Source organism: Ambystoma mexicanum, chromosome 3p (genome assembly GCF_040938575.1).
Source record: "Ambystoma mexicanum isolate Mex_15411 chromosome 3p, UKY_AmexF1_1, whole genome shotgun sequence".
NCBI classification, from domain to species: domain Eukaryota; kingdom Metazoa; phylum Chordata; class Amphibia; order Caudata; family Ambystomatidae; genus Ambystoma; species Ambystoma mexicanum.
The window spans coordinates 142849488-142921576 of NC_090925.1; the positions used below are offsets into that span (position 1 = coordinate 142849488).

The 72089-nt window shown below is 48.4% G+C and overlaps 1 long non-coding RNA gene across 1 annotated transcript; it reads left to right on the top strand.

Moving 5' to 3' along the window:
• The first annotated feature begins 44541 nt into the window (after positions 1 to 44541).
• On the top strand, positions 44542 to 49407 carry LOC138580168 (uncharacterized). The gene is made up of 3 exons (XR_011304192.1): positions 44542 to 44718; positions 46576 to 46649; positions 49274 to 49407. It is a non-coding gene; the product is annotated as an uncharacterized lncRNA (long non-coding RNA).
• Positions 49408 to 72089: the final 22682 nt, after the last annotated feature.

The following is a 72089-nucleotide window of genomic DNA, read 5'->3' on the forward strand; positions in this document are numbered from 1 at the left end:
GTCCCCAAGACTACCCACAAAAAACACCATTTCCAGTTCCCCCTGCGTGTTAGTTGCTGTCATCATCTTATCTCCCCACTTGCTGTTCTGTTGGTTTGTTGTGTTACATGTAGTAGAGCAGCATATGATTTATAGTAGTAGTAGGATGTGTTCACTTGTTGTTCTTGTGTTCTAAACGTCTTGGGTTGATATGATATGATAAGTCATTTATACCACGCCTGTACACAAGTGTTTCTAGGCGTGCCAAGACAAGGGAGGGCAAGACAAATGATCTTACTAGGACTAGTGTCATTCAGATCGTGCAAGTGCGAGAAACGAGATGTGCAAGTGGAAGGGTAGGGCAAGGGGGGAAGTGCCGGGGAGCAGTACTCTGAGTAGTGCAACCAGAGCAGAGCGGCTCTGGGTAAGTGCAAGGAGGCAAGGGACTGTAGAGGTTACAGTTACAGCCCTTAAGTGCGTGGTAGGCCTGGAGGCAGTGCAGGAGTGACTGATCGGGAGAGAGACTGGTACCCAGTGAGACTATGAGGGTAGACAAGCAGCCACTCAGTGCAACAGATAGGTCGGAACAGGTAGGTCACCAGGCGAGGGAGACAGAGAAAGCCGAGGTGAAGAGGAACGTTTAGAGCTGCTTCTGGAACAGCAGGTGATCCGGCTAAAGTTTGAGAAGGGAAGGGGGACCATTCCAGAGAGAGGCACCTGCAGAAGAGAGAGATCTACCCCCCACTCTCTGTCTGGAGAAACGTCTGACCCTTAGAGAGTTGGAGGTAGCTAAGCGAAGGGCTCGAGAAGGAAGGTATTTAAGAAGAGAGTGTTGGATGTAGTTCAGGCCCCAGCCCCAGTAAGCCTTGTGGACAATGCAAAGGGTCTTGAACTTGGTCCTTGCAGCCACGGGCACCAGTGGATAGATACCAGGGCTGGAGAGACACAGTCCCTGGGCTTGATGCCAATGATAAGTCTCTCAGTCCTGTTCTGGATTAGTTGCAGAGGGCGGAGAGTAGAGGAAGTGAAGGCATACGTCCCCAGATAGCACGACCCTCCCCACAATGAGAGGCAATAATGGACTAAGGCTAAGACCAAGTGTGGGTGAGCTTAATGGGAGTTTATATAAGTCAAAATAGGGCATCCAAAGGACTCTGCAAACCCCGAGAGCACTCTGTCTGACAATTGCAAAGACAGGCGTAAATATTTACAAAAAGCGTCATAAGAGCCTACACACTATAGGGGGTACATGTTCATGGGGATTGGGTGGCGTCGACTAACTATATGTGCAGCTGTGATGTGTTGCGCTGTGGTTGGTGGACGTCACTGGGTGCCAACGTGGGGTGGGTAGGTCAGCTGGGCTCATCCGGGAGGTGCTGCCATGCCAGGCGTGGTCAGTGTCATTGATAAACATCTTTCTTGGCTTTCTGCCCTAAGGGCCACGCACACCCCATTCATTCAATACTACAATATTAGTTTTCCTGTAAATCCTACAATAGGTTATTGTATGGGTTAATGCAACACAGGAGGAATGCACATTGAGTGGGGTACTTTGGTGATACATCAATACATGGTTACCATTATCCTGTTGACTGGGTACCATAGGTCACGAGGTTGGGTCTCAGGGCAAGGGGTGAGCTGTCCGGGGATCAGGTCTCGTTAGAAGTCATTACAAATGCGTTCACACAATGTTGGTACAATATTAGGTGTCTTATTTTAAAAGGGCCATTAATCTGGGGTGAGCTGGTGGGCCATGGGACCTAAGAGGGGGCACCTCTGGCCTGTGATTATGGCCGGGGTTTACTGCTGGGTTGTAAATAATTCAGGCGGCTGGCCGTGGCCATGTGAGCTGCGGGGGAACGTGAATGCTTGAAGCGGCTCCAGCCAAATTGGGGGAGGTGAGGCAGAGCAGTCCGGGCCTCTGCTTTTCTTCTGGCAGGCTTCAATGGGGAGGGAGGGGAAGTGGCCTTGGATATGCCCACAATGGTATTCTCCTCGTGTGTTGCAGGTTATATTGGAGACATGAAAATCCATATAATGTATACTGCTCATTAAGTTCTTAAAGGATTACACTTCTACATCGTTGGTGCCTTTACAGAGTCCCTTCAAATATGTCAACTATACCTACGTTTCTATTAATTACTACAGAGTGAGTATTTGGCAACCAAAGCAGCTCTTTTCATTATATATATATAAACACGATGCATGAGGTAGCATTAAGGTTGATGGAGCACGCAGGAACAACAGGCTAACATGGTTGACGGCAGTGATACATGGTAAACTTGTACATTCACATTTGAATACATTGGCCCTCATTCCGAGTATGGTGGTAGCCATGGAGCAATTAGCTCCATGGCTGCCTCCCATACCGGTACCGGCTCCGGTGTTGTCCAATGGGGACTTACCGGTCCATTCCGACCCTGGAGGGACCGGTAAATCCCCATTGTACAAACCATTCCCCATTCCCATTTGAGCCCCCATAGGGCTCAATGGGAATGGGAGGGGGCAAATATCGGGCTCGCGAATGGCAAGCCCGTTATTTGCGCCCTGGTCCCCTAACGGGACCCGTAAGGTACGTTTGGTCTGACCAAACGTACCTTACGGGTCCCGTTAGGGGACCTCGGAATAGGACGGTGCGAGATTACCAGCACCGGTCTCCTTACCGGTGCCCGGTTTCCCCTACCGCCAAGCTCGGAATGAGGCCCATTCTATGTATCTCCTTAAGCAATTTACATGAGCTCACAGTACTGTCGCGCCTATGTTCCATTGCACTCTAGCAGCATTAGTTTAGTTATGGCATAAGGACTTGGCATTGCTTCTATTTACATTTCCCCTAGAGAGAGAGAGAGATAACATATAACACATTTTGCTCGCTTTACAGTGTTTGTAGGTTCTATCAAGGGGACGTGCAGAAAGGAAGTTAATGCAATGCAGTTTACATATTGGTGATTTTTGGTACCCGATCGAGGCCTTGCTCTGTTGGGGGACGATTTTCAGTTATTTTCCAAGCTGGCCCCGCTGCCCCGGTCACGCTGTGGACAGTGATGTACTGCAGAAGGTGAATGATACAGTGTTTGCTTCTAGCACTAGCTCATGTCCGACTGTTCATGGGAACGGGCTTTCAGCGGATCTGCCAGGGAGCGGAGGCATCAGGGGTAGGCGAGGACTCTCTGAAGGTGGGGGCCGTGCTGCAGCGCACAGGGACTCATATCGTTCTGGTTTTAAAATGGTTTCCAGGGCCTAGCTTAATACAGCACGTTTGGTCAATGTGTCAGCCAGTGGTCCACCCATCACCTGGGCCCTGGTGGCAGGGGGGCCCCTGACGAGTCATGGATTTCACAAGGAGGGGACTGCAGGGGAGGGGGGTCTCTTGGACCTATCCTCCCATACATTTCCCCCCTTTCATTACTTAAGTAACGAATACTGCAATTCCCCCAACCTCTGGCGTTCCTTTTCATCAGCCACTGCCTCGTCCCACGCCGGGGTACCCTTTATGGGCATCCAGGCCCTACATACCCCTCTCAGGCTTTCCCCCCTTCTAGCATATTCGTCTGGTGTACAGGTCATGTATATGCAGTCCCCGTCCCCTTCCAAATCCACCCACACCTCCTCATACCATCCGAGTTCACGGGGTTCTTTAATTGTGGTGTGCCATAACCTGTCCACTATGTCCCCACTGTGGTATATTGGCACCATCTGGTATTTGGGTTCATTTTCTTCACCTGTTTGTACCTGCACTTCCTGCACATTTTGTACTGCACCTCGAGCGTTGCCCATTGTCACCATCATCATTGCGCCATTTGGTACTGCATTTGCACAACATCGAAGGCCCACCTGGCACATGCAAAAAAAAAGAAGCAAAAACACCACCGTGGGCATCAGTAATTTGACAGTCATTCCCAACCATGACGGGACCCAGGAGAAGAGGTTGTCGAACCACGTGCTTGCTTCTGCCCCACCTTCAGTTTTCATTCTTTCAACTAGGTTATGTACTGCTTCGATCACGTGAGACAAGGTACCATTATCTGCGTCTTCAGAAGGTACGAAAGTGCAGCAGGCACTTCCAATTTTTCGGCAAACACCTCCGTCCATCGCTGTTAATAGGTCTAAGACATACCTATTTTGCATTGTCATTAGCCGCAGGGCTCTTAGCTCCACCTTGATCATGTTGAACCCTTCTTCAGTGCCGTGTGCCAACTGGATCAGCTCCCAGCGGGTTATTTGGAGCCACTTAGCATTTGCCCGTGCCTGGATACTGGGGATGAGTGAGGCAAAGAAAGTCTCTGCAGAGCTGAACAATCGATATCTGTCTGGGATCTGTGCCAGTAGTTCTGAAGATGCTTTGGATATGTAGTTGGACGATGGTCTGTTTCGAGACAGCATTTCTCCCTTATTGCCAGAAGACAGGACATACATTTGCGGCTCTTCCGGTGGTTGGGCCTTATTCTCACGAGGAGCCTCTTGCATTTTCTTGCTCCCGCCGATGTGGCTCTCTGGTATCACCATTAGTGCAGAATGTAGTGTGGCCAGTGAGCAGATGCCGCTCCATGATTGTGGGAGATGGAGGTATGCCTGGCTGCCACATACCCAGTAAGTGTCCATGAGTGCCGCTGTCCCCTTTCTCATATCTGGGATTGTGAGGGTCTTGTTGCAGCTTTTGTTTACCCCCATTACAGTTCTCCCTTCTCCCTGGAAGCACAGTTCATATGTTATTTCCTTCTGTAGTTTGAATGGTTTTTCAATGGCAGTCACCCAGGTTAATTTTGCGATGTGCTCCTTCCATACTGGTGTACATGTTTTTTCTATCCACTGCAGCTTTTCCGGTGACACTCCTCGCAGTGCTTCAGCTTTGCTTGTAAGTTCTTCATCTTTCCATTTATTTTCGGAAAATAATGTCCCTTTTATTATAAAAAATGGTTCTTTCAGACATATGACTCCCTCCATTTTCGGGTAGCAGGTTTTCTCATTCTGCAGCATGTTAAAAGTTACCTTGTGTGCCTGAAAGGTGTTCTTAATTCTGCACAGCGTAAGATGAAGGAGACATTGGGCATTTACAATAGGCAGCTCTTTCGGTAGCAGTACTTTGGGTGTACCTGAGGCATGGGGGATAAGGGAGCAGACATAGCAACTCTCATTTGTTGTTTGCTTGGCAGTTGCACTCATGTCTGCATACCATTTATTTGTCTGGCGAGGGTGTCTTGGGTCTTCCATTTTGTCTAAGCCCAGACCATAATACTCGTCATATTTTCTACTTCCCACATCCCTTTTTCTTCTATTATTTCTAAGGTATCTCCCAGCTTCACGGGCGAGGAGTAGTCTAGACTCCCCTTTCCTCCCTCCATCCCCCTTTTCCCATTCATCATATAGAGCTGCAAACTTCTCTGCCATCTCTTCGTTTTCTTTTTTTATTCTATCATGTAGTGTATTCTCTGCTGTAAGGGTGGTTGCATGTGTGGGCATGGAGGTGGGGGTATTGTACAGCCATGATATGACAGAAGGGTTGCGGTCATTTAAACTGTGGGCATTGTAATTGGAGACATTCGGCGGGGAAGTTGTGCTAGCCTGCATTTTAACACTTCTTTCATTTGGCGAGGTAACTGTGTTGGGCGGCTTTGTGTTATAGCCCCATACAAGTTTAAATCCGTCTCATAATAAAAAATCACCTTCTATAGCATTTGCAGTTGTTATACTTTCGTTTGTCACATTATTCCCGTTACTCCCTCCCCCCTCGTTCATCTCGATAGAGATGAACGCTATGAACCAGTAAGTAGCTATGCCAAACAGTATTGCAAAAAATAATGCTATGCATACAGACAATCCACACTCATACGAATATCTACACCTCTCAACTAAAACATCTCTACATCTATTCATTCTATTTCTATCCGTTGCGGGCTGCCCGTTTGTTGCCATGGTAGTTCCTATTTAAAATTTAAAAGTGCGTTAAGTATATGCATGTAAACATATTTTGGTACTGTGTGTACCAGGAAGTTATAGAGAGAAAGAGAGATGGTTGGGGTGAGAGGGGCACACACAGAGATAGATAGAAAAACACATATTTGTTACACCATCATTTCATATATTTTTTTTTTTTTTTTTTCATTTCAATCATTAGTTTTACTCAGTTATCTTTACCATTATCCTGTAAGGGGAATTGTTTCGTTAACATATTAATTTACCATTTACACTCCTTCATTCACCTGTTCCTGTTTATTCAACATTTTCATTGTTACTGTTTGCTATTGTCTGGGCCTCCTCATTCACTTCTACCCGTACACTATTGTATGCCCTCCGCACATCTGTCAAATGGATCCAATATCTGAGCCCCTTTACCTTGACAGCAGTGGGTGTACAGAAAACTACCTCGTATGGACCATGGAATCTTGGGGCATTCCACCTACGCACAAAACTTCTAACATAAATGAAATCTCCTGGCATTAATTGTACTTGGGGGTCCTGTTCCACAAAGGACACAGTTGTGTTCCCTTCTTCCCTTGTAAACGGTGGTGAGAGTTGCCTTGAGATTGCGCACGCTGCCCTAGTCAGTTTTTTCAGGTAATCAGTGAACTCATCTCCTAATATTGTGGCACTTCTGTGTGCATCTGAGTGTTTGCGCAGTGGAGAATGTGCTGTGTGCATCCGTCTCCCCGTCACAATTTCGTGTGGGGACAGGTGGTGATCCTTGCTCGGCTGATTCCTCAGATCAAACAGTGCAAGGGGTAAGCAGTAGATCCAGTTTTTCTTTAGCGAAAAACACAGTTTAGACAGTCTTCCTTTTAACAGGCCGTTCATTTTCTAGACAACGCCGTTACTTTGAGGGTGATAAATCAAGCAAAGTTTATGTTTTATCCCCAATAATGCAGTTACTTCTTTGAATAGCTTGTTTACAAAATGAGTGCAGTTGTCTGAACGAATCACATCACAAATTCCCCAGCGCGGGAACACTTCTCTCACTAGGAATTTTGCAGCGCTTTTTGCATCAGGACGCGCACATGGACCTGCTTCCACCCACCTGGAGAATGGACATACAACCACTATCATGTAGCCTGCCCCATTACACCTTTCCCCCATGTCTGCATAATCAATGTGCAGTTCTCTGAAGGGCCCTTTTGGTTTTGGAATTGTCCCCCTGAGTGTCCCTAGGGTCATCTCCGAGTTGTATATTTGGCAGGTCGTGCACTCCATTGCTAATCTTGATATATGCTCCTGGAGACTTGGCACAAACCAATCTTCCTGTATCTCTGCTGCTATATGTTGTTTGGTATTATGTGCTGGAAAGTGTAATTGCTGGAATGCTATCTCCAACAGTTTGATGGGCATCACTACTTTTCCTGAGTTACTTTGGCGCCACAATAAATCTGTTGCCGATTGGCTGCAACCCCTTTTTTCCCACAACCCCTTTTCTTCATCACTTGCATCTTCCTGCAGCTCTAGTATTTGCGATATGGGCATGGCATTGTATCCTTCTGGTAGTTCTTCGCTTGTCTGGTGCTGCAATAGGTACTCACCTGCTGTTTGCTTCTTAAAATATGAAGCCTCCTTGGCGGCAGCGTCTGCTGCCGCGTTCCCCAAAGATACAACGTCTGTGTTAGACGTATGTGCTTGGCATTTGACGATTGCCACCATTGTTGGGTCCTTCAGGGCCTCAATCAATTCTTTCAACAGTTCGGCATGCTGTACTGGAGTCCCATCCGCCCTGCGAAACCCTCTCTGCCCCCACCGGGCTAGACCACCGTGTATAGTGGTTGTCATGTAGGCTGAATCTGTGTATATAGTCACTGTACATCCCTTGGCTGCACGCAATGCTTCTATTCGGACGATAAGTTCTGCTGCTTGAGCTGAGAAATGGGACGGCAGGCGGTATTGTACTAGCACTTCATACTCACCTTCTTCTAATCTCACTACTGCCAGTCCCACATGTTTTTCCCATGTATCACTGTCAATTGATGCTGATCCATCTACAAAGTACACCTCTCCTTCGTTTCAATGCATTCTCACACACCACTGTGCCCTCCCCCGTTTCTCCTGTGTATGGTGCGCAATTGTGTTCTTGCATGTCTTCTAGTGTGCATGGTTCTGTGATAAATGTTGCTGGGTTTACTGTTCTGCATCTCACTATGTGAATGTTGGCGCTGGACAATATTATCTCATAGGCAGTTGCTCGCTGTGTAGTCAGTGTGCTTTTTGATCTTTCCGGTATTGCGAACAGTGAGTGTTCCACGAACAATGTGACAGAGCACCCCATTACTATTGTGGCACTTTTCTCAATGGCGAATGCGGCGGCAGCGAGAGACTGCTCGCACGCGAAGTGTCCTTGCATTACTGCATCTAACGTGCCGCTGTAGTAGGCCAATGGCTTGTGTCCCAGAGAAGTCTTTTGTGTCAATACAGCTGTCATAAGAGTCCCTTTACAGTGGGAGAACAGGTAAAATTTGCGTTCATAATCCGGATTGGCGAGTACTGGAGCACTCGAAATTAGCTCTTTTAGTGACACAAACGAATCACTCATTTCTTTTGTCCACTTTATTTCTCTGTTCTCCTGCTGGGCCTCTTTGAGGGCTTGTAGCAAAGGTCTGGTGTAATCTGCATAGTCTAGTATCCATGCTCTGCAATAGTTACACATTCCTAGGAATTTTTGCATCTCTTTCACTGTGTTTGGTTCTCTTACTGACGTGATCGCTTCTACTCTGTCAGGTAATATCCTTTTCCCATCCTTTGATATCAATTGTCCCAGGTACAACACTTCTGATTGGCAGTATTGTAGTTTCCCTCTGTCCACTTTGTAGCCCTTGTGGGCCAGCCATGTTAAGAGGGTAACTGAGTCTTTCCTGCTCACGTCCTCATTCTGAGCGCAGATGAGCAAATCTTCTACGTACTGAATGATTGTGCTTTCAACTGTTAAGTTACCCAAGTCTTCGTGGAGGATGCGATTGAATATGCTTGGACTCTCACAGTACCCTTGAGGTAACCTGCAATGTTCGTATCTCCTCCCACCCAGGGTAAATGCTGTCAAGTATCTGCTTTCTTCTGCCAAGGGGATGGAGAAAAATGCATTTTTCAAATCAACTACTGTGAAATGTGATACGTTTTTTGGGATACTGCAGGGTATGGATGCAGGGTTCGGGACCAGAGGAAACTCTTTTTGTATGATGTCATTTAGGGGGCGTAGATCCTGGATCATCCTCCACGCCCCTCCCTTTGATTTCTTGATCGGGTAAATGCAAGTGTTACATGGGGAGTTTGAGGGTACTATTATTCCCTGGGCTAGCAATGCACTTATTGTCTCTTTTATCCCTTCCTCAGCTTCGCGGGACAATGGGTACTGCTTGACTCGGGGCAGAATTGCCCCTGGTTTAAGCTTTATCGTTACTGGTGTTACTCCGTGCAACAACCCTACATCATGGGGACCCATAGTCCACAAGTTGCTTGGCACCAATTTCATATCATCATCATAAAATGGCGGCGGTGCTCCTACCACTGCCATCAGCTGTACGGGCACTTGCCTTGTTTGTATTAAGATGTCACATGGTATTGCTATTTCCATTATTATTTCGCCATCACTCTCTGAGTCGGAAAAAAGATCCTCATCAGATAGGTCACGCAAGGCAATATCAGCATTGATGCATAACACAGTGCGCCATTCACACCCATCTATGTCCATCCCAATTACTGCAATCCTTTTGGCTGATATCTGCACGGCATGCAAATCTAAGGATATCACTGAACCAGGTGCTATGTCTGGGCATACTATTGGGCGAAAGATAAATTCTGCTGGCACCCTCCACTCTAGCTTTTTTAGCTCGGGCACTACTTGGGCTAGTGTTTTTAATCCTTCAATGAACACTGTTTCATTCACTGCCATGCCGCGTATTTCTGGTGCTGTTGCTCGGGCACGCACCACCAGCATTACGCGCAATGGGCATATTCCTGGGGTGGAGCAGACTATCCCTCTCTCTGTGAACGATATTGTCATATTAAGCTTGCTGAGAAGGTCCCTTCCAAGCAAGTTTATCGGTGACTGTTCATAATAAAGTAAGGGTGTCTTTATCGTTTTACCCCCTACTGTCACATCCAAATCTTCTGTCTAAGGAACTTCAATTACAGCCCCAGAGAACCCCTGTGTCTCCAACCTACGGTTATATAGCGGAAACCGGCCTTCACGGATGCATGATTTTTCGGCTCCCGAATCCACCATAAATATGAATTGCTTGTCTCCTATCTGCGCCCCTACTAATGGTTCCTCTGCATCATTGTAGGTGGTAGATAGAACAGGACACGCAAGTGTTCCCTGTGGGCTGTCCTATGCTGGTTGTCTCATTGCCCCCCCTTGACTGAAGACATTTCCTGAAACTACCGCCACACCACTATAGGGGACTGGGGCTGGTGCTCCATTGGCAACTGTTGCAAAAGGGTTTCCTGGTGTATATTGCATATGGTTGTTGTTTTGTGGGTGATTCTGTGCTCTATAATGTTGAACTTGTCTTTGCTCTGCATATCCCTGCTCCTGTTCCCTTTGTTGTCTTCCCATTGGGGGGCCATATGGGCTCCCTGGGTGGGGATTACCATATTGTTCCATCTTTTGAAATCCGTTGTTTGGTCTGTTCCTGCATTCTCGAGAGAAGTGTCCCCACCTCCCGCAATTCCAACAGCTCCCCTGCGCACCTCTGGGACCTTGCCACCCACTCCCTCCGTTTCCACCGTACACTTGTTCACCCCCTCTGTGACCTCTGTACCCACCTCGTCCCCCTCGAGGGGCCTAATCTTGCCACTGCGGACCTCCGTACGGCTCCTGCTCATTCCACTGTGGTTGCCCTGCTCCTGCCCAATTCGTTGCCATCTTCCCCTGTATTGCTACCAGCCCCTCCTCCCCCTCTTCTCCCTCCCTACTGTGTGGGAGCGCAGCGACTGCTGCAGCGACCTTCACCAGTTTTGTTTGTACTAACTTTGCTTCGTCTGCCAATCTTTTTTGTGCTATTTCCTTTTCCCGCTCTTTTATTCTTTTACAGTGATGAACTATTATACTCTGTATTTCGGGCCACCCTTTTGCCTCAATGCCTGCAATTTTGTCAACTGCTTTTTGTACTTCTTTAAGCAGCCCTCTCTTTATTATGAAGTAAAATAATGAGGTTGACTGATACCAGGGCGTGCCCGTTTCCGCTCTCCACATCTCCTGTACTCGATAAATGTAATCCATAGCATCTTCTCCATCATTCATCGTACATTGCATGACTGACTGCAAATCTGGGGTATCTGGAAATGTTTCCCTTAGTGCATCCCACACTCGTGTACGTACTGTGTTAAAAGAGGCGCCATTGTGGCGATCACAATCCAATGTTACCCCCGGGAAGCCAGCCTTTGCCCACACTCTATCTGCTTGATCCCCAACTGCTGATACTAGCAAACTTTTTACATCACCTACCGCTAACGGTAGCCCAGCTGTGTGTTTCTCGAATGCATATATCCACTTACTTGCCCCTCCTGATAGCGGTGGTAACAGCTTTAACAAATTGGCCTTATCCATCTGAGCCCAGGGTATGTAATTCGGCCTCCCTCCACCCCTGTGTATTAATGGGAGTTGTAACTTCCCCTTTGTTGCTTTGCTTGTACTCACCTTCGTTCCTTTCTTCCCTAGTGGAGCCATTCTCACCAACCTATTCCTTAGTCGTCCTGTCCATTCATCATCCATTGTTCTTCCGAGACATGCACCATCCATCCCCCCAGTTCCTCCTCCCATCGCCATACTTAATCTCCCACCCTCTTCCTCGTCCTCTTCTACATCGCACCATAGTTCCTCTCTACCACCCGTGGCCATTATTTCATCGTCAGCATGTTCATCCCTCTCATCTAGTTCAATTATTTGAGTGGGCTCTTCTTGTATTCTGAACAGTATTTCCCCCTTCTTCCACCCTTCCTCAATTGTCTTATCATGGCTCTGTGTCCTTGCTATTGGCTCTGACCGAGCAACGTTAGTTCCACTCTGCTCACATATGCTTTTTATTCTCGATATCTCGTCTTTTGCTAAGGAGAGCCTAGACTCTAAATCTTCTGTTAATTTTTCTATATTTGCTGTGGGTGTACTTACCTGATCGCGCTGCCTGTGGCTCTCATATGGTGGGGGTGCAGTTGGCCCTTGAGTCGTAGTAACTGTTGTTGGGGGCACATATGTGGGGTCACTGTATCCTTCTGCGGGCACTGGTTTATTCAGTATTGGGTACAATCATGTTACCTCTCCTGGTTGTCCCCCTTCTGGCAACACCTTATCGTCTTTAGGTATCAGTAATGGATTATCAGTGGTAGATGGCAAATCTGTTCCTAACTCCTTCTTTTTGAGAGGGGGCACTTCTTCAAACAATCTCCACAGGTCTAATATCTCTTTCCTAGTATGGAACTGCTTCCCTTTATATTTCATAAAAATGCACGTTGCTACCATATCTAGGACACTTTTGTCAAATGGTCCCCCTTCTGGCCATATTTGGGGCAACCCTTCTCCTTTTAGCTCTGTGACCCATTGTGCGTGATACTTCCTGATACGTTCAGCATACCCAGGTAAACTCTTACAAATATGGGCCAGGGGAGTTTCCGCCCCCATGGTGTGTAGTTGCCCTATATATCACTATATATATGTATATATATGCGTGTAGAGACCTGTGCGTTTCCACCGCCTGGGCAATATGGGAGTGGGTGTGCACAGCTTATACTCCGGATAACTTAGAGGGCACATACAAGAGCAAACCACCTTTGGCACACTACCAATATCTTCAGCACACTATTAAAAAAAGGGTCAGTTCACTGCATTGGGCTCACCACCTTAAAATGTCTCCTGGTCACACTTACCATGACCGTACCATAATTATGCACATTTTACCATTTACCATGTTCATCTTAACATAGTATGTTCTGACACATATAATGCATATAGACCGATAGTCAACACTCTATTCACAGTTCAACTCATAATCTTTTTCCTCCCTCCCTAGTTCACTCCTTCTTTCTTAGTTTGATATGAAGTCTCCCTTTTTGCTTAAAGTCTTTTTTTTTTTAATTTATTTTTTCCTCAGTATTAACCTTATTCCCAGTACTAGTTTAGATAGCACTATGCGGCTCCGCCTTCTACCCCCTTGCAGAGCTAGGTTCCCGTCTCTTTATCTCTTTTCACCTCTTGATCCTAATGGCCATATGCAAAGAAAAAGTAAAGAAAGTCTAGAGTAGTTTTTAGTAGTCCCAAAGTGTCCCCTTTTAAATGACCTCGTTCTTTATCCTGCTCCCTTCCCCTGCTCCCTTTACGGTCGCTCGCACTCAACACTCATGTGCCCGTCTTGAACTGAGAGTCTCCGAACTGGGTCCGTCCAGGCTGCGCTGCCACACGCTCAACGGCCAGCCCCGGCTCCGGCGAGCAGTACTCAAAGGGGATTTTTCAACCGGGATCCCGTACCCTTTCTCTATTGAGTGCGCACTTCTAAGCGTACCGGTCGCCGTAGGCGTGCAGCTTTACGGAGCCGGCGCACCGTGAATCTCCCTTTTCGACTGGAGATTTTTGTGCCAGAGGGGACGGTAGGGATATATTAGGAAAAATAATCACACTTTCGGGGTCACCACTGAAGGCATACGTCCCCAGATAGCAAGACCCTCCCCACAATGAGAGGCAATAATGGACTCTCCCAAGATGGGAATAAGGTTAAGACCAAGTGCGGGTGAGCTTAATGGGAGTTTATATAAGTCAAAATAGGGCATGCAAAGGACTCTGCAAACTCCGAGAGCGCTCTTTCTGACAATTGCAAAGGCAGGCGTATATATTTACAAAAAGCGTCATAAGAGTCTACACACTATAGGGGGTACATGTTCATGGGGATTGGGTGGCGTCGACTAACTATAGGTGCAGCTGTGATGTGTTGCGCTGTGGTTGGTGGACGTCACTGGGTGCCAACGTGGGGTGGGTAGGTCAGCTGGGCTCATCCGGGAGGTGCTGCCATGCCAGGCGTGGTCAGTGTCATTGATGAACGTCTTTCTTGGCTTTCTGCCCTAAGGGCCACGCACACCCCATTCATTCAATACTACAATATTAGTTTTCCTGTAAATCCTACAATAGGTTATTCTACGGGTTAATGCAACACAGGAGGAATGCACATTGAGTGGGGTACTTTGGTGATACATCAATACATGGTTACCATTATCCTGTTGACTGGGTACCATAGGTCATGAGTTTGGGTCTCAGGGCAAGGGGTGAGCTGTCCGGGGTTCAGGTCTCGTTAGAAGTCATTACAAATGCGTTAGCACAATGTTGGTACAATATTAGGTGTCTTATTTTACAAGAGCCATTAATCTGGGGTGAGCTGGTGGGCCATGGGACCTAAGAGGGGGCACCTCTGGCCTGTGATTATGGCCGGGGTTTACTGCTGGGTTGTAAATAATTGAGGCGGCTGGCCGTGGCCATGTGAGCTGCGGGGGAACGTGAATGCTTGAAGCGGCTCCAGCCAAATTGGGGGAGGTGAGGCAGAGCAGTCCGGGCCTCTGCTTTTCTTCTGGCAGGCTTCAATGGGGAGGGAGGGGAAGTGGCCTTGGATATGCCCACAATGGTATTCTCCTCGTGTGTTGCAGGTTATATTGGAGACATGAAAATCCATATAATGTATACTGCTCATTAAGTTCTTAAAGGATTACACTTCTACATCGTTGGTGCCTTTACAGAGTCCCTTCAAATATGTCAACTATACCTACGTTTCTATTAATTACTACAGAGTGAGTATTTGGCAACCAAAGCAGCTCTTTTCATTATATATATATAAACACGATGCATGAGGTAGCATTAAGGTTGATGGAGCACGCAGGAACAACAGGCTAACATGGTTGACGGCAGTGATACATGGTAAACTTGTACATTCACATTTGAATACATTCTATGTATCTCCTTAAACAATTTACATGAGCTCACAGTACTGTCGCGCCTATGTTCCATTGCACTCTAGCAGCATTAGTTTAGTTATGGCATAAGGACTTGGCATTGCTTCTATTTACATTTCCCCTAGAGAGAGAGAGAGATAACATAAAACCTGGGACACTTAACGTCTGCACATAACTAAGGAGATATGGGTATTCTGATCAGTTTGTCACATAACAACACATTTTGCTCGCATTACAGTGTTTGTAGGTTCTATCAAGGGGACGTGCAGAAAGGATGTTAATGCAATCCAGTTTACATATTGGTGATTTTTGGTACCCGATCGAGGCCTTGCTTTGTTGGGGGACGATTTTCAGTTATTTTCCAAGCTGGCCCCGCTGGCCGGGTCACGCTGTGGACAGTGATGTACTGCAGAAGGTGAATGATACAGTGTTTGCTTCTAGCACTAGCTCATGTCCGACTGTTAGTGGGAACAGGCTTTCAGCGGATCTGCCAGGGAGCAGAGGCAACAGGGGTAGGCGAGGACTCTCTGAAGGTGGGGGCCGTGCTGCAGCGCACAGGGACTCATGTCGTTCTGGTTTTAAAATGGTTTCCAGGGCCTAGCTTAATACAGCACGTTTGGTCAATGTGTCAGCCAGTGGTCCACCAATCACCTGGGCCCTGGTGGCAGGGGGGCCCCTGACGAGTCATGGACTACACAAGGAGGGGACTGCAGGGGAGGGGGGTCTCTTGGACCTATCCTCCCATACAGAAGGCAGATTGAGAAAGAGGCTGTTAAAGTAATCCAGCCTAGAGAGAACCGGGCTCTGGAGACAGTGAGCTTCTGGGGGAAGGTGAGGAAGGGAAGAGTTCCTTTGAAGAGGGGAAGCTGGTAGTGGGACTTCCTGTTAACATCCGAGATGTGAGGAGAAAAGGAAAGATTGGAATCGAAGATGACACCAAGGTTTTTTGCCTCACTGGAAGGCAAAGGAAGAGGGCCCAAGGAGGGCGGCTAGAGTGAGAGAGGGAAAGTCGGAACAGGGGTCCCAATGAGAAGGATCTCCGTCTTATTGGCATTAAGGCAGAGATCGCTGGTGCACAGGGAGGTTTGGATACATAGGTTTGGATGTTTGGGAAGTTCTTCATTTCACGCATTCTCAAATTTGGCATTTTTGGTTTTCATGGCACGCCAGTGACACTTGGATGGGAAGAAGAAGAAGATAGAAGCACAGAATGGTATCCTAGTCTCCAACCGAGGCCTCCCTATCGCTGATACCCACATCAGCACTTCCTCCAGACAGACTGTCACTGGCATCCTCTTTGTCGTGACCTCCCCAGACCTATGGACCCCTCATATGGTCTTGACTCTCTCGCCTATTTCTTCCTCTTCCATTAATGGTGGCACTCGTTGGGAGCTCCTTTTGTCCTCTTTCCATTCCACACTTATATGCTCAGGCCGTGAGAAAACCACACGTATCAGGTATGGAGAACTGTCTTATTTCATTTAGACCAAGGTACACAATCTCATTAAACAATACATATTTTAATTAATATACATGTTTCTACAGAAAGAAAAAATGTAAAAGCAAAAAACACACAGACATTATGTTCAACTAACCCAAGTATCAGCTGTATACACATTTTTTTCCTAAATGGATTGTTTACTGTGGTAGCAGCCAGAAAGGGTGGGGTTAGTAAAGAAAAGGGAGGGATCCTAGACAAAAAGCCACTGGCAACGTTGCAATACCTAGCACGTTGAAACACGTGACATTTGAGTGCGTTACCCGAGACATCTTTGGAACAGATGGTGAGCAAACGCAGAACCAAACACTCGGCTAAAGGTAACCATAATATGCCGCGCAGACTTAAGTTTTACGAGTAAAACGAGGTAAGCGGCTGAACATGTCTGTATATTTCTGTATGCGCAGAATCTCGAATGACGTAGATGGTTATACATGAAGGTGCAGATGGAAACACATACCGAATGGTGTACATTTGCGAAACCCATCACCGACACAGCAATCCTGAGACGTAGGACGAAGAAGTTTTAAGGTAATTCTTTGACAAGATGTACATACATAGACCACACAGGCGGGATTCATCTCATCGCTTATGAAAATCACACAGGCTAATACAATAGATGGCCTCTTTTTCTCTACTGTTCTGGTTTAGACAAACGTTGCCTGACACCAACGTCAGACCGGTAAAGAACCGTGATACATTTCGCGATCGGACACACTGTACTGAAAACAGTAGTATCAACTCTGAACACCAAGACTAACAGATGTAAACTCTTGACAAAATGTGCTGTGAATGACAATCTACATATTTCGCTTTTACACATATTAAATGTTAAAGCAAAAAATTGAAAGCCACAAAGTGGCTACCAATGAGACCAAATAGAGCAATCATTGCTAAAATAATCAGAGTAATGAAAGACATAGGGCCTCATTACGAGGTTGCCGGTCCGGCAACAACGGTACCGATATGCTTGCCAGTACCATTGTTACCGGACCAGGCCCACCCCTTCTCAGGGGTGGACTGGCTTATATGGAGCTCTGGAGATTTCACAGTAGGGCTCTGCACTCAGGGCCTCTTTTGTGTAGTATTTCCAAGTGTTCCCATAGGAAAAGGGTTGGGCTTTCTGAAAATGTGTAATATGGGGCAACTTAGAACATCATCTCCAGGGTCTCTTTTTGTTCCCAGTCCACCCTCGGCCCTTCTGATTTTGCAGTGTGAGGTAGGGGAAATACATACCACATGATAATTAATCCAGCCCACACTCCTACCTCCTCCCCACAGCCACATATCGCGTCAGTAAACCTCGTGATCGCTCTGCACAATGGCCAAACACCCCAATGGGCTCCCTGCTGGGTATGGGGGTACAGCTGAAAGGCTTTCCCACTCTTGTCAGAACATAGGGTTCGGCTGCAGTTGGCAAGTTCAAATCCTACCTGGGTACCGCCCTCACCCGTCCCCGCCCCTGCTTCTCTGGACCATTGTGTGGCACAAAAGCAGTTATTGCCACAGTGTCGCAGCACTTAGGTATACACAACAGGGGAAGCAGTGTGGGAGGCGCCCGGTATGACCTGCTTTGCAAGAGCATTATTCCGAAGTGTGAATTGCACTCCCGCACCCACACTTCTTCCCCTGTTCTCTACCTGTGGTGAGGTATGAAGGTTAGGGGCACCCACACTGCTTCCCCTGTTACCTGTGGGTGAGGGATGAAAGCTAGGAGCACCCACAGGGCCTCCCCTGTTGTCTACCTGTGGGTGAGGGATGAAAGCTAGGGGCACCCACACGGCTTCCCCTGGTGTCTGCCTGTGGGTGAGGGATGAAAGCTAGGGGCACCCACACAGCTTCCCCTGTTGCCTGCCTGTGGGTGAGGAATGAAAGCTAGGGGCACCCACATGGCTTCCCCTGTTGCCTGCCTGTGGGTGAGGGAGGAAAGCTAGGGGAACCCACACAGCTTCCCCAGTTGCCTACCTGTGGGTGAGGGATGGAAGCTAGGGGCGCCCACACTGCTTCCCCTGGTGTCTGCCTGTGGGTGAGGGATGAAAGCTAGGGGCACCCACATTGCTTACCCTGGTGTCTGCCTGTGGGTGAGGGATGAAAGCTAGGGATGAAAGCTAGGGGCACCCGCACTGCTTCCCCTGTTGCACTGCTTCCCCTGGAGTCTACCTGTGGGTGAGGGATGAAAGCTAGCGGCACCCACACGGCTTCCCCTGTTGCCTGCCTGTGGGTGAGGGATGAAAGTTAGGGGCACCCACACGGCTTCCCCTGTTACCTACCTGTGGGTGAGGGATGAAAGCTAGGGGCACCCACACTGCTTCCCCTGTTGCCTACCTGTGGGTGAGGGATGGAAGCTAGGGGCACCTACACGGCTTCCCCTGTTGCCTACCTGTGAGTGCGGGGTGAAGGCCAGGGGCACCCACACTGCTTCCCCTGTTGCCTACCTGTGGGTGAGGGATGAAAGATAGGGGCACCCACACGGCTTCCCCTGTTACCTACCTGTGGGTGAGGGATGAAAGCTAGGGGCACCCACACTGCTTCCCCTGTTGCCTACCTGTGGGTGAGGGATGGAAGCTAGGGGCACCTACACGGCTTCCCCTGTTGCCTACCTGTGAGTGCGGGGTGAAGGCCAGGGGCACCCACACTGCTTCCCCTGTTGCCTACCTGTGGGTGAGGGATGAAAGATAGGGGCACCCACACGGCTTCCCCTGTTACCTACCTGTGGGTGAGGGATGAAAGCTAGGGGAACTCACACTTCTTTCCCTGTTGTCTGTCTGTGGGTGAGGGATGAAAGCTAGGGGAACCCACACTTCTTCCCCTGTTGCACGGCTTCCCCTGGTGTCTACCTGTGGGTGAGGGATGAAAGGTAGGGTCAACCACACGGCTTCCCCTGTTAACTACCTGTGGGTGAGGGATGAAAGCTAGGGGCACCCACACGGCTTCCCCTGTTACCTACCTGTGGGTGAGGGATGAAAGCTAGGGGAACCCACACTTCTTTCCCTGTTGTTTGCCTGTGGGTGAGGGATGAAAGCTAGGGGCACCCACACGGCTTCCCATGTTACCTGTGGGTGAGGGATGAAAGCTAGGAGCACCCACACTGCTTCCCCTGTTGCCTACCTGTGGGTGAGGGATGGAAGCTAGGGCCACCTACACGGCTTCCCCTGTTGCCTACCTGTGGGTGCGGGATGAAGGCCAGGGGCACCCACACTGCTTCCCCTGTTGCCTACCTGTGGGTGAGGGATAAAAGGTAGGGGCACCCACACGGCTTCCCCTGTTACCTACCTGCGGGTGAGGGATGAAAGCTAGGGGAACCCATACTTCTTTCCCTGTTGTCTGCCTGTGGGTGAGGGATGAAAGCTAGGGGAACCCACACTACTTCCCCTGTTGCACGGCTTCCCCTGGTGTCTACCTGTGGGTGAGGGATGAAAGCTAGGGGCACCCACACAGCTTCCCATGTTGCCCACCTGTGGGTGAGGGATGAAAGGTAGGGGCACCCACACGGCTTCCCCTGTTAACTACCTGTGGGTGAGGGATGAAAGCTAGGGGCACCCACACGGCTTCCCCTGTTACCTACCTGTGGGTGAGGGATGAAGGCCAGGGGACCCACACTGCTTCCCCTGTTACCTGTGGGCGAGGGATGAAAGCTAGGGGCACCCACACTGCTTCCCCTGTTGCCTACCTGTGGGTGAGGGATGGAAGCTAGGGGCACCTACACGGCTTCCCCTGTTGCCTACCTGTGGGTGCGGGATGAAGGCCAGGGGCACCCACACTGCTTCCCCTATTGCCTACCTGTGGGTGAGGGATGAAAGGTAGGGGCACCCACACGGCTTCCCCTGTTACCTACCTGTGGATGAGGGATGAAAGCTAGGGGAACCCACACTTCTTTCCCTGTTGTCTGCCTGTGGGTGAGGGATGAAAGTTAGGGGAACCCACACTACTTCCCCTGTTGCACGGCTTCCCCTGGTGTCTACCTGTGGGTGAGGGATGAAAGCTAGGGGCACCCACACGGCTTCCCATGTTGCCTACCTGTGGGTGAGGGATGAAAGGTAGGGGAACCCACACTTCTTTCCCTGTTGTTTGCCTGTGGGTGAGGGATGAAAGCTAGGGACACCCACACTGCTTCCCCTGTTGCCTGCCTGTGGGTGAGGGGTGAAAGCTAGGGGCACCCACAGGGCTTCCCCTGTTACCTACCTATGGGTGAGGGATGAAAGCTAGGGGCACCCACACGGCTTCCCCTGTTGCCTACCTGTGGGTGAGGGATGAAGTCCAGGGGACCCACACTGCTTCCCCTGTTACCTGTGGGCGAGGGATGAAAGCTAGGGGCACCCACACTGCTTCCCCTGTTGTCTACCTGTGGGTGAGAGATGAAAGCTAGGGGCACCCACACTGCTTCCCCTGTTGTCTACCTGTGGGTGAGGGATGAAAGCTAGGGGAACCCACACTTCTTTCCCTGTTGTCTGCCTGTGGGTGAGGGATGAAAGCTAGGGGCACCCACACTGCTTCCCCTGTTACCTGTTGGCGAGGGATGAAAGCTAGGGGCACCCACACTGCTTCCCCTGTTGCCTGCCTGTGGGTGAGGGATGAAAGCTAGGGGCACCCACACGGCTTCCCCTGTTGCCTACCTGTGGGTGAGGGATGAAAGCTAGGGGCACCCACACGGCTTCCCCTGTTGCCTACCTGTGAGTGAGGGATGGATCTAGGGGGGTTTGCTTTTTGTGCATTAAATTAGATCTAACTACGACGACATCCAGCCGACCCCAGGCCACGCAAAGACCCAGACAGTTTCCGTTAAGACTCTTTCCTTTGACAAGAAGCATGTTCTTCTTATTGTGTTTGCCCATTTCGCTTTCCTTGTTTGTGCGCAGCTGCAGAACTTCAAAGTCTCTTTGGTCTTCTTTCACATTTGTGCTAAATAGAGGCAGCGTCGAAAGGGGGCGGGGGGGGGGGGGGGTGCACCTGCCTTTGTGTTTCCTAGACACACAACTCACGCCTTTGAAAGAGAAAGGGGCCTTTCATCTCCAGTAAACAAAGCTGAAGGCAGGTGGCCGGCCTGGACTAGAAAGACGCCTTTATCGTGTTACAGGAAGGTAATTAATAATATAGCAGCAAGGCCCCCCTCCCTTAACCGGCTTTTCCCGCCCCTCCTCCTCTAATGTTGTCTTTTTGTTCTTTCTTTTCTTTTGTCCTTTTCTGCTGTCAAGATGAATGTAACATGCCTGAAACAGTGCACTGATGCTCTCGGGCTTGGGTGCTTTACAAATGCAAATAAATAAATAAATAAAAATGTGTCCGTTTAAGGGTGTGACCCCTATCAGTATAAGCCTTTGCACGTGTGTGCCTGTGTCCTGTGTCTGCCGTGTATTCCTGGCATTTGCAGTGCCTGTGTGTGACTGTGTCTTCCCCAATGTCCGCCTCTGAGCCTGTCTATCTCCTGGTGTCTGTCAATATCAAACTCTATGTCTTACAGGAAACCTGCCTCAATGTGCCAGTCTCATCAGGGACCGCCACCATGTTAGTCTGCCCCTGGCCAATATGACTGGCCTATCAGTGCTAGCCTTGTCTGTCCTATCAGCGTCAGCCTCTGAGACTGTCACTATTATAACAGGCCCAGTCATCAGTGGACTGGACTACAGGGATGGTGGGAGATTTCCTGGTGGGCCTGTTTGGTGTGGGCTCTCTACATTATTTATGTGACTGCCCTATCAGTGCTAGCCTTGTCTGTCCTGTCAGCGTCAGCCTCTGAGCCTGTCAGCCTCTGCCCAAGTATCACTATTATAACAGTCTCAGTCATCAGTGGACTGGCCTACAGGGATGGCTGGAGATTTCCTGGTGGGCCTGTTTGGTGTGGGCTCTCCACATTATTTATGTGACTGCCCTATTAGTGCTAGCCTTGTCTGTCCTATCAGCGTCAGCCTCTGAGCCTGTGAGTCTCTGCCCAAGTATCACTATTATAACAGGCACAGTCATCAGTGGACTGGCCTATAGGGATGGCTGGAGATGTCCTGGTGGGCCTGTTTGGTGTGGGTTCTCTCCATCATGTATGTAGCTGCATGACGCAAGCACCATGATATGCAAAAGCAAATGCATTTGGAAGGGCTGTGACGGTGGTCATCCTTTAAGTATTGTGGCCACTACTCAATAGGTATCATAACAGGGCAGCAGGAAAGATGCTGATAATGGGTTGTACAGGTGGTTTTCCAATCCCGTGCCGCAGTACTTTTAGTGGAAGGATGTCGCTCAACCTGAAGTCTGCGATTTGTCAGGCAAAGATAGTTGAGCAAACGATAAGCAAAGAGAAAGGCCATTTTGCCCCACCACTTATGAAAGATTTCCTGGTTTCACCCTTAGGGGTGGTACCTAAGAAAGAGGACGGACCATTCACGCCGATTCACCGCCTCTCATACCCCGAGGGATGTTCAGTGGAATTGGCCCAGAACAATGTTCAGTGGGGTACACATCATTTGTTGAGACCCTGGACCTAGTGAAAGCGGCAAGCAAGGGGGGGCTAATGGCTAAGGCGGGTGTTGAGGCAACATGTTGCCTTCTCTCTGTACACACACGCAGTTATAAGTTACCAGGATTCCATCTTCACGACAGAGCGTACTTTGAAAAATGCATGCCTATAGGCTGCTCAGGGTCCTGCCATTATTTTGAGCTTTTCTGTGTCACGGTTTACAACACGGCACACTCCAGCCAGGGACTCCTTCCCCGACAGTGAATGCAGCGTATAATAAAGTGCTTTTTATTTTTAATAAACCACAGATTCTTTTTGAGTAGGCCTCCAACCCGTCTCGCACCCAAACTTCCCAAACACCCTGTGTCACAACAGACTAGGAACCAGGCCGGTGTGTATCAATAAGATATTTATTAATTTATGGTTTCATGAAAACGGAAAATCAAACAATTTTACAACAGCCACCAATTTTGCAAACAACACAAATGCAATGATTCCTACAGAACAATTGGTTCAGAAATCCTATCACAGTTTACATGGATCTTTAATGGCATAGCAGGAAAAATGACAGTTTTTAAACAAGTGATAGCACCAAGGTTTAACACTCCCCCTGCAACACTCACCCCCAAACATCAGCTAACTTAATTCCTTTGAATGGAAGGCAGTGGCAAGGAGTAAGGATAGAGAGAACAAATCAGTATTTTGAGTAAATCCCACCACCCCAAGATGGGAGGCCAGCACAGAAAGTGAAAACCCATTTTTGGAGAAAAAACAGCAGAATCGGATTTGGATTTGCTACTCACACGGCTATGGGACAGAAAGAAAGGAAATTCATGTTGCTACATTTGAGGAGATAGGGAAGCTTAGAGACTACTAATCAGCACACTAGGCAACGTGGAAATAAAGTAAGATAATTGATTTTGGGAGGAAGCAAATGCAAAAGAAAGAAATACAAACGGCAAATGGAAATTCGTTTTACACAGGATTTACAATGACAGGCAGCTAAGGAAGGGGTGTAGCTTTCAAAATCGGAAATCAGTTTTCAAGGACAAAGACAGGGGCACATAGCAGATAGGATTCTAAGCAAAAGGGGTTGCTCTCAATGGGACTACGGTTTAGGTTTTAATAGTATAGATCCAAATAGGAATTCATGGGGAATTCACACAATACAGGGGCAAATTCGGTTTTCAGTAACAAGGACACTAATTATTTTGAGGCTATACTTAAATGACTATGCTGATTAAAGAAAGACACTAGGGACAAAGGAAGTCAGCTGGACCTCAGGACACTCTGGACAGCTAGACAAGGGATCTGGTCTCTGCACTTTCCTGGATGGGATTCTGGACAGCCTACTGGATCTCAGGACACTATGGACAGCTAGGCAAGGGGTCAGGTCTCTGCACTCTCCTGGATGGGATTCTGGACAGCCAACTGGATCTCAGAATACTCTGGACAGCTTGGCTAGGGGTCTGATCTCTGCACTCTTCAAGATGGTAAGGTTCAGCTTTCCCTCCATCCTCACCCTCCTGTCTCCCTGGATTCTTTGTGTGTGTCTGTGTGTGTGTATGTACAGTCCCCCATTATATAGCCCAAATGACATCACTCACTTTACAATCTAGGGGGAGTACTCTATAATTACCCCTACCCCCGGATGGGACATTTCACCATTCCTCTCTCCGTCCCCTGGCCTTATTGGTTCAAGGGGAGAGAGCATCATCATTCTGTTTGGCATGTATTATAGTTCTTTGTTCTCAGGTCAACTTTTCATCAAAACTGAGTTATGTGTTATAACTTCAAACTTATACTAGCCATCGCTATAAGAAATAGATGTGCGGTTTTAGTGTGCCATAGGGAATTAGGCAAGCCGATCACCAACTCCATGCGAGGTAATATGGCCCTTTAGCACATTTGTGTCCTTTTCATGAAATGCATAACAGTTATAACTCTGCAAATGCTTAAACATGTTCATAAAATAATTTCCCATCTTCCTACCACTTGTCATATTTGTCCCATTGTAAATCAGCCAGAAACGAGTATTTACTGGCCATTTCAGTCCACAAAGTCCTAGGAACATGCACTTAATCTCTTAACAACCTCCTGGAATTTGCATGGAAAAATAGCATAAAACAAAATTATTTCTTATTCTGAGTGCTGGTAAAAATGCCTAAAATGAATCAATCCTTTAATGTCAATTTTGAGGATTTGTCACATATGGGAGGGCGGCACTTCCTCCCCCAAAGCCAAATGTCTTCCCCTGGCTCAGCCGGTGATCAAAGATTTTTATTACACCCTTTGAAGTTTGTCAGTTTGTCCTTGGTAGTGGGTGCAGAAGGAACTCGCACTTCTTGGTCAAGCTCTAGCCACACTTGCTTTTTTTGTCCTCCATGCTAGTACTGCCTTCCAGTCTGGCAGAGCAGGGAATTATAATGCCCTCAGCCACATCACATGTCATTGCGGAATAGTTCACTTATAAATGCGACTTCCAGTGGGATGCAAGGCTTTCAATTGAGAAGTTCCTGCCTGAGCCCAGAAACTGTTTTTTTCCAGTATTGTGAGCTCCCAAGGTGATTGAAGTCTTGTGGGTGGGAACATATTGTAGATTGCTTAGTCAACCCCCTCCAAACAGCATTTTCCACTGACATTTTTCAGCGAGCAAAGCTGTCCTTTTACGGTGGCTTTGAAGTCATTTTGTTCTTTTTCACACGTGTGCAAGCCGTATTTCATCTAACGTTTGAAATGCTGTTCTGTAGGTCATGGGATTCTTTAAATGTCCCTTTTGAGTGAGCGTGCATCTGCTGTTGATCCATTGACACAGATGGGTAGGCCCCCTGCACAGGGTTCTTTGATTTAACATGGGATAAAAGTCAAGCCGTTTTTCATTTGCAATTTTTAGAGCGCTGCTGTTCACATGAAAGGGAAAACAAAAGCCGTGTCAGATGCAATGTTGAAATCCTTGCCCCTCATGTGAATTAATAGTGAGACGAGACCGTTTTTTGGATGTAGTGCAGAACTTCGATTATTCGGATGAAAGACAAGTACGCAGGGCCGTTTTCGGTGAAATGTTTAACTTTTTGTCATTCAACTGGAATAAAAGCAATTTCGGTGACATTCTTGGTGAAAAGTTTAAATGCTCACCACGCATGTGCCAGGGAAAGCAAAGCACAGACGTTTTTGGTGGCAATGTTTAATGCTGCTTTTCAGATGACAGGGATTTCAGTTTAGGGCCTGTAAATGCACCCCACATCTTCATCCTTCATCGAGTGGGCGGGAAGAAAAAGATTGGAAAGAGCCAAGGTGGCACATTACATAGATGACTTCCTCTGTGTGGGAAGAGAATAGGAAGAGGGCTGTGGAGTGTTATTAAGGGCTTTCGAATGACAGGTAGGGAAGCTCAGAGTCCACTTAGTGGGAGATAAGACGGTGGGTCCAACGAAAACAGTGACATTTTTGGGAAAAGAAATAGACTCAAATACGGGGACCTGAAGCTTCCAAATGAGAAAGTAGATCAGTTCCAGGGGCAGCAATGAGAGGCAGAGAGAAAGCGACGTTGATGGAACTGCAGAAAATGATAGGTCAGCTTACCTTCATTTGAAGAGTTATTCCTGCGTGAAGGGTATTCGCAGAGGAGACTGACATTGAAAACAACCAGCCCAACAAAAAAACCATCATGTCTGGCTGGGAGCAGGGTTGAAAGCTGACCTAGCAATCTGGAATGAATTCCTGGGGTATTTCAATGGGATATCAGTTTGGAGGGAAGCATGGCAAGCAGGCAGACAACTGGAGTTGTTTACTGATGCCTCCGGGTGGGGGGATCCGGGACTTTACTTAACAGCCTTTGGAGCGCAGGCCCTCGGCCAGCAGCATGGAAGGAATTACACTTAACAGGGAACATAACGTTCTTGGAAATATTTCCAATTGCAGTTACTTTCCAGATCTGCAAGGAAAATCTTAGCAACAAGATTACACTACAGTGTCACAGTCATTTGTAACATAAGGGACAGCCTAGGGGCGAACAGGACGAAAAGGGTGACATAATACTGTGTACGAGGAGGTAGTCCTGTCCTCAAATATTTACGGCTGCAATTATTTGTTGCAGTGATCATTTCAAACCTCCAGAAATCAACAGTAAGACATTAAAGAATATGTATTTACTGGAAAAGGAATGATCCAAACACTGGAATGTAACTACTGTTGCCTTTTTAATTTGGCTACACATGTAGGTTTTCAAAAGTAAAGTTTAAACAAAACACTTTAAATCAAGTGGCTCACATGGTTCTCAAGTGTTCTGTGAAAATAAATCCAAAAGAGTGCATAAACAATTGTATCAAAAAGTACAGTGACCAGGACACTTTAAATCAAAATGAATAAATAACAGAATGTCCTGTGGGGACAAATCCGAAAAACACAGACAGTTGTGTGGTATCAACTCACATATGCATAGTTTGGCTAAATATTACTTCATGTTAGTCCACAAGCATGTTCAGAAAATACATCAAATGCAGTGAGTGTTTCAAATGCATCCGTTTTTAAGCCCAAACAGTCCACAATGTATCTTTGGTGTTTAAGGTGTGCAAGTATCACCAGAAAAGACACACGTTTTTATAAGACATAAAGGTATTGTTCATCTGATGGCAGACTGCTGTCCGAAGAACTGGTGGGCTGGTCCACTTGTGAGTGGAATGTAGACCTTAAAAATAGGGTCTGCTGTGGCCAAGCTTAGGAGGGATAACCAAATGACTGGTTGACGTCAAAATAAAAGTAGTCGTGGTTCTGGTGGTCAACGTTCACAATTGTTCCGGCGGGAACATGGTGACCTTAGACGTTTCGGGTAAGAAGTGTTAGAGCCTTCTTCTGGGGCCAAGTGTAAACAGGTCTCCCTATGGAGAAAAACAATATAGGGATATATTGAGAGTGGGTCCAAAGAGTGGATAATACCTAGAGTGGTATTGCAAGGAGGTTAAAAACAAGGCTCCCTTTAGAGAGGGGAGCAGACCGCGTGAAAGGATAATTTGGGAGGGTCCTAGGACCCAGTAGACTAACCTTGGGTAGTGCTGGTTGTAGGTGCAAGTTCAGAATAGTTGTAACTTCAGCTCACTGGAAGGTGCGATGCTGATTGGGGTGGGTCAGGCTGGCTGTGGTAGCCTGTGAAAACAAAGAAATGCAAAGAGGGACAGAGTTCCCAGTGAGCTGTGGCAAGGAGCAGTGTCACAGTCAGGCAATGGTGCAGGTGGTTAACAGTGTCTCAGTCACCTTCCTCTCTGTGCTTGTGCTGCTGTTAGTTTTCACAATAACTTGGTTGAAGTCTAACACGAAATTGAGGATTCAGCACATGCCAGGCTTAAAGAATGACATTGCTGATGCCCTATCTCATTCGCAGGGGCAGAAATTCAGGGAACTGGCACCACAAGCGGACAAAGGGTTGACAGCCTTCCCGGATTGGCTCTGATAACAAAGAAGTATTAGGAATGCTGGTGAGTAGCTTTCTGGTACCAGCTACTTTAAGGCATTGCAGGGCCCAATATGAGAATTTTGTGGCGTTGTCCAAGCCGGCGCGCACATAATGAGAAACAGATGTCAGGAATTTCATTCAGAAAGCATACATGGCGAATAGGTAAAAGGCATAGGCAGCACTGTGCTTAGCAGCAGTATCGTTCTTCACCAAAGTAAGTGAGGGGAGGAATCCTACCAAGCGCCATGCAATAAAGGTGGCCATGAAAGGCTGGGGAAGGAAGGAAGGCAGCCAGACCTCAGGCAGCCAATTCATCAACGTAAGTGAGGGAGGAATCCTACCAAGCGCCATGCAATAAAGGCGGCCATGAAAGGCTGGGGAAGGAAGGAAAGCAACGAGACCACAGGCAGCCAATTCATCAAAGTAAGTGTGGGAGGAATCCTAGCAAGCGCCATGCAATAAAGGCAGCCATGAAAGGCTGGGGAAGGAAGGAAGGCAGCCAGACCACAGGCAGCCAATTCATCAAAGTAAGTGAGGGGCGGAATCCTACCAAGCGCCATGCAATAAAGGCAGCCATGAAAGGCTGGGGAAGGAAAGAAGGCAGCCAGACCATAGGCAGCCAATTCATCAAAGCAAGTGAGGGGAGGAATACTACCAAGCGCCATGCAATAAAGGCATCCATGAACGGCTGGGGAAGGAAGGAAGGCAGCCAGACCACAGGCAGCCAATTCATCAAAGTAAGTGTGGGGAGGACTCCTGCCAAGCGCCATGCAATAAAGGTGGCCATGACAGGCTGGGGAAGGAAGGCAGCCAGACCACAGGCAGCCAATTCATCAAAGTAAGTGAGGTGAGGAAGCCTGCCAAGCGCCATGCAATAAAGGCAGCCATGAAAGGCTGGGGAAGGAAGGAAGGCAGCCACACCACAGGCAGCCAATTCATCAAAGTAAGTGTGGGGAGGACTCCTGCCAAGCGCCATGCAATAAAGGTGGCCATGAAAGGCTGGCGAACGAAGGAAGGCAGCCAGTCCACAGGCGCAAATTCATCAAAGTAAGTGAGGGGAGGAATCCTACCAAGCGCCATGCAATAAAGGCGGCCATGAAAGGCTGGGGAAAGAAGGAAGGCAGCCAGACCGCAGGCAGCCAATTCATCAAAGTAAGTGTGGGAGGAATGCTAGCAAGCGCCATGCAATAAAAGCAGCCATGAAAAGCTGGAAAAGGAAGGAAGGCGGCCAGACCAAAGGCAACCAATTCATCAAAGTAAGTGAGGGGAGGAATCCTACCAAGCGCCATGAAATAAAGGCGGCCCTGAAAGGCTGGAGAAGGAAGGAAGGAAGGCAGCCAGAACACAGGCAGCCAATTCAGCAAAGTAAGTGAGGGAGGAATCCTACCAAGCGCCATGCAATAAAGGCTGCAATGAAAGGCTGGAGAAGGAAGGAAGGAAGGCAGCCAGACCACAGGCAGCCAATTCATCAAAGTAAGTGAGGGGCAAAATACTAACAAGCGCCATTCAGTAAAGGCAGCCATGAAAGGCTGGAGAAGGAAGGAAGGCAGCCAGACCACAGGCAGCCAATTCATCAAAGTAAGCGAGGAGAGGAATCCTACCAAGCGCCATTCGTTAAAGGCAGCCATGAAAATTTTGAAAAGGAAGGAAGGCGGCCAGACCATAGGCAGCCAATTCATCAAAGTAAGTGAGGGAGGAATCCTACCAAGTACCATGCAATAAAGGCAGACATGAAAGGCTGGGGAAGGAAGGAAGGCAGCCAGACCACAGGCAGCCAATTCATCAAAGTAAGTGCGGGGAGAAATCCTACCAAGCGCCATGAAATAAAGGCGGCCCTGAAAGGCTGGGGTAGGAAGGAAGGCAGCCAGACCACAGGCAGCCAATTCATCAAAGTAAGTGTGGGGAGGAATCCTGCCAAGCGCCATGCAATAAAGGCGGCCATGAAAGGCTGGCGAACAAAGGAAGGCAGACAGACCACAGGCACAAATTCATCAAAGTAAGTGAGGGGAGGAATCCTACCAAGCGCCATGCAATAAAGGAGGCCATGAAAGGCTGGGGAAGGAAGGAAGGCAGCCAGAGCACAGGCAGCCAATTCATCAAAGTAAGTGAGGGAGGAATCCCACCAAGCGCCATGCAATAAAGGCAACCATGAAAGGCTGGGGAAGGAAGGCAGCCAGACCACAGGCAGCCAATTCATCAAAGTAAGTGAGGGAAGGAATCCTACCAAGCAATATGGGCAGCCATTAAAAAGGCTGGGGAAGGAAGGAAGGCAGCCAGACCACAGGCAGACAATTCATAAAAGTAAGTAAGGGGGGAATCCTACCAAGCACCATGCAATAAAGGCAGCCATGAAAGGCTGGGAAAGGAAGGAAGGCAGTCAGACCATAGGCAGCCAATTCATCAAAGTAAGTGAGGGGTGGAATCCTACACCTGGGTCTGATTTTGTAAACATCAAGCGCGGGGCAATGAAGATAATGGGTGTGAGAAGGCCCGAAGAGTGCCAGACTGGCTATTTTATGAACATTGGAGACGAGTAGCACTAATGCCCGCCTCGGTGTGCAAGCACAGGCGCATGCAGGAGGAAGCGAAGGGAGATATAATGCGACGGGGTCGGGAGAAGGCCAAGGGAAAAGGCCTTCCCCCTCTCTGATACAAGCCGTATCATGGCCACGCCGGTTCCCCAGACAACCAGCATCAATACACTGGAGCCCGGGAAAGTGCCCGCGAAATACACCGCCGCGGCCCAGGCCCGCTATTGGTCTCCTCTGCCTGCCAGCCCCTCCCCTCCTGCTTGAAAGGGAGTGGGAGGCGGCCGCCAGGCGAAGCCATCGGGAGAAGGCCAAGGGAAAAGGCCTTCCCCCCTCTCTGCAGCTCTCCGCTGCTCAACGTCGATGGACGGCGATGCAAACCGTTTTACCAAAGGTAAGGCTGCTAACTTGAGCCTCATTGTCTGCGTGCGACTCCAAGAGCCACCCTCCGCCACTACAAGGAACCTGCGTCTACGCGCGCGCACTACCTTAGCACTCCCCCCATCCCACCAACCGCCTCTGCGTGCTCGGAACTCACGCCTCGAAGCAAGGACATCGCTCCGTGCACTACAACACAAAGGAGCCCCGACCTCAGTCACCAGGCCTCACACGCACGCCCACTGCCATATGACACCTGCCGCGCTAAATGCTCCACTCCGCCTCTCATCAGAAACTCTCTCACCAGTTGAGCACGAGCCAAGCGCCCCCTACGACACTACCACACTTATGCCCATTGCTGCTGGCCCTACGGACACTGCTCTGCCTATGCCTCTTGCACTTTGTGCTGTTACTATGCCTCATGCACCTTGCGTTGCCACTATGCCTCATGTACCTTGTGCTGCCACTATGCCTCATATACCTAGTGTTGTGCCTCATGCACCTTGCGTTGCCACTATGCCTCATATACCTAGTGTTGTGCCTCATGCACCTTGCGTTGCTACTATGCCTCATGTACCTTGTGTTGTGCCTCATGCACCTTGTGTTGCCACTATGCCTCATGTACCTAGTGTTGTGCCACATGCACCCTGTGTTGCCACTATGCCCAATGCTGCTGCCCTTACGGCCATTGCCCTGCCTGTGCCACAGGCACCCAGTATTGTGCCTCATGCACCTTGTGTTGCCACCATGGCTCTTGCATCTTGTGTTGTGCCTCATGCACCTTGTGTTGCCACCATGGCTCTTGCATCTTGTGTTGTGCCTCATGCACCTTGTGTTGCCACTATGCCTCATGTACCTAGTGTTGTGCTTCATGCACCTTGCATTGCCACTATGCCTCATGTACCTAGTGTTGTGCCTCATACTCCTTGCGTTGCCACTATGCCTCATGTACCTAGTGTTGTGCCTCATGCACCTTGTGTTGCCACTATGCCTCATGCACCCTGTGTTGCCACTATGTCTCATGTATCTAGTGTTGTGCCTAATGCACCTTGTGCTGCCACTATGCCTCATGTACCTAGTGTTGTGCCTCATGCACCTTATGCTGCCACTATGCCTCATGTACCTAGTGTTGTGCCACATGCACCCCGTGTTGCCACTATGCCCAATGTTGCTGCCCTTACGGCCATTGCCCTGCCTGTTCCCCAGGCACCCTGTGTTGCGCACCATGCATCCTGGGCTGTTACCACGCCTGCTGCTCCCATGCCAATAACCACCGGTGCCTCAGCCCCTCCCCCCGCCCCTAAGCCTGCACATCACACTGCAGCACCCACCTCGTTGAAATGCGGTCTTGTCAACGCTAGATCTATCCCAGCCCACGCCTTGGATATCCATGACCTCATTCTCAAGAACAAGTTAGACCTCCTCATCATCACTGAAACCTGGCTGAATGAAACATCTGGCCCATCCCTCACCATGGCCATCCCAGATGGTTACACCATCCACAGACAAGATCGCCCTCTCACCAGGGGCGGCGGAGAAGCTCTCATTGCCAAAGAAAGCCATGCTATCAGAAGAATAGAAGGTGACCTTGGCCACAGCTGCAACTACCTCCCACTCAAAATCAACCTCTCTCCCAACATAACTCTGGTTCTCCACATCGTCTACCGCCCCCCTGGGCCTACCACAGACTTCCATGACTCCCTCATCCACTCCCTCTCCGTCAACCTGAAAAAGACATCTAAAGTCCTACTCACTGGTGACCTCAACCTCGTCCTCAATGACCCTAATGACGCCCACGCAGCCACCCTAGATAAAGCCCTATCCACCTTAGGATTCGCGCAAGCCATCGCCCACTCCACGCATTCCAAAGGACGCTCACTGGACTGGGTCTCCCACCACAACTGTCCAGCACACATTACTGAGAACTCTCCCATCCTGTGGTCCGACCACCACTACATCCAATTTGACCTTGACACATCTAAAGAGCCGCACCTTCCCGCTACCCCCTCCCTCCAGGCCTCTCCAGAAGTTCCTGCCAGCTCACGGCTGAAAACATTATTCCATTCCTTAATGTACCTGCACTCTAGGCTCCCTTCTCGCAGGTCCCTGAAACCCTTGCCAGCTCCTTCAAGCTAGCCATTACCCAAGCTGTCGACTCTGCTGCTCCCCTCACTCTCAGGAAAGCCAATAAATCCAAGCACACTAATGCCTGGTTCTCCCAAGATCTGCTCCATATGCGTGCTAAAAAACGTGCCACCCTCGCAGCTTGGAAAGCCAAACCTAATGATACTACAAAACTAACCTTCAAGACCATCTCCAAAGACTACAAATCTGCCATAATCCAAGCCAAAGCCAACTCATTCAACACAAGGATAGCTAACGCCAAATCTGGCACAAAGGAAATCTTCGCCATTTTCAGGGAGCAAGAAACACTATCCACCCCGCCATCCACCCTCTTGAAGGATGAAAAATGGTGTAATGACATCCAATCCGCCATGCTCAACAAGCTAAATACCCTGCAAACGAAAATCCTAGTTCACCAAAAGGCCCTAACCCTTCTGATTGCTTCCCAAAACAGTCATCAGAACAAGGGGGCTACAACTAACCCCTCTCTTCAAGGACGTTACCGAATCCGAAGTCATCTCCCTCCTAAAAACTATTAAACCGTCCAACTGCAAGGGCGACGCCTGTCCTGCTCAGCTCATCAAGGACTGCGGCACCACCCTCACCCCCTTCCTGACAGCCTTTATCAATGCCTCCTTCCAATCAGGCCTTGTCCCGTCCGACCTCAAAGAGGCCTGGGTTCGACCCCTCCTTAAAAAGCCATCCCTTGACCCCTCAGTGCCAGGTAACTACAGGCCTATTACCACGGTCCCCTTCCTGCTTAAAATTCTCTACAAAGCAGCATACCTGCAAGTCCGAAAATTCCTTGAGGACCACCGCCTTCTGGACCTTCGGCAGTCTGGCTTCAGGCCACGACATGGGACAGAAACGGCCTTACTTGACCTGAAAAATCAAATGGACGATATTAGAGACGCAGGGAAACCTGCGCTCCTTCTGCTCCTTGACCTATCCGCCACATTCGACCCTGTCGACCACAACACACTTTGCCACCACCTCTCCATTGCAGCCAACCTCTCCCCCAAAGCGTGTGCATGGATCACTTCGTTTCTGCAGGAACGGGCCATGAAAGTCTTCTCCGACTCGGCATGTGCCTCTCCCAGCAACATTAAATGTGGAGTACCCCAGGGGTCATGCATCGCACCCACCTTCTACAACCTATTTACTAGGCCCCTCTTTAACCTTCTCGACACCTTGGGCATCTCTTACACTAACTACGCTGATGACACACAGGTGCTCATCCCTCTTACAGGTGACTACGAGGCAGACAGGATCACCCTTAACTCCATCTACTGCACCATCCAAGCCTGGATGGCAGAAAATTGGCTGTGCCTCAACAGTGACAAAACCGAGCTCCTACTCATTAGGTCACCAACCATCCTGGGTAACCTTGACAAGAAATATCGCTCCTTCACCATCGATAATATACCCATCGAAGTGTCCCACACAGTTAAGACGCTCAGAGTCTACCTTGACTCAAACCTCACCATGAACAGGCAGGTCAACGCCATTGCATCCTCATCGGCCTACTACTCTAAACTGCTCAATGCAGCAAGACCCTTCCTAAACACGCAGAACTGCATTACGATTGCCAGGGCCACTATCGGTTCAAGACTGGATTATTGTAATGTTCTACTCGGAGGCACATCCAGCAAAAACATTGCCAAACTCCAGCTTGTCCAAAACAATGCACTTAGGGCCGCCACGGGATTTCCGAAAAAGGATCACATATCGGACCTTAGGAGACAGGTGCACTGGCTTCCCGTTAAACAGAGAGTTATCTTCAAAATCCTCTCCATTACCCACAAATGCCTCCATGATCTAGCACCCCCCTACCTCTCCCAGCGCATTTCCATGCCCACTTCCACCAGGCCGTCTAGGCTAGCCTACACCAGCCTGATTACCAAGCCCAAAACATGCAGAGTGCGTGCTGGAGGCTCTAGTTTCCCAGCTATCGCTGCCGCCCACTGGAATGCACTCCCCACTCACATCAGGGCTATCAACTCCCACCTGGTGTTCCGCAAAGCCATCAAAACCAGTCTGTTTGTATGAAATGTTCCTGCCTAGCATTTGCTTGGTCCTCAACTGTAACCTATGTCTGCCTAATGTACTTGCAAATTACCGCTTTATATGTAACTAAGTAATCGCATGCTCCAAAGTCGTATTCTTGCCTACTTACACCTTCTTGAAAAAACGCCTCAATGCCCGTGGGCTGTTGTGCGCTATACAAATGTAAAAATAAATAAATTTTAAAAAAGGTAGAGGATCTTTATTTCAGCAGCCCTATGAGATATGTGATTTACAAAGGTAGAGGGTCTTTATTTCAGCAGCCCTATGAGATATGTGATTTACAAAGGTAGAGGATCTTTATTTCAGCAGCCCTATGAGATATGTGATTTACAAAGGTAGAGGATCTTTATTTCAGCGGCCCTATGAGATATGTGATTTACAACGGTAGAGGATCTTTATTCCAGCGGCCCTATGAGATATTTGATTTACAAAGGAAGAGGATCTTTATTTCAGCAGCCCTATGAGATATGTGATTTACAAAGGTAGAGGATCTTTATTTCAGCGGCCCTATGAGATATGTGATTTACAACGGTAGAGGATCTTTATTCCAGCGGCCCTATGAGATATTTGATTTACAAAGGAAGAGGATCTTTATTTCAGCAGCCCTATGAGATATGTGATTTACAAAGGTAGAGGATCTTTATTTCAGCAGCCCTATGAGATATGTGATTTACAAAGGTAGAGGATCTTTTCTTTTTCAGCAGCCCTGTGAGATATGTGATTTACAAAGGTAGAGGATCTTTATTTCAGCAGCCCTATGAGATATGTGATTTACAAAGGTAGAGGATCTTTATTCCAGCTGCCCTATGAGATATGTGATTTACAAAGGTAGAGGATCTTTATTTCAGCGGCCCTATGAGATATGTGATTTACAACGGTAGAGGATCTTTATTCCAGCGGCCCTATGAGATATTTGATTTACAAAGGAAGAGGATCTTTATTTCAGCAGCCCTATGAGATATGTGATTTACAAAGGTAGAGGATCTTTATTTCAGCAGCCCTATGAGATATGTGATTTACAAAGGTAGAGGATCTTTTCTTTTTCAGCAGCCCTGTGAGATATGTGATTTACAAAGGTAGAGGATCTTTATTTCAGCAGCCCTATGAGATATGTGATTTACAAAGGTAGAGGATCTTTATTCCAGCTGCCCTATGAGATATGTGATTTACAAAGGTAGAGGATCTTTATTTCAGCAGCCCTATGAGATGTGATTTACAAAGGTAGAAGATCTTTATTTCAGCAGCCCTATGAGATATGTGATTTACAAAGGTAGAAGATCTTTTTTTCAGCAGCCCTATGAGATATGTGATTTACAAAGGTAGAGGATCTTTATTTCAGCAGCCCTATGAGATATGTGATTTACAAAGGTAGAGGATCTTTATTTCAGCAGCCCTATGAGATACTCATGCTTAAGAGGTATGCTAGTGGGGTGTCCAGCTGGATAAGAGCTGGGCGAGCGCAGCGGGGCTTGGGCCGGCTCGAGCCCCACTTAGGGCTCTGGCCTGACCCCCCTCTCGGGCAAGTACTTGCCCAAAGAAGGGGCCGGCCATGAGCTCCACCGGGTGCTTGCCCACTCTTATTTAAGAAAAAGAAAACACGCTTGCGCCTGCCTATATTCCGGCTGCTGACCCAAACTTACCCTGCCCGGGAGAGCACATACTTCTCGACCACTCCCCTGGCTTCCTACATCCAACAGCTGTTCACCTCTTTTGCCACGGCATCTCTCAGCGCAGCTATTTTATCATGGCCACCCTGTGCTGCTCTGGTGCCGCGGACCACATTCGGTCCTTTTTTCTTAGGTTATTCATGATGTTGAAAACCTTTAATTAGTGACTGAAAGCAATTGTCTTGTTTTGCATGTCAAGATAGTAGACATCATGGATAGAAACAAGTCTTTAAATGGGCGCTTTGCGCTGCTCCCTTTAACTAGCACAGATGTGCAAGGTAACTGGTGCTTTGCGAGCTCTTAGAGTTGGAAATGTTCCATCATGCATATGAAAGGCTCTGACTGTCACTGATAAAAGAAATGTGTTTGCAACCTGAGCACCTTAACAGCCTGCACAGCTACGGACGCTGTGTGTGTGTCTGCCTAGCTGTGACTTGGGAAACTGGCAGTGCTTGAATGTCCGGCCTGAGCCGATTCTGGAACTGGCTCAGGAGAAAGAAAAAGGGCCAAGGACGCGTCTCCCGAGCCTTTGAACTAAAGGTACGCTCTGTATAAATTAAAAGAAATAGTGGTACGGCGTAGCAATGATTCATACTACACTTCTATCTCTGAATGTCAGTGAATTGCTGCCCCCTCTCCCACGTTTTGCAGGCACTAAGATTTCATTAACAATGTCCATGAAACTGCAGTGCAGAGCACAAAATACATGTCCTGGAAACATATTTAATAACAGATAAGGTCACCATCACTTTATTTATGAACTCCATACTGAAGAATAACAGGCAGTGCCCTAATTCCATACCATAGCTGGTCAGATTGCTAGCGGGTTGAGTGTTCGCTGCTGCGATCTGTGTGTGATATGCAGGTTGCAGGTTCTTATCTGGCAAGACTAACTCAGCCTTTCATCCTTCCGAGGTAGATAAATGGGTACAAACTTCGTACACATTTATCGACATGCAAATATGCTGTATGTACAGTGCTTTGGAGAGAGCGTTTTGTGCAGCCATTTACCGGGCTCTGCCCTTGATGGGCTCCTAGAGCCAGGCCTGACCCCCATGGTCGGACCTGGCTTGGCCCTACCTGTGAAATCTTTGGCTCCCCCATCTCCAGTTTGCAGTCATGATTTGTGATATAGCACACAAACTAGGGTATATTATACGATATAACAGGTTATTTATAACCCGCTTAATACCCAGAGGTTTCTAAGCGCAGATCCGGGGATCGAACCTGTGTTGCTTTGTGTCGTCTTGTTTCCAAGGCAAGCATGTTGCCACTGAGCTATCCTCCCGAGGGTATTTGACATACGGCCCCATCACGAGTTGGGCGGTAACGCCAGTGCTAATAGCGCTGGTGCTATCTGCCCTACCGCCAAACCCACCGGCGCTATTAGCGCCGGATCACGGGTTTGGCGGATTTGGAAGTCCCCATTGAGCCCATTCGAGAATGCCCCATTCCCCATTGGGCTCAATGGGGAATTTTCGCGCTCATACTGCCGGCGAATTTCCCAAATACCTACCGCCAGATTTAAGGGTTACTGCCAAACTCGTGATGAGGCCCTTAGGGCCTCATCACGAGTCTGGCGGTAATCCTTAAATGCGGCGGTAGTGCTATTACCGCCGCATTTAAGGGTCCGCCAGATCATGGCTTCGGTTGATTCCCCCCAACTCTTAGCTGGGGAGAAATCCGCCAAAATTTCGCGCTCATACCGCCGGCGGGAAATCCGCCGTCGGTAAGAGCGCAAAATTTCCCCATTGAGGCCAATGGGGAATGGGGCATTCCCGAATGGGCTCAATGGGGAATGGGGATTTCCAGTTCCGCCAAACCCGTGATCCGGCACTAATAGCGCCGGTGGGTTTGGCGGTAGGGCAGATAGCGGCAGCGCTATTAGCGCCAGCGTTACCGCACAACTCGTGATGAGGCCCATAGTGTTGTTTTGTTTTAATTAGTACAATTATGACAACAATAATCATGCCAAATGCAGTGGCACAACAAAAATGATACAACATGTGCATTCTAAGTGCAAGTATAATTAAAGGCATCGTAAATGGAAAAGCAGTTTTTATTTAAAAGGCGGCAAACAACATTCCAATGTCCCTTTGGCTAGGAAATGCTGGAATGTCTAGCACACCCTGGTCACCACAAATTACTTCAGAAATGACTGGCATAGCAGTTATCAGAGTGCCAGCCTATCATTAAAGCCTGGTATTTTCATTAAGGTAGTGTAACACGAACATGTAATGTAGAATAGGGTAATGCAAGCCAGTCCGCTGCCATTTTGTTTTGATTGGCAGACAGCATTTGGGGATTATTATCTGCAAAAACCTCAGTTCAGCAGCAAAGTACTGCTTTAATGGGCAGGACAAATGCACATTTAATTTAGGCTGTGACCTTGACAGTGCCCAGCATATTAGTTCAATATTTTCTGAATGAACACCACAACATTAGCCGCCCCCAACGTTTTACAATCTAAAAGGTTGTCTATTAAAAATGTGTCTGCATTTTAAAGGGTGCAAGGAAGCCAAGAAAAAAAGGGTGCAGACATGAACAGTCAGCCCATCACACATGATAATTGAGTAATAAGGCAGAGAGATTTAAGCACTTCATACAACTTCCCTCAATTGGCTTGCCTTTCTCAAAGACTTTAAGCTTATGGCCCTTGGAACGTTCGTATGGTAATGGATGGGATTAGAGTCCAAATAACCGGACAAACTCAAGGAGATGGCAAGTCACTGTTTTATTAACAATTATCTAAAACAGGGAGGTTACCGCAAACATCAAAGGACGTACGCTCAGTCTCTCAATGATTTCCACAAAAAATACATTTCATATACTTCATTATGCGTCAGAGCGATGTCATACTATGTGGCAATAATGCAAAACCTATCAAGTGTCAGGATTGATTAAGGGAAACATCTAGATCTATAATCATATAGGAGCTAGGAGTGTTAAGTGTTATTGGTTGTCCTTCATCAGGTGGACAACTTATGCCTACCTCTTCAAACATGTAATTTCGGAAATACTAGTTACATTGTGTTTCCTGGTCTTCTCAGCTATAAGGTCCTTCGTTATACGGACTAATACAATTGGTTGGCATGCTTGTGCCATGCCTGGCACATTCGCTTCATTTAGCAGCACGTAAGCCAAGACCCGGGTGCAGGGAGATAGGACATGAAACTACCTCACCAACCAACATCTCCCATCAACCATGCCTCCTGCCATGAAATTGTCTTTGTACTTGGCCTTGCAGAGTATTCTCGTCCTGGGAATGCACGGGAGTGAAGGCGCTCGCTATCGTGTCTGGAACTCCAAGTTCAAAATCTATTTCCATCCTTGGCTCACGTGACAAGAGACCACGATTTGGTCCATTCTGCAGCTTTTTAAATCAATTAAACTTGCCATCCTCTGTGTTCTTTCTTGCACCTTAATTTGAGAGGATTCATCCTCTGCACACTCATTCTCTTCAGAGTAGATAGCTGACCTCGATTTCTAGGATCTTGACTTCAGGCCAGACAGCCTTGCCATGCAGCTTCAGCAGCCTGTTATTCCACTGCAACACAGCTTTTCATTCCTCTTCCATGGTTTTTGGCTTACTATGTCATGATACCAATGTCCAGTTTCTATACAATGGCGGCTTCGCCTGCATTCTATTCACTACTCATAGCTAGCCTACATGATGACTTGATCTAACTTGCGTTTCAGCGTCTGTACAGTTATTGAACTTCTGTTTTCTGCAGCACTTTGTTAACGTGCAATCTTCGTATTTTCCACCTTAATTATCCACCCGACTCTTTACGTTATGACTTGTCCGCTGGGATCCATATATCATCTTCATTCATTATCTCAGGGTGTCATGCACACTTTCTTATGGCATCATCAGTTCATTTTCTCAGCTCTTTCTCATATTCCTTCAGGGAGTTCTCCTCCTGTAGGTTGTCATCGACTCGACGGTACATTCGATAGGGTTGTCTCAATGTATATCTCCTTCCAAATACTTGCTGCAGTATTGGTACGATAGCTGGTGTCAGGCAAGGCACGGTCTCGTATCTCCAATACAAAGGAGAAAGGGGAGCGGGATATCCGTCTGATGTATATATCTGATTCTGTACAACTTGTATGTTCTAAGTTAAGTACATGCATAGCGTAATACATGTTTGGCTGCAGGAGAATCTCTGCGCAAGAGGATGTAGCAAGGAGTCTGGCACAGCAGAAAAAGAGGTGTCTGCAGGATACAGTCAAATGATATGCTCACAATGTTTGCTTGCATAGAACTTGCCAATAAAATTTGCTAAGCAGCTGTCACCTTGGGTTTGACATTTCAAAAAGGCTAATGAGTAATTTACAATGTTGTGCCCCAGACATACCTGGGTAGGGCTTAGTGAAGGCCTAAATTAGGCATTCTATAAAGTGTTCTTGCTTATTGACGGAGCAACCTTTTCAACAGGAGAAATTAAATGGAGGCCTGAGCAGGGTGGCACAAAGGGCATAGGGCACATTTGAATCACTACAGCTCATTTGATGTGGAGTACTATGGCTCTTTGTATTAATTTCAAGCTATGGTTAATCTTTCCATGCAGCAGAGCAGCTGGATTGACCCATCAGCATATGATTTGGTATCCCACTGAGGGGCTCATGCAAAATTCCAGCTGGCACCAAGGGGATGAGTTTTCTTCGGGGGGGTGAACCTCAGAGCAGAACCCTCGCCCCCCAGAATGGACTTTCAAAATAGACCATTAGGTAACCAGCTGTGTGGGATCAACATGTTAGGACTATGGGAGCGGGATGGGCTCCTGGGAGAGGGCAGGGAGAGGAAGAAATAACAGGCATTTGGTGCCCTGAACAGGTCAGATTTCCAACCCCTATTCAGGGAACTAAATGTCATGATGTCAGGCAAGACCTCTTAAAGAACTGTACATGAGACAGTGCAGGGCATTGTCATCTTCCAGCCAAGATGTTAGGAACACCACCAGTCTTTGCATTATGAAGTGCAAATTCTTGAAAATTAGGATGATGGTGCCATAGTGCCCAGGATGTGTGAGCCATCCTGCTTTATAAATCCATCCGTGGCCTTGCCCCCATTACCTTGCTGACTGTATCTCTCTGTCCTCTCCCTCTCAAACTCTTTGGTCCTTTTCCCTTCACAGCCTATCAGTCCCGTGTGCACTATGTGCCTCTTCCTGCCTTCCCTACTTTCTCCTGGTTGCTTCACTCCACTGGAACGCTCTCCTGTCATCAAAGGCATCCCTTCAGTGTAGGTCTTCAAAACATAGATCAAACTCCACCTGTAGCAATGGAAGGATCCCCACAAACCCGTTTACCCTCCTACCCAAACTTAATGTCCACCGACCCCTCCTGCACTCTGCCTCAGGACCACTTTATGTCATTTGTAAATGTCATACACAGTCAAATGTCACAACAGTCACAGACGCAATCACCTCATCTACAGACCACCCAATCCCAACACCTCCTCTATCAGAGAGTTCACAGACTTGGTCACCACCATTCCTCTCACGCATGCCAACATCTTCTTTGGTGCCTTTTACCATCCTTGGCAACCCAGCAACCAAGTTAATGAAGGCCGATCTCCACTACCCATTTGACACTCTGAACCTCAGACAGCAGAAGCAAGACCCAACTCACAGGAGAGGTAATATCCTTGACGTCATCATCACTGCCCTTCCCAAACACTGTCACAGCTCTTCAGTCCCGCTCGACAGGTCGGTCCATCGGGCAATCCCCTTTTGACATCAGTCACACCACCTGAGTCAAGCACACTCATTGGAACCTCTGCAAACAAGACTTCAAATCATTCAAGAACTTCTCAGTAGAGGCTCTCATGGAATACCATGCCAACCTCGGTATCACATGGGCCGATCTACCTCAGACAAACCAGGCTTGTGAATTGTTTCTTCAAGGAATCAAAGATACCCTCAGAACCCACATCAACCACCAGACCCCAGTGGAACAACACACCCTCAAGCCTAAACCATCACACTCTGGTACACTCAAGAACTCAACCTGAACAAAAGAACCATCAGGAAGAAAGAAATGCCTTGGCAAAAAACCTGCAGCACATCTGACCTCGCTCTGCTAAAGCAACTTTGTGCTACATGCAGACGACTGACCACCTTTGCCAAAGCCAACTACAACAACATCATAGATAAGGACATCAATGAAAGCAGAGCCCTCTTCAAAGCCTTCAAGCATTGCACCAACCCTCTGCCTGACCCGCCCGTACCACACTTCATTACCCTCTGCCTGACCCGCCCGTAGCACACTTCATTACCCTCTGCCTGACCCGCCCGTAGCACACTTCATTACCCTCTGCCTGAACCGCCCGTACCACACTTCATTACCCTCTGCCTGACCCACCCGTACCACACTTCATTACCCTCTGCCTGACCCACCCGTACCACACTTCATTACCCTCTGCCTGACCCACCAGTACCACACTTCATTACCCTCTGCCTGGCCCACCCGTACCACACTTCACTGCAAAATACTCTGCCACTGTTTCCTCTCCTACTGGTGTCCACTTTATTTCCAGGCGTTCTTATATTTGTCAGGAAATTAAACTGAAGCAGAAGGGGGTGTGGCAGAGGGGTTTGGAGCTGTTTGCCCAATAGCACACGATCCTGTTTGATTTTGCTCTGTAAAGGATAGTGATATGGGTCTGATTAATGCACTTGAGGACAAATGTGCAGCGTTTGAGTCATAATTTAAACAAGCATTGGCACCAGTTTGGGGTTTTGTGTCGGTATGTGAAAGGCACTTGCCAGGCACTGCCACAGTGGTATTACCTGGCTATTGATGATAGCAGGTGCAAAATTGTGCGAGTACCTGGGTATATAATAGCAGTGCCTGGCACATTCCTAATACATACACAGAAGCCAGCACTATTGGCTTTGGCAGTGCTTGTTTTTGTTTGCCTCAGTTCTTAGCCTGCTTTCTGTGCTGTGTGTAAATATGCATTTTACGTATAGCCAGCACCTTCCACACGCAGAAGAGGACGCTTCCTCTGTTCCTCAGTAATGAGCAATACACTTAGCTTCGGCTCTTCCCGTCGAGCACCCAGGCCAGGTGACCATGGGGGGGAAGGTATGACTGTACGGGGCAGGGTGGGGATCTGGCTCGGTACAGAACAGTGCAGAGCTGCATTGCACAAATCTACGCTGATAAACGTGTACTTTGATGGCTCTGGCTAGAGCAGCGTGTTCATGCATGAGCTGCTTCAAGTCTTATTTGCAGCACACCTGCTTCCTGCATAACAATCTGTCGATCGCAGTGGAACGGGCGCGTGCACTGGACGTGTTTACAGTTTCTGTTGCATAATGGATGGCTTGTTTCCATGAGCGCCCTGCAGCTCATTGCTTAAGAACTTGGCCCTGAAGCGTGTTGATCACAGTTGAGAGCCAACGTTCGGCTCTACGGGGAAATGCACGCACTTACCATTGCTGCAGAAGGGGGGCCCCGGGGGGAACGCGAAGCGTTTCCCCCCGGGGAGTTTTTGGCGATGCACATGGCCAGCGAGTGGCCGTGGGGCAGAGCGCCTCCTGGGGGGGTATTTAAGGGCTCAGGGAAGGTTCGGGAGGCAGGCGACAGTTAGGACTTGATGATTGTCAGGTCCTGTTGCCTGCTCCCGAGCCTTCCCTGTAGCGCCTGGGGCCTAGGTGGAACACTTAGAGCAGGTGAGGAGGGGAGTAGCGGGAGGGAGGGAGTTTAAGTTTAAAAAAAAAAAAAGATAAGTGGTTTACTTTCGGTTTACTTAGGAGGGGTGCCGTAGATAAGACACCCCTCACATCTTACCTTATCTTAGGGCCGCCGCGCTTTCAGTCAGGTTTATCCCGTGGGCGGGGGGGGGGTGTGAGCAGGGAGCTGGGGGGAGCGGCAATCTGTGCCGCGAGCGTATTTCGAGTTGGCTTCAGGCCAAGGAATCAGCAGAGCGGCGGCGGCTTCTCTGCGGCTCTTTACGTGGGTGTGCCCGCTGTGAGCGAGCGTTTGTCTCGGTCTGGTGGGCCGGGCAGCGGGCTTAAAGGGGCCGTGTCCTGCTCCCTTAGTGAAGTGCGGTGCTGTCTGGGCACCGCCAGGGGGCAGCGCTTCGCGACAGGGAGCAAGCACTAATTAGTGCTGTTTTCTTTATAGTGTGTTTCTGTTCCCCCCCTTTTCCCGGGGTTTTGCTAGGAGTAGGGAGGGAGGGGCTGTATAAGAAAGTGTGGTAATTAATAAAAAATAAAAAAAAAAAAAAAAAAATTTAAATTTTCAAATTAGTGTAAGGAAAGCAGCATAGCGGCAACCCTGGTAATAATTGGTAGTTAGGTAGGATAATTGGGTTAATTTTTCTCTCATTAATTGTAAATTTAAGGAGGTTATTTTCGGGTACTCACTCGGGTGGTGTTTTTGTTTTGGGGGCTGGTTGTTTTTTGCGTTAGGTTTTCGCAGGGCCAGGGTGTTTTCCTCGGGTAGGTCCCGGCTCGGGGGCGTAGAGTAAGTAGTTTTAGTAAAAGGGGCATATTTTTGGGCACACGCGTTTAGTGGGCACTATGACAGGCCGGGGGGCGAGCAAGAAGGGGCTGGTGGACGCCGGGGCCTTGAGGAAGGCCCTGGAAATCATTAGCAGGGCAACTAATGCCCAATTGGAAGAGGCGGTAGGGGAAGTTACGGGAGAGGAGGAGAGCGGTGGGGGCCGGCCGCAGCGCAGAGCGGCGTCAGACGGTGCATTGGCGGCTGTGGTGGCTTGCACCCCTACGGCAGGGAGAGGGGAGATTTGGGAAGCTAGGGGCAGGAAGATGAGGAGGGAGATAGACAGGAGGGCAGATGGGGGTTTAATGAGTTCAGGGGGTCAGCCAGAAAGGGAGGAAGGGTATGAGAGCTCCAGGGTAGAGGGGAGTTCTCGAGTGGGTAGAGACCGAGGGAACAATAGTGGGGGCAGGGGTGGAGGGCAGGTGGGTGTGGCAGGGCAGAGAGGAAGAGGGGGAAAATACTTGCAGAAGAGCGCAGGTGGGAGAAGGAGGGAGAGGTCCCCGTCAATGGAGGAGGGTAGGGTGGGGCGCGGAACGGCCCCCCCGGATAGGAGGAGTGGGGGCGGAGGGCGCTGCGCAGCCCCCGCTGTGCAGGTGGAGGGTGAGGGTTTCTCGGTTAGCGCAAGGAGAGCCTAGAGGGCACAGCACAGCCCCTAGCAACGAGGACGTCAGGGTGGAGGTCGGAACGCCTCGCCCAAGAGAAGGGGACCAGGCAGAGGTTCCCACAGCCCCGCCGAGAAGACGTCAGAGGGGTGGCGGGGCGGACGCCCCGGGCTCGGAGGAAGATCAGCAAATCATCTCGGGCAGGAGCCCGCATCCTCAATGGTATTTAAGGGGTGATGAAGTTGGTTGGGAGGAATACGGGGGGCAATGGGAACTTGAGGATTACAGGACGGAAATGGAAAGGGCGGAGGAGAGAAGAAGTTCAAGGTGGGACGGGGAAAGGGAAGTACAAGGGGGTTGGGGCGAAGCGGGTCGAGGAAATTATTGGCTGGGCGATTGTGCTGACATGTTTTGTCCCCGCAGCAGGAGCCCTCTAAGAATGGAGAGGAGGAACACCGGTGTGGAGGCCAGGCCGCAGATGGCAGGCGTGGAAAGAGGTGAGAGGGAAAGGGAATGGTCATCTGCATGGCAGAGAGGGGTCACAAATAGGGGGTTGGGGGATGACCGGGGTGATCTACAAGGTGTGATGAAGGAAGTAGGGGTGCAGGTTTTTGGAGCTGAAGGGGTTGGAAAGAACATTTGCTCAGTGGAGGTCCAAACGGACAAAGTGGTGGAGCCATTGGGGCTCGAGGTGCTGGCGGGAAAAGATAAAGAGGTGGAGGTAAAGGGAAAGGAGAAGAAATTGCCATACATGGGGATAATAATAATAATAATAATAATTAGGCTTTTATATAGCGCTACAAACCCTCAGGTATCTGAGCGCTGCTTATTATTACCCACGGTGTGTGGTGCTCATTTATCGACCTCGGAAGGATGAAAGGCTGAGTTTGGCCCCGTCGGGATTCGAACCTGCGTTAACAGGCTCTGCACGGGTGTCAAAGCGGGCGCTCTACTCGCTGTGCCACTTGACCGGCTTGACCGGATAACAAAACCATTGGGGGCACATTTGATGGCAGCGACCAGGGAGAAGATACAGGGAGGTGAATTTGTGGATGTCTTCAAGTTGCTGCATAGGGAGGTGAGAGCGAAAGAGGGGTCTAAGGAGGAAGAGAGAGAGCTGGCTTCACGCCCGAGGGTCCCGGTGACCATGGAGAATTGGACGTCGGCGTTTATCATTTACGCCAGCGTGTATTGCGAAAAATTCCCGGAGCGTTGTGTGGCCCTGCTTAAATACATGGATGTAATAAGGAAGGCTTTCACGAGCTTTGGGGGCTTTGCTTGGGTAAGGTATGATGAGGAATTTAGAGCGAGAATGGCGGAGGACAGTCAGGCGGTCTGGGGGGAGATAGATATGGATCTTTGGCTGCAATGGATGGCCCCAACGAGGCCAGCCCCGACATTGCACACAGCGAGTGGGCTGCCTGTGCCTTACCGGCCCTTTCTTGGTCGCCCCGCCCATGAGGGGGTGGGGGGAGGAGGCGGAGGACAGCCCTCAACTGCATGTTGGGCGTTCAATAAAGAAGGCTGCACGAGGTGGATGTGCAAATTTAAACACGAGTGCAGCAGGTGTGCGGGTCGGCATCCGGTTACAGAGTGTTTTCAGGCAGGGGATAGTGGGTCAGGGCGAGGAGCGGGGCAAGGAAGTGGGGGGGAAGGACCGCATACCAGGTAAAATGGGGTGTGCTGGTAGGTCGGGCTCAGTTTAATGTAAAAGTAGGGGGGGGCACAAGGTTTGATGAAAGATGGTTGGGGGCAACTGAGAGGGGGGCAGAAGAAGGGTGAGGAGGAAGACGCGTAGGTAGGGGAGGGCCGCGGGGGGGATGTAACGGTGGTAATTGTTAAGGGGAGGTAGCTGGCGTTTGGAAGGCATGGACGACGGGGGTGAAGCTCTCACGCTTGCCGCACGACAAGGTGAGTAGGCTTCAGGCTGCATGGACGGAGGTGCGGGAGCGCCTCTGGTGCAGCAGGGGGAAGTGAGGATTTGGGTCTGCATGGACGGGGGTGCACTAGGGCCCCTGGTGCAGCTAAAATAAAAAATACAAAAATAAAAAAGTGGAGCAGAGAAGCAAGGTGCCGGAAGAGGAATTTATGTGGAATGGTCTGCATGGACGGGGGCGCAGGTTTGGCCCCTGGTGCAGCGGTGGAGAGGAGTAAAGGGAAAAAAAAAAGGGGGCCTGCATGGACGGGGGTGCACTAGGCCCCCTGGTGCAGGTGGGAAACAGGTGGTAATGGACGCAAGTAGCTTGAAGATGGTGATATGGAAGGAACTGCATGGACGGGGGCGCAGATTTGGCTCCTGGTGCAGCGGTGGAGAGGAGTAAGGCAGAAAAGGGGCCTGCATGGACGGGGGTGCATTAGGGCTCCTGGTGCAGGCGGGGAAGAAAAAAAAAAAAAAAAAAAAAGGTGGTAATGGATGCGAGGAGCTCGAAGAGTTATAGGGAAGGGACTGCATGGACGGGGGTGCAGGTTTGGGCCCCTTGGTGCAATGGCGAGAGGAGGAATAAACTAAAGGTCCTGCATGGACGGGGGTGCACGTAGGCCCCCGGTGCAGGGGGGACAATGCAGGAATGTAAAGGAATAAACTGGGCACAACAAGTGGAACAAATAGTTATTGCTTGTAGGGGAGCTGTCTGCGACTTGTTTTTACGGGGTTATTGTTTGGGGGCTTTCAGGGTTTTTGAGTTGGTCGGGGGAAAAGGGGGGTAGTGGGACTGTAGTGGGAAGATGTTCAAATTACAGAAGAAGGTTTAGACATCAAGATTAAAAGGTCTAAGACGGATAAGAAGGGAAGGGGCTCGTGGTTTCGGCTGGGTCGTGGGAGCAAGGTCTTATGCCCAGTTCCAGGTGTTCAGGGGTATCGCGGAAGGAGTGGGTGGCAGTGGGAGAAAAGGAAGAGGATTTCGGGACTCATTATTTAGGAGGGGCGCAGCATCTGTGGGTACCGGGCTGGGTTTTTTCAGAAGACAAGGTGAAAAGATTGGGACGTTGTAGGTCTGGGAAATATAGGGGGTACGGCAGGGAGTTTGATAATGGGGTTGTTGAAAAGGTGGTTAGGACTTGGTGGGCCAACTGTTGTGGAAATATTTTTGACTTGTCAGTGATTTTGTATTTTCTTTTTCAGATGCTGCGCGAAAGGAAGGGGAGTTGGAGCAAGTTTTGATTTGTTGGCCATTGAATTGTTAAGTGGGTTGGGAAGGAAGTAGGGAAAAGGGGTTTGGAAGGTGACGGGGGTGCAGTTACAAGGAAGTGGGGGTGAGACGGCACGGGTTGGGGGGCCTGCGGGGGGATCAGCTGCCTCCTATATTGGCAGGGTTGAGTGAACGCTTGGGGTTACAGAGGTGGGGATTTTGCAGGCAGGGGAGAATGACCTGGTGAGGAATACGGGTGGCTCTTCTTAGTTGCTGGGCTGGGAGACTGGGTAAAAAGTTTGAGGTAGAAAAGTTTAGGGGGGGGGGGGGTGGGGCAGAAAGAACTCCTCGGGGGAGGGTTTTTCTGGTGCCGGGGGCATGGCCCCTTTTGATGTGGGGGGAGGCAAGCACAATGGGGGAATGACACGGGAAAGGATGGGGTGGCGCTGTTTGCACAAGCAGGTCACCCCGGGGGAACAGGTATTGAGCCTGGAGGGGCATGGCCCCTGGGAGAAAGCGGGACGCCTGGAAAAGGGGCAAGGAGACGGTAGGATCCAAGGGATCATTAGGGAGGAATTAGGTTATTTAATTATTTAATTGTTGGGGGAAAATGAAAATGTTAATTTATTTAAGTGGTGGTTAAAATATTCCTTTAGTTTGTTAGGCCATGGAGCCAGTTAAGCGTTTGATTGTAAGCTTTGGCCTGTCACATTAAAGCGACCTTTTCCACTTTTAAACGAGTCTGGGTTTTTGTGCATTAAGCCAAAAGGGGGGCCCCGGGGGGAACGCGAAGCGTTTCCCCCCGGGGAGTTTTTGGCGATGCACATGGCCAGCGAGTGGCCGTGGGGCAGAGCGCCTCCTGGGGGGGTATTTAAGGGCTCAGGGAAGGTTCGGGAGGCAGGCGACAGTTAGGACTTGATGATTGTCCCGCCCTCCCACCCTTTTCACTTTCGTTAGGGTAGTGTCTGGGTATGTAATATGGTGGGATCCATTGTTCATGGGATGATGCAGGGGTTTTTTAGATGGCATGGCGGGTTCATGAGTTGGGGTCTGTTAGGAAGGTGGGTTTGGTGGTTTTGTGTGACAGGTCAGGGCATTGGGAAAGTTGTGTGTAATATATGTTGCTGATGTGGCAGGTCAGGCTGGCTGCAGGTCATAGGAAGGGGGAGTTTGGTGTAGAGGGGAGTTTGAAGGGTGTTGAAGTGGGTCGGGGCGCCGGGGGCATGGCCCCTTTTGATGTGGGGGGAGGCAAGCACAATGGGGGAATGACACGGGAAAGGATGGGGTGGCGCTGTTTGCACAAGCAGGTCACCCCGGGGGAACAGGTATTGAGCCTGGAGGGGCATGGCCCCTGGGAGAAAGCGGGACACCTGGAAAAGGGGCAAGGAGACGGTAGGATCCAAGGGATCATTAGGGAGGAATTAGGTTATTTAATTATTTAATTGTTGGGGGAAAATGAAAATGTTAATTTATTTAAGTGGTGGTTAAAATATTCCTTTAGTTTGTTAGGCCATGGAGCCAGTTAAGCGTTTGATTGTAAGCTTTGGCCTGTCACATTAAAGCGACCTTTTCCACTTTTAAACGAGTCTGGGTTTTTGTGCATTAAGCCAAAATGTAAGCTTCGTGAAGGAGTTTATCATTAACAATGTTATGAACTGCGATGTTATTTGAGATTTACTTAGCAAACTTACCAAATATGTTTTTTTAGGTATACAAACAGCGAGTCAGCAGGGCTTCAAAATGACCCTTTTCTGGACTTTGTAGGCTTTAAACCCTTTAGCTGCCAGGCTACTATGCAAGTCTATGCAGTGCATGGCTGGGCTGCTTCTTTCGTCTTCTTGCTGACAGATCTTATCCATCAGCTGTGGTGATTATTGGATACTGACGCTTCAATTTGTAGTCTTGTTAGGCGATCCCCACAGTTCACTGCACATCAGGACACTTCCACTGCACACCTGAATACTGCTCACATTTCCCCAACACCTCCCTCCAGGGTTCGAGGCTCATGTGATTCGGTTAACCCAAAGGACCGAAAGTTCTGTACCAGCTATGGTGTACGGTCTCGATTGCAACCTTTCTTGCACTGGCAGTTGCCTTGGAGAGCATACAGAATGGGCGGTGTTACGTCTCCACGCCGATCACGTGATCCAGAGTTGCGTTCCTCACGTGATCTTGTTGGACGTCACATGACCCAGAGACGTCACATGATCCAGAAACGCACAGTATAAAAGGCTTGAGGGACGGAACATTCATTGCTTCTCAGCTGTCTTCAGACCCTGTTTGGCGCTACGTCCTTTGGCTCTTTTGGTACTTTGACTTCGGAACTCTATCTTGGACCCTCTTGGATACCCCTTTGTACTTTTGCTTGGAACTGTTTACCTGTTGCTGGACTTTGGATACGACCCTGACCTGCCTTTGGATGATCCCTTGTTACCTTGTTGAACTCCTACGGTATTTCCCTTCTGGGATTCAAGTTACGCCTTCAGTTCTACAGGTGGTCCATCCTGCATCCACGCTATACTGAGGTCCTCCTGTTTCCAGGGACTGCATCATCTGAGTCTCGAACCTCCCTTCTAGGTTTCCTGGGTTTTCCTAACACCAGATAGGTAAGACTATTCAGATCCATTGATTGCTGTGATATATATATTGTGATTGCCTGGTACTTAACCTCGTTCCTTTTTGACAGCAGCATCGGTGTTCCAGAGGTTCCGTGGATCCGGGAAGTAACATCTCCCACCTGTGGCCCCAAAGGTCGCACAGCGGGTTTCTTTTAGTTCCCCTGTGCGTCACTTGAGGACGGAGGTTTCAACGGTCTACACAACACTCAAGTCAGAACAGACTGAGAAGCCATATAGTCGTGTTAGACAATGCAGGGATCCACGGAAGAACCCATAGCTGCTTTAGTCCAGGCGATTACAGTATTAAGGGCAGATATGGCCGCCGCGAATACGGTGATTCACCAAAGATTAGACTCCATACAGAGTGTTCAGCATTCTCTTCCTGCAGACCCTGAATTCGGAGATGCTAGCACTTCAACCACACCTCCTCCTTTGGCAAATACATCAACCCCAACTCCGGTAATTCTCCCAACCCCTTCTCCCATGGCCGCTCCTGAACGTTATCAAGGTGACCCTAAGAAGTTCAGGACTTTCATCAATCAATGTAAATTACATTTCTTGTGCAGACCTCTAGCCTTTCCTAGTCCCACTGCTAAAGCCGCCTTTGCCCTTTCCCATTTGGCCGGGACTGCAGCCGCTTGGGCTAATCCTTTATAGGAGAATAACAGCCCGGTCCTCTATGATTTTGATTTGTTAGTTCTAGAAATGTCCCGAGTCTTTGATACCAGGCACAAGGCACAGTCTAGGGATTTGGAGTTGTTAGAACTAACTCAGGGCAGAGGGACTTTGATAGAGTACATCACCAGGTTCAATCAATTGGTTGCTGAGACATCATGGCCAGAAAGTAAGCGGGCAGTTATCTTTTATAGGGGGTTGAGTAACGTAATGAAAGATGCTTTACCAGTGATACCTTCCATGCCCACTCAGTATCAGGAATTAGTGGATCTTGCTCTGCAAGTGGATGCACGGCGATCAGAGCGTAAAGCCGAGTTGGGGGGTTCTTCCCATCCTACAATACCCACTTCCCCTGCTTCTAGTACGGAAGAACCTATGCAAGTAGGAGGTTTACGTAGTCCTATTACAACATCTGAGAGACAACGAAAAAGGGTGGATAATGCATGCTTTTATTGTGGTACCACGGGACATTATGTGAAAGAATGTCCCCGACGTCCCAAGAAAAGTCAGGTTTTTCGGACAGCTCGACCTTAGATCCGGAGAACAGGTCGAGTGTTCAGTCTTCGTCTCCGGATACACCTCTTGCCTTTGGCCGTGTTCAACCTATCTTTGTAAAGGCCACTCTTTGTCCTTCTACTGGTATTTCTCACGCAGTCACGATCATCATTGACTCAGGTGCTACTGGGAACTATATTGACATTGCATTAGCCCATTCCCTCAATCTACCGTTAGTGGTAAAAAACCGTCCTGAACCTGTTCAGGCCGTAGATGGTACTGCATTAGTCTCTGGTCCTGTTAGACACCAAACCGCACCTCTATTGTTGACCATACAAGGCATCCACACAGAGACATTAAGTTTTGATTTGATTTCCACACCCCAATTCGGTATCATATTAGGAATACCATGGTTACGTGAACACAATCCTCTGATTTATTGGCAATCAGGCACGGTACTCTTCGAGTCTGAGACTTGTCAGAACTACTGTCTCCCAGTCCATAAAGCAACCGATACTCCTTCTCGGGCCTTGGGAACTTTAGCTCAACTCACATTGAATGATGACGGATCAGAGTTAGTGAATTCCCATACCGTTGGGGAGGTGGTGTCGGGAATTCCACCCTAGTATAAAGCATTCGAATCAGTCTTTGATCGCGGTTCTTCCGAGGTACTTCCTCCACACAGACCCTATGACTGCCCAATTGAATGAATCCCTGATTCCACCATTCCTTCTGGTAGGATATATTCCTTGTCCCCCTCGGAAGAACAAGCATTGAAACAGTACGTACAGAACGCTTTACGATTAGGACACATCCGCCCCTCCACTTCACTGGCTGCAAGTCCTATATTTTTTGTACCCAAGAAAGAGGGGGATTTGAGTCCTTGTGTGGATTATCGGCGTCTTAATGCTATCACGAAAAAGGACAGATATACAATCCCGTTAATCACACCCCTTCTGGACCACCTATCTCATGCTTCTATTTTCACTAAGCTAGATCTTCGCAGCGCATACAATCTAGTGCGCGTTCGCGAAGGCGATGAGTGGAAAACAGCTTTTTGTACCCGTTATGGCCTATATGAATATCTGGTCATGCCCTTTGGCTTATGTAACGCCCCGGCAACATTCCAGCGTTTTATGAATGACATTTTCAGGGACATTCTGGATGTATATATGGTTGTATACTTGGATGACATATTGATTTTTTCACAGAATTTTGAGGATCATGTAAAGCATGTCCGGGAGGTGTTATCCCGTCTGAGGAAACATTCATTATTTGCTAAACCCGAGAAATGTCAGTTCCATAAAACGTCTGTTGAATTCCTGGGATTCCACATTACCCCTGGGGCGTTGTCCATGAACGAATCCAAGGTTAAGGCAGTCCTAGATTGGCCAGTTCCTCAAACACTCAAGTCCTTGCAGGCCTTTTTGGGCTTCGCCAATTTTTATAGGCGTTTTATTTCCTCCTTTTCCACGATTGTTGCCCCACTCACAGCTCTGACCAGCCCTCAGGTACCCTATGGATGGCAGAGGGAACATCAGGAATCTTTTGACGCTTTGAAAACTGCTTTCACTACCGCACCGGTGCTCCAAACCCCAATCCTGATCTTCCGTTTATAGTTGAGGCGGATGCCTCCTCTTTTGCCCTTGGTGCGGTATTGTCTCAGAAATGTCCTACAACAGGCAAATTGCATCCGGTGGCATATCATTCTCGTAAGTTTTCCAATACGGAGACCCATTACACCGTAACGGAGAAAGAACTTTTGGCAGTCATGGATGCTTTTCGTGTATGGCGTCATCATCTTTTGGGAGCTAAGCATCCGATCACAGTATACTCAGATCACCGAAATCTACAGGATCTGGCCTCATTGAAGTGCATCAATAGCAGACAGGTCCGTTGGCATCTTTTCTTTTCTTCTTTTGATTTTCATATCATGCATCGTCCTGGAACCTCACATGGAAAAGCAGACGCCTTGTCACGTTCCCCGGGTGGGATCGAGTTGCCAATCTTCCCTGACACTGTTCTCGGAAAGAGTCATGTGATTTGTCTTTGTACTCCCTCTTTGTCATTGTTAGATTCTGTACGATCTTGGACTAGCAATCATTCTGATCAATTACGGGATTGGGACCCCGTTTATTCTGATGGTTTGCCTTTCGTGCATGAACGTCTGTTTCTTCCCACACCTGACACTCGTAACTTGGCCCTTGAGTGGTCTCATGATGCTCCCTTCAATGCCCATCCCGGTCAAGAGCGCACTTTGGAACTCTTGAAGCGCTGGTGTTGGTGGCCCTCTATGAAGCGCGATGTGGCATGCTATGTCAATTCATGCGCTGTTTGTGCTCAGGCCAAACATCGAAGAGGACGACCGGTTGGGCTGCTGCTTCCGCTTCCGGTACCTCCAAGACCTTGGCATACACTAACAATGGATTTTGTAACCGATCTCCCCAAGGTACGAGGCTTTGACACCATCTGGGTGGTGGTAGACACGTTCACAAAAATGGCTCGTTTTGTTCCTTGTAAGGGTATCCCTTCGGCCCCGGTCTTGGCAGACTTGTTTTTTCAGCATGTGTTCGTGTTATTTGGACTTCCTTCGGTCATTGTATCCGATCGAGGGTCACAGTTCACTTCTTGTTTTTGGAGGTCTCTGACTAAATTATTGGGCGTCGATACCAGGTATTCTTCAGCTTATCATCCTGAGACCGATGGGCAGACCGAAAGGACGAATCAATCTATGGAGCAATATCTTCGTTGTCTTATATTGCAACAACAGACCTCCTGGTTACCCGTTTTACGGCTTGCTGAGTTCGTATACAACAACGCGGCTCATTCTGCTACTGGCTTTTCTCCATTTTACGCCCTCTACGGTCAACACCCCAAGGTCTTGCCTGTCCCTGTTACTTCTATGTCTTCGAATCCTGCGGCCACGGCTTGTCTTAGGGATCTGTCTGCTGTTCATGCTAGTACTGTGGTCCATCTCACTGAAGCAAAGGCTTCTATGAAGGCTCGTGTTGATGGTAAACGTCTGGATGCTCCTCCCCTGGTGGTGGGTTCTAGGGTGTGGTTGTCTTCGCGTCACCTTCGCCTAGTGGGTTGCCGAAAACTGCTACCTCATTTCGTTGGCCCGTTTGTGATCTCTCAGGTTGTGAATCCGGTGGCTTTTCGTCTAGGTCTCCCGAGTTCTTGGCGTATCCATCCTGTGTTTCATGTCTCTCTCCTCAAGCCTTGTCCTGATTCTTCCCGCCTCCGACCCCCTGCTGCTCCGGTGTCCCTGGCCTCTCCTGATGTTTTTGAGGTGTCGGCCATTTTGGGTTCCCGTTGGTTTAGGGGTAGGCTCCAGTATTTAGTGGATTGGAAGGGTTACGGACCGGAGGAACGGTCTTGGGTTTCCGCCCTGGATCTTGATGCCCCTCGGTTGGTAGCTCGCTTCCATAGGGATCATCCGTCCTGCCCACGAGGTCGTGGGCAGTTGGGGGGGGGGCTATGTTAGGCAATCCCCACAGTTCACTGCACATCAGGACACTTCCACTGCACACCTGAATACTGCTAACATTTCCCCAACACCTCCCTCCAGGGTTCGAGGCTCATGTGATTCGGTTAACCCAAAGGACCGAAAGTTCCGTACCAGCTATGGTGTACGGTCTCGATTGCAACCTTTCTTGCACTGGCAGTTGCCTTGGAGAGCATACAGAAGGGGCTGCGTTACGTCTCCACGCCGATCACGTGATCCAGAGTTGCGTTCCTCACGTGATCTTGTTGGACGTCACATGACCCAGAGACGTCACATGATCCAGAAACGCACAGTATAAAAGGCTTGAGGGACGGAACACTCATTGCTTCTCAGCTGTCTTCAGACCCTGTTTGGCGCTACGTCTTTTGGTTCTTTGGTACTTTGACTTCGGAACTCTATCTTGGACCCTCTTGGATACCCCTTTGTACTTTTGCTTGGAACTGTTTACCTGTTGCTGGACTTTGGATACGACCCTGACCTGCCTATGGATGATCCCTTGTTACCTTGTTGAACTCCTATTCTATTTCCCTTCTGGGATTCAAGTTACGCCTTCAGTTCTACAGGTGGTCCATCCTGCATCCACGCTATACTGAGGTCCTCCTGTTTCCAGGGACTGCATCATCTGAGTCTCGAACCTCCCTTCTAGGTTTCCTGGGTTTTCCTAACACCAGATAGGTAAGACTATTCAGATCCATTGATTGCTGTGATATATATATATTGTGATTGCCTGGTACTTAACCTCGTTCCTTTTTGACAGCAGCATCGGTGTTCCAGAGGTTCCGTGGATCCGGGAAGTAACATCTCCCACCTGTGGCCCCAAAGGTCGCACAGCGGGTTTCTTTTAGTTCCCCTGTGCGTCACTTGTGGACGGAGGTTTCAACGGTCTACACGACACTCAAGTCAGAACAAGTCGTGGGTTAGGATTCTTCATGGTCTGTGTGGACTTGTCACAGTAGAGCTGGTTTCACAGGGTCTTTGCGGTGATGGGTCGCTGGGATGAGGGCGAGCCTCTTCTTTCTTCTTCTTGCAGACATATTTTACCCATCAGCTGTGATTTTTGAATACCGAGGCTCGATCCTCATTACTCCATCCTCGTGGGTTGGGTCTTCATGGTCTGTGTGGACTTGTCACAGGAAGGCTGGTTTCACAGGGTCATCATGGTGATGGGTTGCAGGGATGAGGGCGAGCCTCTTCTTTAGTCTTCTTGCTGAGAGATTGTACCCATCTGCTGTGATTTTTGGGTACTGAAGCTTGTGCCTCATGACTCCACCCTCTCGGGTTGAGTTTGTAGTCGTGGGTTGGATTTCTTCTGAGTCTGTGTGGACTTGTCACAGTAGAGCTGGTTTCACAGGGTCTTCACGGTGATGGGTCGCGGGGATGAGGGCGAGCCTCTTCTTTCTTCTTCTTGCAGACATATTTTACCCATCAGCTGTGATTTTTGAATACCGAGGCTCGATCCTCATTACTCCATCCTCGTGGGTTGGGTCTTCATGGTCTGTGTGGACTTGTCACAGGAAGGCTGGTTTCACAGGGTCATCACGGTGATGGGTTGCAGGGATGAGGGCGAGCCTCTTCTTTAGTCTTCTTGCTGAGAGATTGTACCCATCTGCTGTGATTTTTGGGTACTGAAGCTTGTGCCTCATGACTCCACCCTCTCGGGTTGAGTTTGTAGTCGTGGGTTGGATTTCTTCTGAGTCTGTGTGGACTTGTCACAGTAGAGCTGGTTTCACAGGGTCTTCACGGTGATGGGTCGCGGGGATGAGGGCGAGCCTCTTCTTTCTTCTTCTTGCAGACATATTTTACCCATCAGCTGTGATTTTTGAATACCGAGGCTCGATCCTCATTACTCCATCCTCGTGGGTTGGGTCTTCATGGTCTGTGTGGACTTGTCACAGGAAGGCTGGTTTCACAGGGTCTTCACGGTGATGGGTCGCAGGGATGAGGGCGAGCCTCTTTTTTAGTCTTCTTGCTGAGAGATTGTACCCATCAGCTGTGATTTTTGGGTACTGAAGCTTGTGCCTCACGACTCCACCCTCTCGGGTTGAGTTTGTAGTCGTGGGTTGGATTTCTTCTGAGTCTGTGTGGACTTGTCACAGTAGAGCTGGTTTCACAGGGTCTTCGCGGTGATGGGTCGCGGGGATGAGGGCGAGCCTCTTCTTTCTTCTTCTTGCTGATAGATTTTACCCATCAGCTGTGATTTTTGGATACCGAGGTTTGAGCCTCATTACTCCATCCTCGTGGGTTGGATTTCTTCTGGGTCTGTGTGGACTTGTCACAGTAGGGCTGGTTTCACAGGGTCTTTGCAGTGATGGCTGCATGGCTGGTGCAGGGCACTCCCGTTTTGTATTATGATTTAGGTGGCACAAAGAGTCCTTGTTTGCCTTGAAAGAGGTGCAGCACCACAGGGGTAACTGGGACGGGAAACCTGTTGATCTTGCGGATCCCACTCTCAGCTCTTGAGGGAAATGCTGTTTCAATGAATGCGCTCATTATTAAAGCAAAATGTGCATTTTATTAGACACCCCTTCCAGCGCGAAAGTAATAGACAAAAGGACTTAGATACAGCATAGGCTCGCATGGCAAGGAGGAAACACAGCGGTTAAGCTTTAGGCTGTTACATCAATTCCTTTGATAGAGGTGACGCCTCAGACCACGTTACGTCACGTAGTGAACGGAGGATAGCACAGGGGCAACGTGCTGGTCTTGGAAGCAAGATCTTCGGATCTGCGCATAGACACCAAACTCTGGTATTAAGCGTATTATAAATAACCAATAAAAAAATTATATTTACTGTGTTCATTGGGAAAACACTAGATTATAAGCATGGCTCAAGACTAGATAGGACAGTTCACACTATTTATTCATGATGTGTTCTTATGCAGTGAAGGCAGATTAGCCGGTTCCGGTGACATTATGTACGGATACCATATATATAGGGACATTATTACCTGAGACCAATTAGCCCTGTTAAATTGTTGTGAAACCTGCCCAAATGGTTATTTGAATGTAACCAAAGGCCGCAGAATTAGGTATACTAGCCGGATGCAGTGAGGAAAAGAGCAGCAGTGCCAGCATTACACAATTAATTCAGTTAATAAAGAACAAGTCTGATCATATGATTGCATACAGTGTTTAGTTAAAATCCAGTAAATGTCAGGTCTAGCTTAGCAAGAAGCCGGTATGTTTAAGGCTGCCATGCATTGCATGCCTTGCTGAACGCATGTGCAGGGTAGGGCACGCTGCCATGCATTGCATGCCTTGCTGAACGCGTGTGCAGGGTAGGGCACGCTGCCATGCATTGCATGCCTTGCTGAACACTTGTGCAGGGTAGGGCACGCTGCCATGCATTGCATGCCTTGCTGAACGCCTGTGCAGGGTAGGGCACGCTGCCATGCATTGCATGCCTTGCTGAACGCGTGTGCAGGGTAGGGCACGCTGCCATGCATTGCCCGCCTTGCTGAACGCATGAGCAGGGTAGTGCACGCTGCCATGCATTGCACGCCTTGCTGAACGCATGAGCAGGGTAGTGCACGCTGCCATGCATTGCATGCCTTGCTTAACGCGTGTGCAGGGTAGGGCTGCCGCCTAAGAAAACACTGCTGCAATTTTGAAGAAGCCCCATGTACAGCTTAGTGAGTTAGGCTTGCATAAGAAGGTGCCATCATTTCCCATAACAGCTGAGCTTGGAGCGGAAACAGGCGCAGCCTGGCATTAAATGCAGCTGCAGATCTGCTGTTATTTGAGGTGCCTTCCCTGGAAGTAATAAATTGCTAACAGGGATTATAGAACAAACAGGGACATTCACGTTGTGCTTTCTTTCATCGGATGAAGACTGGGGTGACCAGAAGTTCAAAACAAATGACTGGGACATAGAAAACTGAAACTGACACCTGTAATGCTCCTTGGATAGAAAAGACGTGGTGATAGTATCATGAGGGCAATGCTGGAGGCCCTGCAGTGCACCTCTGATAGAAACAGCAGATACACAGCACAGCCTAAGTGGGTCTAGAGGTCCTCACCTGGCATCACATTCTAGGTTTATGTTTTTAAAGACTGTATCAAGTCGACAAGATAGCTTTGCGGGTCAGTGCACCTACTTCGCAGATTTGTGTGTGAGGGGACAAATTCCAATACCTGTAATAGCTCAGTCGGATAATGCAATTGTTTCTTTATTTGCATACATTCTTTGGAGTGTAGTTTCTATTGCAGCCATTTGGTCGGCACATTGACACTCAAAGCTTCCACTTCCTGTAATATTGCTCGGTCGGTTTATGCACTGCTGCAGACAGTGGTTAGGTTTGCACTGATGCGTCCAGGCGGCCTGAGAGCAGGATCACATAGATCCTCTAGAGGAAATAGGAACTGCAATACTCACATGCAACATAATCACGTGACCTGATGCCGCTACTATTCGCATGACTGGAGTCACGTGTTCACTGCTGGATGATTTTGTGTAAATTACATGCAAATCCCATCCCTTATGCAATACAGGAATATGCTGTTTCAGTTGCTCAGACTTGCTCATTGATGCTGGTAAATATGAGATTATGGTCATGTTTATAAACAAGAAAAACTCTTTAAAGAAAGAAAACATGACGCTGGCGTTTTTAATGCAAACATACACATGGAGTAAAGTACCCCCAGCCGTAGGTTATAAGGAAAGTCAGCATATAAAGGCAGGCGCCAGCAGGCGGAGAGTCTGAACATGCATGATCAGGAACCCTGCGGTGACTGCCAGTACCTTTATAATGTTCCATTGCAGCAACTTTATCTATTTTTTTTTTGTGAAGAAAAACAGGAGCAAACGGAGTTTCCTCCAGTTTCATAGTATAGTTCCCAATACATTGAGTATGTTTTTTTGTATTTTGTGTCGATTCAGTATTTTATCATTTTCAAGAAAGAACATTTATTCAATTAGGTTTTATTCACTTGGAAATGCTTCACTGTTTTAAGTGTGTGTTACTTTGAGTATTTCATGGAGCTGGTGCTCACAGGTCATGTGTGTGGGCTGCTCTCATGTAACAAGCACAGCTCGCTGTGTGCAGGCACTGGAGGGGATCGCAAGGGTGTTGTTCTGGTCCTGCTGTGTTCTCAGGTAGAGCTTTGTGGCCTGGCAGATGGCAGGTGTTAGGCCTGTGTTTGCATGGAGTTTCCATGTCATGGGCATGTATGTTTGCATGGAGTTTCCGTGCCACGGGGCATGTTACTTTGCAGGTAGAGCTAGGTGAGCTGCACTGTTCCAGCTTATTTCAGTTTACCTGATGTTTGCTTGCATCACAACATACGTATGTGGTCTCAGAGCATGACGTGCTCTGTCTGTCTTGGAACATCGGATGACGCCATGTCTTGCCAGATGACGTCATGTCTTGTAATATTATATGACAAACGGAGAGTCAGAGCTGATTCTTATTACACGCGAGTCGGGACTTCTCAACTCGCTTGTAATGAGAATATTATGGACATGCTTTTATAACAAAAATATACATACAATGGTAGTATATTAATGTATGGCGCCCGACTCCCCCCGCCCACGATTTCTTGTGTGAGAGAGACTGGCGGGTGTTAAGACGGATTTCTGAACTCTGACCTGGTGGGCAGAGGTTCAGAAGGCCAGCCTAGTTTCTTGGAACAGGGTAACCTTCTGGACAAGCCAGACCAATCAAGGTAGTATTGGCAGCGGTCAAGACTAGGTCTCAGGAGGGGTGAGGGTGACTGAAAGACCTCAATGAGCACACAGAGTAAAGGACACTTACAAATCACTCCCAGTCAGGCATAGATATATTAAAAATACAAATACATTTATTTCAAGGCCTTTGAAACCACACAATAATCATCACAGTCATACTTTTAGATCAATACAATCCTATATAGATACATATATACAAACACAATGGGGTCTAAAGGGTTAATGCACGAAATGGGTCTGTACCTAAAAGGGGAAGGAAACAGGCAGCGCAAATAGTCTTTAGTCCCTTCTGCATCCAAAACAATCCTAACTGAGAGGCAGTCCAATCCCTAAGAAGAGTGGAGCCTAGTGCTCAAATGTACATGCAATGCTGGCGCACACGCAGTAATGCAAATGGGCAAAAACGGGGTCTCTTCAAGGGTCTGTGGCAGCTCAGGAAGGTGGGTGAGGCGATGAAGAATAGATTCCCACTATTCGTGGAGGGTCTCCTCAATAGGGCAGAACAGGTTCCAGAGTTTGGAATGGTTTGCTAGTTTGCACTAGCAGTGGAAAGGAGAGGGGCCCTCAGGGGCCACTCGTGTGTAAAAATGGATGGAGGCGCTAGGGGCCGCCGTTTAGGGTACTAATTACTCACCAACACCCGGTACACTCCGGATCACACTTTAGCATTCGAGTCCACTTCGGTTGCAGGTTCAAGTGCAGCAATTTAGCGGCTTTTCGGCTTTCGGCTACAAAGATACAGCAATGATTCCCAAACGGGACAGTGGCGATTTCTCCGCACCTGGTGGATGGATCCGGCCAGTTTCACTGCAGAAGGCTTCAGGGGCAATACGGGCACCAAAGCAGCGCACCTGCAAAGTTCGTCACCATGGCTGGGCGACACGGTAACCGCGTATGCTCTGGTTTGGGTGCACTCACTTTACTCCAGTCTTGGGAATGCCAAGTATACGAAATTCAGTGTGAGGGTGCTGTGAACACAGAGCTAGCGAAATACCAAGTTTCGAGTGTTTCTTCGAAACAGTGGAGGTATCAGGGCAAAGGTCCTGCGTAAGCTGGTCATCCCACTGGTTGGCCCAGGGACACTTCTGAGAAGGCTTACTTGCAGGGTTTGACGAAGGTGCCGAGAATAGTTGGTCCCACTATTCCAATGGGTCGAAGCATCTTCGCAGACCTTCTAGGACAACCAGATGCAGAGGGGTCCAGAGGGACAACATCTGGCTCAGGGTGCCAAACCTTCCAGCGGGTCACCAGCGGTTCCTCGACTCAACTTCTTAGTTTCAGGATACTTGGATCCTATCCTTGGTTCAGTGAGAAGTCCAGAGATTGACCTTGTATGGGTGTTTGGAGCATTCTCTTATCCAAAATCTCCTTTGTGCCAAAACGTAGAGGACCCAATGGGAGATCTGCTCACATTCAGGCATACCATATGTGGACCAATCACGGACCACGGTGGTCCCAGGCATTCAGAGCACTCCAGACTCTCTGGCCCCCAGGATGTGTATTGGGATCAGACATCCCAGCCCACATCCTGGAGGAATGCACACAAGGCATGCAGAAGCCTGCGAAAGCTTGGCATTTCGCGGGTGAATGCATGCCCAAATATGGACTGACCTGGGTCCGCTCGACCTGGGGAAGGTGAAGGGGCAAGATGGCCAAAGGACAGGACAAACAACCTCGTGGTATGGCCATTTTGGAGCCAGGCCATCTGTTTGTGCCAAACGCAGTTAATGTGGTTTACATGGCAGGAAAGGGTTAAAATGACATGAAAAGATAAACTGCCACCAGCCCTGTTCGCGACACATCTGCACATCTCCTAAAAAATCCTTTGACAGTATCTAGGGCCTTTGGAAATGACTATTAGGCCCAGGTGCACTGTACTGTAAGGTACATTGTACACTTGTTACATGTTGCAGAAAAGTTGCAACATTGACAAGGACTAAGGGAAACAAAGTCTCCCAGTACTGACTGTCTTTAAGGATATGTCAGTTTCCCCTTAACAAAGTCAGCGAAAAGCCCAGGGGAGTTCAGCATAAGGCTGTGCTCCTCTGGTGAAGTCAGACTATGGTGTTTAAACAAAGCTAAAAGTTGGGGGGTTTACAACTGGAGGGAAAATTACACATAAATGGAAATCTTTCTTAATAGCGGGTCAGTATTGATTCCTTGTGTGAGAGAGGCTGGCGGGTCAGTATAGATTCCTTGTGTGAGAGAGACTGTCGGGTCAGTATTGATTCCTTGTGTGAGAGAGACTGGCGGGTCAGTATTGATTCCTTGTGTGAGAGAGACTGTCGGGTCAGTATTGATTCCTTGTGTGAGAGAGACTGTCGAGTCAGTATTGATTCCTTGTGTGAGAGAGACTGTTGGGTCAGTATTGATTCCTTGTGTGAGAGAGACTGTTGGGTCAGTATTGATTCCTTGTGTGAGAGAGACTGTCGGGTCAGTATTGATTCCTTGTGTGAGAGAGACTGTCGGGTCAGTATTGATTCCTTGTGTGAGAGAGACTGTCGGGTCAGTATTGATTCTTTGTGTGAGAGAGACTGTTGGGTCAGTATTGATTCCTTGTGTGAGAGAGACTGTCGGGTCCTGCTTGTGGAAACAGTGCGGTTCAGTACAGAGGGCAGGGTTATCTATCCACTCTTTAAATGAAGTAGTAGGGTGTTCCCACAGGTCCCCCTTCCTTACCACAGGCAATAGGCAGGCGACCCCTGGAAAATGAATCAAAGACCAAGTTCACTAATGCAGCCCCTGACAGGGCACTGTCTCTGAAAGGCTTGAGGAGAGAGAGTCAGTCACATGTCAGGCCGAACACGCTTTTTCTGAGACACAAAGTTGTTGGGAGATCTCCCAGCTTCCCAGGTGGCCGTGCCCTTTCTTTTTTTTCTTTTTTTGATTTTATTGAGTTTTTAATAAACAAAGAAAACATTGGTATACATCTAGAATTGGAACATGTCAGTATATTGATATCGAGTATTCCGTTCATGCTTATCAATTAACTAAGAACCTTAGGCATAGATCATACATTTCAAAATTTGTTTTCTCCCCTTCTCCCTCCCACCACCCACTTCCCATGGCAAGGATTCACTTATACTTTTTCTTCATGGTTCCATTAATTCTCTTCAGTTTTATATGTCACGCCCTTCATTTCAGGATTGTCCGTGATCCAGTTCAAAACCGCTTCAGGGCAGGCAGTGTTTTTGTTGGCGGATTTTACCTCAGGACTCAGTAAATATTGTAATTCAGTGTGAGGCGTGTTCCTTTAGCTAAGATCGATTCGATCTTGGAGATTTCTAGTGGGAGCTGGGCATATATTAATTTACAAAGTCGCACCAAATTAGTTCATTTTGGCCCGCTTTACCACGTAGAGCAGCTGTAATCCGCTCCATTGTGTATATATTGGTTGCAACACTTGACCATTCTTTCTGGCTCAGGGTCATTTGTGATTTCCATTTTATCGCCAAGCAAGCTCTTGCAGCCAAGAGGAGAGAGGCCACAATTCCGTACACTCTATTCACTCCATCCTCACATTCTTCCAAGTTGAAAAGTGTTAATAGGGGCGAGGATTCCCTCTGAATTCCATCTAGTTGTTTGATCCATCCTAGTACCTCATTCCAGTATATCTGCACTCTGGGACATCCCACCACATGTGCCAATAGTCTGCTTTCATCCCACATTGTCGCCAGCATTTTGGGTCATTTGTTTGAAACATTTTAGATAATCTATAGGTGTCGTACTGCCATCTATGTAATAATTTGACAGCGTGCAGTTTGTATTGTGCTGCGATGGATATCTGTGAGGCCCCCTTATATATCTTGGCCTATGTTTCAGGATCTATCTCCTTCCCAAGATCTCCCTCCAACCTCTTCCTCAGGTTGTCAGTTGAGCCTCTACCTGCGTCTAATATTGTTTTGCACATAATGGAGATCAGCCCTTTTGTCGCTGTTGTTGTGTCTAATATTGTTTCAAAGGGGGTGAGGGCTCTCTGAATTTTATTGCGCCATTCTCTTCTCATGAGTGTGCCTTTTAGCTGCAGGAAGGGGAAGACTGGGAGCGGATGAATTCCCAACGCCTCCTCAAGTTCCGAGATTGTGACAAAGACACCCCCTCTCCACAGTTGTCCCACTCTCTCAAAGCCCGCATCGTACCATGTCTGGAATTTCGCATGGTCTACTATTTGTTCACGTATTCCTGGCAACCATATATGGCTTAGAGGAGAGGACCAAGTTGTGATACCTTTCATCGCCGCTCCTTCTTTCCAGATGTCCCATATTTTGCCAAGTATAGGGTGAGTGCGGAGCCTACGCACTAGCTTCTTCCTTGGAATCCACAACCATTCCGCTACTGTAACTGGGGTTAGGTTGTGATTATCTAGTTGTACCCATTGTAAGTACTTTCTCCCTCTAAAATGAGGGATCAAAACCATCAGCTGGACAGCTTTATAATACAGGAGTAGATATGGGAGGCTCACCCGGCCTTCTCTTTGGGTAGAGTGAGAGTATCGTATGGTATTCTTGGTCTCTTCCCCTGCCACAAGAAATTTAAGGTAATTCTCTTTGCTTCTTTAAAGAATGCATCTGGGATTTTTATGGGGAGCATTTGGAATGGATATAGGAATCTTGGAAGGCAGACCATTTTGACTGCGTTCAGTCTTCCCATCCAAGATATCGTTAATTTTTGCCATTTCGTTAAGTCTTCCCGGAATCTGATTAGAAGTTGCGGGAAATTGGCCTCGTATACCTCGTCCAGTTTTCTGGTCAGGTTTATTCCCAAATAACGGAGGGTGTCGTTTCCCATCAGTAGCCCTAGAGATGTCAGTGCTGTAGTGGATTCAGGAGTTGGGTCTTGTAGTGGAAACAGGATGGATTTAGATTTATTAATTTTAAAACCAGATAATGATACATATTCCTCAATCAGCTGGAGTGCCCTTGGTATGGATGTCATCGGGTTTGTGATATGAAGCAGTATGTCATCGGCATATAAGGCAACCTTGTACTCTATGTCTGCCACCCGCATCCCTTCCACCTGGGGGTCTGCCCTGAGTACCTGAGCGAGGGGTTCTACGGACAGCACAAAGAGGATGGCTGATAAGGGGCACCCATGTCTCGTGCCTCTAGATAGGTCAAACCACCTGGAATATTCTGCGTTGACCATCACTGAGGCCCTCAGGGACGTATATATAGCCTTAACTCCCTTACAGAAGGTTGGACCAAGGCCCACTTTCGCTAGCATTGCTTCAAGGAAGGACCATTCAACCCTGTCGATTGCTTTCTCCACATCTATTGATAGGAGCACTGGGTTGGTCGTCATTGTTTTTGCTTCATGGAGCCGATAGAGCGTCTTGCGCATTGTATCTGCTCCCTGCCTTCTTAGTATGAAACCAACCTGATCGGGATGTACCAATTGAGGTATATGGCCTTCTAATCTTGCTGCCATCACCCTAGTGTAGATCTTTGCATCTATGTTAAGGAGGGAGATGGGGCGATAGGAACTACACATCCTGGGGTCTTTACCTTCTTTGAGTATTACTGAAATCAATGCCTATGAGAATGTGTCAGGAGCCACTCCGGTTTTTATAATTTCGTTAAATAGAGCAACCAGGAAGGGGAGAAGGGAGGAGGCGAAGGTTTTATAGAATCCGGCCGTATAGCCATTGTTCCCTGGGGCTTTCCCGAGCGGAAGCCTTATGATTGCTTTTCAACTTCGTCTGACGTGATAGGGGAATCCAACTCTTCTACTATTTGTTGGGGGAGTTTCGGCATGTGTACGTTCTGTATGTATTGTTCTATATCGATTCCCCCCATTTCCCTCTCTGCTGTATACAAACGTTCATATAATTTGGCAAAAGACTCTGGGATATCCTTCGAGTCTGTTCTTTGGGGATCTTCCACTTCTTCTATGGCTGCAACCCACCTTTCCGCGCGTTGCCCCTTTAGCCTGGCTGCCAAAAGGAGCCCCTATTCTCTGGACCAGACATGAGGTGGAGACCACGCACTCAGCGCTTACCGGTTATGGAATGGTAAGAAAAGGCACTCGCGAGTTTACTGTTGTCTGTTTATCTACAGACGGGAGACTGCGGAGCATTGGTTTCCCTCTTTGATCCCGTCTGTACATTTCTCTGCGCATTGGATTGCAACACGACCCGTGAGGGCGTCTGTATTCTTTTCTTCGATATTACCACCCCACTCTCCCTAACGTCTTATAGTGTTGTACGAGGTACTCACCTCCACCCCCTCTAATACTCCCTCCTCCCACGAGTTGAACCATAGTAGTTGCTCTCTCGTGATTCTCCCGACAGCATTGGCCACGGTTTCCTTGGAAGCGGGAACAAGTGTTTGTTAATAAAATGACCAAAGCTAAACCTGTGAAATCCGGGTACAACCTGGGTAAAAGGAACACTGAAAAATCTGCAAAACAGCCGTGTAAGCTCCATAAGAACAGCGTTAACAAGGCAGTGGGAGGTGAGCCGGCTAAAGAGACCGTTCCTGCTATGTTCTCTAAAATCACTCCTAAAGCGGCCCCTCCAGCAGACAAAAGTGCAATGGAAGGTGGGGCTTCTTCTCCCCCACATAACAGCAGTGAAACCTTAGATTCTACAAATTACAACGATATTGACAATAACTTACTCCTTGATTTGTGTCTCTCTATACAAAAATCCATGGCAGCTAACAATAGACCTATTACGCCAGCTAAGAAAAGCACAATGGTAGTGGAGGCGCAGGTCCTGAACGCTGCTCATAATGAATCCCAAGCAGCAATTGAAATCCCAAGTCCTAAACAAACTGGTAACTCTACATCGAACTTGTCAGGAATACATTCCATCCACCCCACCCCCATTTCACCTGTGGTACCAACCAGATCTATATATCAACACGGATGATCTGGAGCATGCGGACGGGGAAGGGAGTGGGGTTGCAGAATCCCTAAATAACACTGCTATAATTGAGTTACAGGCGTCCATGGCATCAGTGCAATTTGCACTAAAAATATTGCTAAAATTGTGCGGGAGGATACATACAAACTCCATTATACAGCTGGGGCTGCCCAATCCAAAGGGGGGGTCGGACCAGGAGCCTAGAAAATCGGCATCTACAACGGGGGCCCAGGGACCTGAGGCACCTATGGATAATGGTAACTCTGTTGAACCTGTGGTGGACAGCTCAAAACCACCTTTGTCAAAAAAGCAGAGACGCTTGCAGAAGCGGGAAGCCTCAAAAATCGCGGTAGTGGAAATTGCCTCCACTCTTCCTGCCACCAATGCCCCAGTAGTCAAATCTAAAAAAGCAAAGAAAAGGGGCAGGAAAACAAAGAAGCGTGCAAAGAAACGAGCTGGGACCCTAACTAGCTGGGTTATTCCTGACATAACTCACGACTCTACAAATATAGATACAGAAGAAGCAGAATCTGACCTCTCGGTCAGCACAATCAGTGACTCTACAGATTTTCAACGCCCTGCAGGAAAGAGAATCATGTGGAGGAGGAGCACCAAGAACAGCCCATGGCCAAAAATGCAGATTATTCCAAAGCAAGCAAAATATGTATCATCAAAAACCTGAACCAGAAGAAAAGGGACACGTGGCTGACAAGAACGGAGGTCCTGACTAAACTACATCTTATTCCTCAATTGCGTGGTATATGCTCTGAGGATTTTACTTTTGTTGAACCACTCAGGGTACGCAACCCTAATGTTTCAGCCCTCCATTGTAGAGTCGTGGCATCGGCGCAATTGATTTGGACATACAAGAAAAGTCTTATGCAGGTTGGCATGGAGGTTGATGCTAGTAAGGAGAAGGAAGACACCTCCCTCCCGAGTGAGGAATACGCAGCATCTAAGAACAAGGGCGGCAGGCCTGCCCAACCATAGGCAAAGAAGGTCCAGCTGAGCGATATCCAGAATACCCTGAAATGGCTTGCTGACTCTCTACCCATGGTATCACAACAGCCATGAGATTGTTCCCTACTGAGTTGGAACACGCATTGCCACCAGCATCTCCTAATGGCCAAGGGTTCCCTCTCACTTATTAATAAACATTCTTTCTTTTTCCTCCAAGAAACGTGGCTACAGTCCCCGATGGCCATTGATGATTATACTCTACATTACACCCCTGCCTTGGAGGGCGTCCGTTTGGGGGCCTGATTATTGGGATCACTAACAAGATCCCTAGTAGTAAGATTCCCACTGGTGATCATAACCTCATCTGTGCTGTTGAAGTGTCCCTTTTGATAAAAGCATCATGGGAAAGAATGTTATTAATCAACATATACAACCCGCCAGGGGCAAAGCATAGAGAACATATTCAAGAATCCCTTTATGAGCTTTTGGGCAAATGGAGAATGGGCAATGAGAAATACCTTGTGATTGTGGCTGGGGACTTAAATTGCTGGATAAACAGTGGGGGTGGCACGGCAACAACCCTCTTCTGAGCAATCACAGCCTTTGGAGGCACATATCTCCTGACATTGAAGGTGACTGTTGGTCTGGTTTCTTTGATTGTTGGGACCTTGAGGTCATCAACGGGCGAACCAAGGGTGACAGACCCGGCAAGTTCACCTGGAGAAAGGGGAGGGCGGGGAGTACCCTTGACTACATTTTCACCAGCGCTGAGGTTGCTCCTATTGTTGTAGACATAGGGGTTAAGGAAACCGAATGGAGTGACCATGATCCTTTGGTCATGAGTATGGGGATCTCCTCCCCACTTGTGGGGCGTGCCAACCTGGGTGATCTGGCAGTCAACCACTCACTAAATCATATTTCTTGGTCTGTGAAGAATGTACAAAAGGCAACTAAGGCCACTGGTGATTGGGGCATAAATCAGGTCCATAGATTTAACCAAATGTCTTCTGAGCAAATTGAGAGCTGGATAGGTGCCTTCTCTGGTCAACATGCTTCTTGCAAAGCACGGTCAATGGTGGGGAAATCACTGAAGGATGTTACCTATGAGCGGGCCATCAGAGATAGGAAATGGAAGCTCAGGAAAGACATTCGATTGGCTAGATCAGGGGTCTACTCCAGTCTGGTTATTTTCAACAACATTAGGAAATTGAAAAACAGCTATCGAACGTGGCTAAAAATACATAATAGGCACAGGAAAGTGGAAAGATGGCAGCACACTGTTAAAATCCTATGCAGTAGAAACACACAAAACATATGGTCTGTGTTGGGGGAGGCCAAAGGGAATCAGATCTCACACACGATTAACCCTATAGGTAGTGTGGAGTGGACTGCCTATATAGAAAACCATAATGGTGTGGTGAACAGTAAGGCTGACAGCCCTAACTGCATTAAACCTCTACACCCCCCCTTTGTGGTTTCTACTGAGGAGCTCCAACTTAGAATTGGAGAGTTGAATTCATCACGTGCTCCTGGGCCCAACGGCTTATCTAATGTGGTGATGAGGAATAACCCTCAATTCTGGGCTGGTCTCCTCAAAATCTTATTTGAAAAAAACTTAGCTGAGGGACAAATCCCTGCAACTTGGCAGGCAGCTATCCTTATACCAGTGTTCAAAAAAGGTAACAGAACTGAACCTGGGAATTATGGGTTACTGTCTATGCTGGACTGCACTGGCAAGATGTTTGCGGCATTAATCCTAAAGGAATTACAAAAGTGGGCTGAGGGTGCGGGGATATTAGATCAATTCCAAAGCGGTTTTAGAACTGGTTACTCCACATCTCACAATTTGTTTATTATGAATTCACTGAGAAGCAAGGCGCTGGTACATGCTAATCCCCCGTTGTATGCTCTATAGGTAGATTTGGTATCAGGTAATATTATCGCTATATATATGGTCGCCGTATATAATATTGCCGGGAAAAGGTTGTGGCAATATTATATA